Source organism: Oncorhynchus keta, chromosome 22, assembly GCF_023373465.1.
Source record: "Oncorhynchus keta strain PuntledgeMale-10-30-2019 chromosome 22, Oket_V2, whole genome shotgun sequence".
NCBI classification, from domain to species: Eukaryota; Metazoa; Chordata; class Actinopteri; order Salmoniformes; family Salmonidae; genus Oncorhynchus; species Oncorhynchus keta.
The window spans coordinates 42283960-42347514 of NC_068442.1; the positions used below are offsets into that span (position 1 = coordinate 42283960).

Below are 63555 nucleotides of genomic sequence, written 5' to 3' on the forward strand. Positions count from 1 at the left end.
CGAGGCACAGATCTGGGGAAGGATACCAAAAAATATCTGCAGCATTGAAGGTCCCCAAGAACACAGTGGCCTCCATCATTCATAAATGGAAGAAGTTTGGAACCACCAAGACCCTTCCTAGAGCTGGCCGCCCAGATAAACTGAGCAATCGAGGGAGAAGGGCCTTGGTCAGGGGAGTGACCAAGAACACGATGGTCACTCTGACAGAGCTCCAGAGTTCCTCTGTGGAGATGGGAGAACCTTCCAAAAGAACAACCTCCTCTGCAGCACTCCACCAATCAGGCCTTTAAGGTAGAGTGGCCAGACGGAAGCTAATCCTCAGTAAAAGGCACATGACAGCCCGCTTGGAGTTTGCCAAAAGTCGTAAAGACTCTCAGACCATGAGACAAGATTATCTGGTTTGATGAAACCAAGATTGAACTTTTTGGTCTGAATACCAAGGTTCACGTTTGGAGGAAACCTGGCACCATCCCTACGGGTTTTTCAGTGGCAGGGACTGGGAGACTTGTCAGGATAATGACAAAGATGAACGGAGCAAAGTACAGAGAGATCATTGATGAAAACCTACTCCAGAGTGCTCAGGACCTCAGACTGGAGCAAAGGTTCACCTTCTAACAGGAACATGACCCAAAGCACACAGCCAAGACAACGCAGGAGTGGCTTTTGGACAGGTCTCTGAATGTCCTTAATTGGCCCAGCCAGAGCCTGGACTTCGACCCAATCAAACATCTCGAGAGACCTGAAAATAGCTGTGCCTCAACGCTCCCCATCCAACCTGACAGAGCTTGAGAAGATCTGCAGAGAAGAATGGGAGAAACTCCCCAAATACAGATGTGCCAAGCTTGTAGCGTCATACCCAAGACGACAGATGAGGGGAAAAGAAGGTTGATGGGGGGGGAAGCAGTTTAATCCATTTTAGAATAAGGCTGTAACGTAACAAAATATGGAAAAAGTCAAGGGGTCTGAATACTTTCTAAAGGTACTGTAGTTCTAATTGTGCTATTGTATGAATACAGTGTAGCTGCCATAGAATTAAACAATAAGGCATATGGCCAATATACCACGGCTAAGGGCTGTTCTTGCGCATGACATAATGCAGAGTGCTTGGATAAAGCCCTTAGCCATGGTATATTGGCCATATACCACAAACCCCCGAGGTGCCTTATTGCTATCATAAACCAATGTAATTAGAAGAGTAAAAATATATGTTTTGTCATACCCGTGGTATACGGTCTGATAAACCACAGCTTTCAGCCAATCAGCAGTCAGGGCTTGAACCATCCAGTTTATAATTAGGAATTAGAATACTTAATTTAATAAGATTTCGATGCTAACTGCCTATAAGAACATTTGATTCGTTGTCGTTTAACTGATTGTACAGAATTCAAAAGCACATTCGTGATAAATGGAATCAATGAATTAAAGTAGTTGTGCTTTTTAATATACTAAATTGCATCTATAATATACAAACATCCACAAAATGTTGTACAATCACTTTGTGCTTTTCTCCCACTTTGTCTAAGAGTTCACTGTAACAACAAGTTCACATTAATGGTCTATATTTCTTCCCATAATACAGCATCAAAATAAATTCAGCAAACACCATTATAGATTTGAACTATGATTTACAAATTCACATATTAAATCATTATATTAAGACATTTAAATATAAAACTGAAAATACACATGGTGGGAAGCTACACTTAAAAACGTGCTACTTTGCGATACAAAGATTTTGCTGAATATGTTTAAGATTTTGCCATTGTTTTTTTTAAGCAGAACATTTTAAAATATAATTTTCTGTCTCTTCCATTTCACAATGTATTTTGATGTTGACATGTACCTCAGCCCAAGTTACATGATACACAAATGAAACCGTTACAACTGAAAACTCAGTTATGTGTCACACACAACAATAGACTGCTTTGCTCTCTAAAACACACACATTTTCATGAAATAAACACTGTATATAAACATGGCTTACATAACGGCTAGGAGATGATATTAGCTGAAGGATAAAGAGTGTGCTCTCCAATGAACATCTATATTCTATATAGTCCCTCAGAATGTCAGAACTGCCTGTACATGGCATTGGCTTAGTGTTGGTGGTGAAAGACATATTGGACATCTTGCCATTTCAACAGTGTACCATTGTTATTACCTCTTCAAGAGACAGTTGCACTGCATATTGTTAAGGTACTCAAAAATATACAGGGAAGATTGTTACCCACTGGGCAAAAACTGGTTGAATGAATGTTGTTTCTACATCATTTCAACCCCAAAAATATATGTGATGATGTTGAATCAATGTGGAAAACTGATTTGATGCAAAAAGTCATCAACATAAGGGCATTTATATCTATTTTTTATCCAACTTTGAACCTAAATCCAATGTCATGGTGAATTTGTTGATTTCACGTTAGTTGACAACTCAACCAAATGTAAATCAAAACTAGATTGAACTGAGGTCTGTATCCAGTGGTTAGTTTGTCTTCACTTTAGTGCTTGTAAAGGACGGTCAACAAGAGCACTAAACCAAATTATTCTGAACTTGAAGACTATGCAGCTATCGAGGCTCGTCTCCTAACCCGTGTAAACTTGTAATGCGAACTGATGTGGTCTTGTGATTCTTTGTGCGGTGGTGAAGCCACTTTTTGGAGGATAGAGGCAATGCTGTGCTTACCTGTATACCCTGCTTAGTGTTCCCTGACCTCTGAACCAGCTGGAGATCAAGGCTACAGGGGGGAAACATATGTAAATAGTAGTAGTAGTGGTGGTAGTAGTAGTTATTGATGGTAGTAGTTTTTGGTGGTAGTGGTAGTGGTTATTGGTAGCTTGATAAATTACATTGTATAGTTGGCTACTTTTTTGGAAAGAAGTTTGTGGAACTTGTAATAGCTTTACAGGGAGTTGGGAAAGAACAGTAGTGGAATGCTACCTGTCCCAGACCTGCTGTTTTCAACTCTCTAGAGACAGCAGGAGTGGTAGAGATACTCGTAATGATCGGCTATGAAAGGCCAACTGACATTTACTCCTGAGGTGCTGAGTTGCTGCACCCTCGACAACTACTGTGATTATTATTATTTGACCCTGCTGGTAATTTATGAACATTTGAACATCTTGGCCATGTTCTGTTATAATCTCCACCCGGCACAGCCAGAAGAGGACTGGCCACTCCTCATAGCCTGGTTTCTTCCTAGGTTTTGGCCTTTCTAGGGAGTTTTTCCTAGCCAACGTGCTTAAACACCTGCATTGCTTGCTGCTGGGGGTTTTAGGCTGGGTTTCTGTACAGCACTTTGAGATATCAGCTGATGTACAACGGGCTATATAAATACATTTGGTTTGATTTTGATTTGAATGGCAAGTATCGTAGTGGAGAACTGAAGGGCCAAATCAGTAGTAGCTCACTCATACTATAGGGCCAACCCCAACCGCACAGTGCTGGCTCGGATAGATTCTATTCAAATGGTCTTTTCCAGCATGGTTCCAGCAACTATAGTAGAAGCGTAACCAGGCCAGCCAAGTATGGCTCGGCATGGCTTGGCTCAGCCCTATAAGTGTGAGTCAGGCACAGGTGCACTTCTGAGGTAACTGGGGGGGCTTGTCGGTGAGTCTGGTAGTCTTGACGCCGGGGACCATGGGCGGCTCCACGTCCACTCGCTCGGACATCTTAACGCAGATGATGTCGACCAGCCGCTCAAACACCTGGCGGACATTAATGTTCTCCTTGGCGCTGGCCTCGTAGTACTCGAACCCTGCACACAGACAGAAGGAGTACATACAGTATGGTGAATACATAGCTCTGGTCCAGGGCGTTAGTGTGCGTTCCTCGAATAAGTTAGTAGTGGAATGCACACTAACACCTAGGACCAGAGCTAGGTGAGGACATGGGATACTAAATATTACACAGGTTATACCATGCTGTGTACCAAGTACGAACACGCTCCAGGATTCGATAAGATACCCTCAACAGTGGTCACACTTCAGCCAACCGTTCAACATTTGAGAGCAAGAGGCGAACACAAAGCTCCAGGAGTGACAGGTCGTCTCAGAAAGGTGACATCAGAGCAGACCGCATGAAACAACTAGCACTGATTAGCTTGCCTCCACAACATGGGGCGCAAAGCACAGACATGGCACGTTATGCCGCACAGCTATAGAAATGACGTACAGCTATAGAGATGACGTGTGTAGACTCTTGACAAGACTAGAGTAATGCTAATAACACGTATAGAGAAGAACTGATGTGGATTTGCTTATACAGTGCCCTCCGTAACTACTGGGACAGTGAATAATGTTGGATGCATTTGCTGTATGTGTTGGTTGTGTTTCAGATTATTTTGCGCCTAGTAGAAATTAAATGTAAATAATGGTGCATCTGTAACTTTCTCACTCATCATATTTCACAATTCATTCAGGACTATCCATTATCCTGGAAGCATCCACATTAATGTAGATGTGTTTAGAAACATATTATATTCTTATTTACAATAAAAGTGACTCCAAGATGACACAATACATTATTGGGCACAAAATAATCTGAAACACAACCAAAACAAACAGGAAATGCACACAATGAGGTCATTGTGTGCTAGGAATGTGGGACCAAATACTAAACTTTTTCACTACTTTAATACACAAGTGATTTTGTCCCAATACTTTTGGTCCCCTAAAATGTAAAAAAATAAAAAGTGTTGTAATTTCTAAATGTTTTCACGCGATATAAATGAAAATGCCCTCAAATGAAAACGGACAGTCTGCACTTTAACCTCATAGTCATTGTTTGATTTCAAATCCAAACCTTTCGAGTATAAAGCCAAAAGACAAATGGCTTCACTGTCCCAATAAGGGCACTGTATAGCCCCAGGGGATAAATCTTTCTTGTGTATTACCAATTTATTCTTCATTCATACTAGAGTAGAGTAGATGCCATTTTGTTCACCACCACAATTCCTCAGTGTGGTTTCAATGAAAATCTCACAAACATGGAATCTTGTCCTGGCCAGAAATACCATGCAGGTCAGCACTGCTATAAGACTATCGATCGTAGCTAGCTACATAGCTAGCTACATAGCCGTCTGTGTATCAAAGATAATTGTGTAGTCTAGAGCGATTTTCTAGGTTAGCTAGCCAGCTATTGTCGTTCTTTTAACGCAACGTAACGTAATCAACACTGCTAGCTAGCCAGCTAGCCCCCGAATAGCAGCACTGTAGAAACTATTACACTCAACGGAACGACTTGATTAGTGTAGTGTCAACAACGCAGCCACTGCCAGCTAGCCTACAAAGTCAACAACGCAGCCACTGCCAGCTAGCCTACTTCAGCAGTACTGTATCATTTTAATCATTTTAGTCAATAAGATTCTTGCTACGTAAGCTTAACTTTCTGAACATTCGAGACGTGTAGTCCACTTGTCATTCCAATCTCCTTGCATTAGCGTAGCCTCTTCTGTAGCCTGTCAACTATGTGTCTGTCTATCCCTGTTATCTCCTCTCTGCACAGACCATACAAACGCTCCACACCGCGTGGCCGTGGCCACCCTAATCTGGTGGTCCCAGCGCGCACGACCCATGTGGAGTTCCAGGTCTCCGGTAGCCTCTGGAACTGCCGATCTGCGGCCAACAAGGCAGAGTTCATCTCAGCCTATGCCTCCCTCCAGTCACTCGACTTCTTGGCACTGACGGAAACATGGATCACCACAGATAACACTGCTACTCCTACTGCTCTCTCTTCGTCCGCCCACGTGTTCTCGCACACCCCGAGAGCTTCTGGTCAGCGGAGTGGTGGCACCGGGATCCTCATCTCTCCCAAGTGGTCATTCTCTCTTTCTCCCCTTACCCATCTGTCTATCGCCTCCTTTGAATTTCATGCTGTCACAGTTACCAGCCCTTTCAAGCTTAACATCCTTATCATTTATCGCCCTCCAGGTCCCCTCGGAGAGTTCATCAATGAGCTTGATGTCTTGATAAGCTCCTTTCCTGAGGACGGCTCACCTCTCACAGTTCTGGGCGACTTTAACCTCCCCACGTCTACCTTTGACTCATTCCTCTCTGCCTCCTTCTTTCCACTCCTTTCCTCTTTTGACCTCACCCTCTCACCTTCCCCCTACTCACAAGGCAGGCAATACGCTCGACCTCATCTTTACTAGATGCTGTTCTTCCACTAACCTCATTGCAACTCCCCTCCAAGTCTCCGACCACTACCATGTATCCTTTTCCCTCTCGCTCTCATCCAACACTTCCCACACTGCCCCTACTCGGATGGTATCGCGCCGTCCCAACCTTCGCTCTCTCTCCCCCGCTACTCTCTCCTCTTCCATCCTATCATCTCTTCCCTCTGCTCAAACCTTCTCCAACCTATCTCCTGATTCTGCCTCCTCAACCCTCCTCTCCTCCCTTTCTGCATCCTTTGACTCTCTATGTCCCCTATCTTCCAGGCCGGCTCGGTCCTCCCCTCCCGCTCCGTGGCTCGACGACTCATTGCGAGCTCACAGAACAGGGCTCCGGGCAGCCGAGCGGAAATGGAGGAAAACTCGCCTCCCTGCGGACCTGGCATCCTTTCGCTCCCTCCTCTCTACATTTTCCTCCTCTGTCTCTGCTGCTAAAGCCACTTTCTACCACTCTAAATTCCAAGCATCTGCCTCTAACCCTAGGAAGCTCTTTGCCACCTTCTCCTCCCTCCCGAATCCTCCTCCCCCCCCCCCTCCTCCCCTCTCTGCAGATGACTTCGTCAACCATTTTGAAAAGAAGGTCGACGACATCCGATCCTCGTTTGCTAAGTCAAACGACACCGCTGGTTCTGCTCACACTGCTCTACCCTGTGCTCTGACCTCTTTCTCCCCTCTCTCTCCAGATGAAATCTCGCGTCTTGTGACGGCCGGCCGCCCAACAACCTGCCCGCTCGACCCTATCCCCTCCTCACCTTCTCCCTTACCTCACCTCGCTCATCAACTCATCCCTGACCGCTGGCTACGTCCCTTCCGCCTTCAAGAGAGCGAGAGTTGCACCCCTTCTGAAAAAACCTACACTCGATCCCTCCGATGTCAACAACTACAGACCAGTATCCCTTCTTTCTTTTCTCTCCAAAACTCTTGAACGTGCCGTCCTTGGCCAGCTCTCCCGCTATCTCTCTCAGAATGACCTTCTTGATCCAAATCAGTCAGGTTTCAAGACTAGTCATTCAACTGAGACTGCTCTTCTCTGTATCACGGAGGCGCTCCGCACTGCTAAAGCTAACTCTCTCTCCTCTGCTCTCATCCTTCTAGACCTATCGGCTGCCTTCGATACTGTGAACCATCAGATCCTCCTCTCCACCCTCTCCGAGTTGGGCATCTCCGGCGCGGCCCACGCTTGGATTGCGTCCTACCTGACAGGTCGCTCCTACCAGGTGGCGTGGCGAGAATCTGTCTCCTCACCACGCGCTCTCACCACTGGTGTCCCCCAGGGCTCTGTTCTAGGCCCTCTCCTATTCTCCAGGATGCCTGGATATAAAAAAAAAATGCCTACCTAACCATCTTAAATTCATAACCTCACATGGTCTCTCCTATCATTGCTATGCAGACGACACACAATTAATCTTCTCCTTTCCCCCTTCTGATGACCAGGTGGCGAATCGCATCTCTGCATGTCTGGCAGACATATCAGTGTGGATGACGGATCACCACCTCAAGCTGAACCTCGGCAAGACGGAGCTGCTCTTCCTCCCGGGGAAGGACTGCCCGTTCCATGATCTCGCCATCACGGTTGACAACTCCATTGTGTCCTCCTCCCAGAGCGCTAAGAACCTTGGCGTGATCCTGGACAACACCCTGTCGTTCTCAACTAACATCAAGGCGGTGGCCCGTTCCTGTAGGTTCATGCTCTACAACATCCGCAGAGTACGACCCTGCCTCACACAGGAAGCGGCGCAGGTCCTAATCCAGGCATTTGTCATCTCCCGTCTGGATTACTGCAACTCGCTGTTGGCTGGGCTCCCTGCCTGTGCCATTAAACCCCTACAACTCATCCAGAACGCCGCAGCCCGTCTGGTGTTCAACCTTCCCAAGTTCTCTCACGTCACCCGCTCCTCCGCTCTCTCCACTGGCTTCCAGTTGAAGCTCGCATCCGCTACAAGACCATGGTGCTTGCCTACGGAGCTGTGAGGGGAACGGCACCTCAGTACCTCCAGGCTCTGATCAGGCCCTACACCCAAACAAGGGCACTGCGTTCATCCACCTCTGGCCTGCTCGCCTCCCTACCACTGAGGAAGTACAGTTCCCGCTCAGCCCAGTCAAAACTGTTCGCTGCTCTGGCTCCCCAATGGTGGAACACACTCCCTCACGACGCCAGGACAGCAGAGTCAATCACCACCTTCCGGAGACACCTGAAACCCCACCTCTTTAAGGAATACCTAGGATAGGATAAAGTAATCCTTCTCACCCCCCCCTTAAAAGATTTAGATGCACTATTGTAAAGTGGCTGTTCCACTGGATGTCATAAGGTGAATGCACCAATTTGTAAGTCGCTCTGGATAAGAGCGTCTGCTAAATGACTTAAATGTAAATGTAAGACGAAATAACATGAATTTCAGCAGAAGGACAGCCTTGACAATATGATCCAGGCAATTAACTCACCTAATTGGTCAGCCAAGTGCTTCCCCTTCTCTGTGGGCACCACCCTCTCCTCGCCCACATCACACTTGTTGCCCACCATGATGACCTGAGCGTTATCCCACGAATAGGTTTTTATCTGGGTAGCCCTGAAACACACACACACACAAAATCAGTGTCTTCTCCAGTGGTGAGTAAAGGAAGCCATTTGAGAGTATTGAGAGACAGCCCTGGTGTCTCAGTCAGCGGAACCCACCAGTCCTGCACAGCGTTGAAGGACTCTTCATTGCAGATGTCATACATGAGGATGAAGCCCATAGCTCCTCTGTAGTAAGCTGTGGTGATAGTCCTGTACCTCTCCTGCCCTGCTGTATCCTAGGAGAGACAAAGGCATATTAATATTGTTCAATGTTCATATAGCATCTTATGATAATAAAGAAGCTTTAAGTGCTGTGTGAAAGAACCACTGTATAAGAGTAAAAAAACATGTTAGAAAACTGCAATGGTACAGGACAATATTATACGAGTTGGCATTTATTGAGAAGACTCATGTACTGGAGGCAGCTCTGCAAAGTGGTCACTAGATAGCACAGCCACAAAGTCATCACGTCTGATTTTGGGGGTTGGGAGTTGGGGGGTTAAAGGCGGCTTGGATGGAAAGTGACACCAAAACCCTTATCTGGAATCTTCCAAATCTAGGCTTATAACCACGCAGGAGCTGTTGCCAAGGAAAATCCCAAGACACAGACGCTACATCTGTGAAATGCCAGAATAACCACCGGGCTTGTCAAACTCACGCTTTTTTCACCTCAACTCATGGTACGTGATACATGTGGAAGTTGCAATGTCACATTGGCAATCAGAACAGTAGCAGTTGCATGGCCAAGCTCTCGGCTTGCCACTTATCACTTAAGATCACAGTATACTCGGTCGCTCTGCTAACGGCGATCTGTAGTGATGGGCTGTAAACCCAAGGCAGGCAGTGTTTCTGGGGCCATTGTATGTATCAAGCATCTTAGCATCTGGATCAGCCCCACCTGGATATCTTATTAAAACCTGTTATGGCTAGACGTCCCGCTAGCGGCACACCTCAACAACATCCGGTGAAATTGCAGTGTGAAATTCAAATGATAGAAATATAAATATTTAACACTCATGAAAATACAAGTGTTATACATCAAAATAAAGCTTAATGTCTTGTTAATTCAGTCGCTGTGTCAGATTTCAAAAAGGCTTTACGGCAAAAGCACACCATGTGATTATCTGAGGACCAGGCAGGTACGCCACGAAAGTCAGAAATAGCGATATAATAAATGCTGTTGGCACTCCAAAAGGTCCCAGAATCATCACAAATGGTCCTTTTGTTCGATAATGTCCTAAACTATATTCCCAAAAACTCAGTTTAGCTGGCGCGCTTCAGTCAATAATCCACCCAGTTTCCCTCCATCAAAATGCATACAAAATGAATCCCAAACGTTACTAATAAACTTCTCCAAACAAGTCAAACAACGTTTATAATCAAACCGCAGGTACCCTAATATGTAAATAAACGATAAAGGTGGAGAATCGTTATTGTCTTTACTGGAGAAAAACAACAAAGAACGTGCTCTCATCCACACACATGAAAACACTACAGCCAAAATGGGAGCCACCTTGAAAAACTACAAATTCTAGCTCATTTGTCCAAAAACAAGCCTGGAACTCTTTCTGAAGACTGTTGACATCTAGTGGAAGCCCTAGGAACTGTAATCTGGGAGGATTTTGCCTCATAATAAAAATGACAGCCATAGGAAGGGTGAAAACATTTTTTGGGGGGGATGGTTTGTCCTCGGGGTTTCACCTGCCATAGCAGTTCTGTTATACTCACAGACATACTTTTAACAATTTTAGAAACTTTAGAGTGTTTTCTATCCATATCTACCAATTATATGCACATCCTGGCTTCTGGGCCTGAGTAACAGGCAGTTTACTTTGGGCTGCTTTTCATCTGGATGTCAAAATACTGCCCCCTATACCAAAGAGGATTTAATGGGAGCTAAAAAGCAGCATTTATCCTAAATAAGCAGTCCTACTCTGAAACGCTTGATACGGCCTCAGATGTTTCTGATCACTTGACATCATCTGTGCCCCAGCTTTTTTTTATTGTAAGGAAAGAACAGGTTTGAATGTGTACACGTGCACTCAGTGGGTGCCATCCATATCAATGACCTGTTCCCAGATCTGTTAGTGCTGTATATAGTCAACTCCTATGGTCATACAAACAAAATACAGGGACCAGGCTACCACACCAACCTCTCCCTAATCACAATAAGACTCTAAACCTGATCTGATAAAAGACTCAATGACTCACCCATCTATTGATACCAATGACGGATCCACTGATCTCTCCCCAGGTCTCCCCATCTGTGCTTGTCATGATTGCTATCAATGTGACTTTCAGAAGTGTCAATATCTTATCTGTCAGTCCCTATGGCAGCTCAGACTCTTCCTAACATAACTGTTTAATCTTGATTGCAGAATGTAACAATGGCTGTTTTTCCCCATCTAAATATAGAAAGCAAATTTTCCAGTAATGCTGATTTGTTGCTGCTTTGCTGCCTCTGTGTCCATTAATTTGATTAATGCACATAAGCAAGCAAATGTGTAGGACAAAGCCTAGCACTTTGTCCTGATCTAATTAATGGAGATTTCATATTCATAGACATAGGCTCCACCTTCCTGACCAAACACAATGGTTTAACACGAACAATGATGCGTTGTGTTTTTTACTAGGAATGATGTAATTCTCGTTCAGATCTGAAAATGGATGGATTTGAGGTTGCATGGGTAGATATACTTCTTCCTAAATGTCGTCCTATACTTGTTGGTGTATCAGCCTCCTATGCAGAATGATTTATAGGATGTCAATATAAATGAATATATTATGGGTGTTTGTAATTTTGTCTTGCCTTTTAATAATTATATGTGCTTGTTTTTACCAGAGGACCACTTTGGAGACAAGTTGTCACGGATCCCCCTGGTACTGCTGCTCATTCCGTTCACCAGCTCCGGAGGTCTGCGTCACCGGCCTTCTAGGTATCACTGAACTGGATTCATTACCACCAACCCCTCCTTGTCGGTTATTGTTACTATGCCCATTGGTCTTGTGAGTACCTGTGCTGTTGTACCGGCTTCCATGCTACGTGTTATTGTTACTATGCCCATTGGTCCTGTGAGTACCTGTGCTGTTGTACCGGCTTCCATGCTACGTGTTATTGTTACTATGCCCATTGGTCTTGTGAGTACCTGTGCTGTTGTACCGGCTTCCATGCTACGTGTTATTGTTACTATGCCCATTGGTCTTGTGAGTACCTGTGCTGTTGTACCGGCTTCCATGCTACGTGTTATTGTTACTATGCCCATTGGTCTTGTGAGTACCTGTGCTGTTGTACCGGCTTCCATGCTACGTGTTATTGTTACTATGCCCATTGGTCTTGTGAGTACCTGTGCTGTTGTACCGGCTTCCATGCTACGTGTTATTGTTACTATGCCCATTGGTCTTGTGAGTACCTGTGCTGTTGTACCGGCTTCCATGCTACGTGTTATTGTTACTATGCCCATTGGTCTTGTGAGTACCTGTGCTGTTGTATCGGCTTCCATGCTACGTGTTATTGTTACCATGTCCATTGGTCTTGTGAGTACCTGTGCTGTTGTACCGGCTTCCATGCTACGTGTTATTGTTACTATGCCCATTGGTCTTGTGAGTACCTGTGCTGTTGTACCGGCTTCCATGCTACGTGTTATTGTTACTATGCCCATTGGTCTTGTGAGTACCTGTGCTGTTGTACCGGCTTCCATGCTACGTGTTATTGTTACTATGCCCATTGGTCTTGTGAGTACCTGTGCTGTTGTACCGGCTTCCATGCTACGTGTTATTGTTACTATGCCCATTGGTCTTGTGAGTACCTGTGCTGTTGTACCGGCTTCCATGCTACGTGTTATTGTTACTATGCCCATTGGTCTTGTGAGTACCTGTGCTGTTGTATCGGCTTCCATGCTACGTGTTATTGTTACCATGTCCATTGGTCTTGTGAGTACCTGTGCTGTTGTACCGGCTTCCATGCTACGTGTTATTGTTACTATGCCCATTGGTCTTGTGAGTACCTGTGCTGTTGTACCGGCTTCCATGCTACGTGTTATTGTTACTATGCCCATTGGTCTTGTGAGTACCTGTGCTGTTGTACCGGCTTCCATGCTACGTGTTATTGTGCACTTGTTTACAGGTCAAATCAAATACAATTTTATTAGTCACATGCGCCAAATACAACAGGTGTAGATCTTACAGATAAGAATAAGAGATAATAAGTAAGAGATGTTTTTATAAAAGTAACAAGTAATTAAAGAGCAGCAGTGAAATAACAATAGCAAGACTATATACAGGGGGGTACCGATACAGAGTCAATGTGCGAGGGCACCTTTTTTTGAGGTAGTATGTACATGTAGGTAGACTTATAAAAGTGACTATGCATAGATGACAACAGAGAGTAGCAGTTGTGTAAAGAGGGGGTGAGGGGGGGCACTGCAAATAGTCTGGGTAGCCATTTGACTAGATGTTCAGGAGTCTTATGGCTTGGGGGTAGAAGCTGTTTAGAAGCCTCAAGGACCTAGACTTGGAGCTCCGGTACCGCTTGCCGTGCTGTAGCAGAGAGAACAGTCTATGACTATGGTGGCTGGAGTCTTTGACAATTTTTAGGGCTGTCATCTGACACTGGTACAGAGCCTGGTACAGAGGTCCTGGATGGCAGGCAGCGTAGCCCCAGTGATGTACTAGGCCGTTTGCACTACCCTCTGTAGCGCCTTGAGGTCAGAGGCCGAGCAGTTGCCGTACCAGGCAGTGATGCAACCAGTGGTAGTGATGCAACCAGTGGCAGTGATGCAACCATGCTCTCAATGGTGCAACTGTAGAACCTTTTGAGGATCTGAGGATGCCAAATCTTTTCAGTCTCCTGAGGGGGAATAGGTTTTGTCGTGCCCTCTTCACGACTGTCTTGGTGTGCTTGGACCATTCTAGTTTGTTGTTGATGTGGAACTTGACACTCTCAACCTGCTCCACTGCAGCCCCATCGATGAGAATGGGGGCGTGCTCGGTTCTCTTTTTCCTGTAGTCCACAATCATCTCCTTTGTCTTGTGCCTGGCCTTTAACACGGGTCTCACCCCATGTGTTGTTTAAAGGTTTACACCTCGCTCTTTTGTTTGGGTAAGGAAATTTTAAAAACTATTTCGTATTCATGCGCTTGTCTCCTATCATTATCCATCTTGACACAAGTGTTTTAATTAACACTTTTAAGTGCCATCCTTTTGAGTCCACATTGTACATTTTACCCCCAAAAACTCAATTCAATCCCTGGGAGACAGTAAAACAACATGTAGCAGGCCACATACCACTTCAGTAAAACATTTGTCCGGATGTGTTGCCACCTTCCACCAGACCTGGGTTGAAATACTACTATTCATCCTGGCCCTGGGGGTCTCGCGTCCTGTGGAATGTCACCCTGGCCCTGGGGGTCTCGCGTCCTGTGGAATGTCACCCTGGCCCTGGGGGTCTCGCGTCCTGTGGAATGTCACCCTGGCCCTGGGGGTCTAGCGTCCTGTGGAATGTCACCCTGGCCCTGGGGGTCTAGCGTCCTGTGGAATGTCACCCTGGCCCTGGGGGGGTCTGGAATGTCAGCGTCCTGTGGAATGTCACCCTGGCCCTGGGGGTCTAGCGTCACCCTGGCCCCTGTGGAATGTCACCCTGGCCCTGGGGGTCTAGCGTCCTGTGGAATGTCACCTGGCCCTGGGGGTCCCTGGCCCTGGGGGTCTAGCGTCCTGTGGAATGTCACCCTGGCCCTGGGGGTCTAGCGTCCTGTGGAATGTCACCCTGGCCCTGGGGGTCTAGCGTCCTGTGGAATGTCACCCTGGCCCTGGGGGTCTAGCGTCCTGTGGAATGTCACCCTGGCCCTGGGGGTCTAGCGTCCTGTGGAATGTCACCCTGGCCCTGGGGGTCTAGCGTCCTGTGGAATGTCACCCTGGCCCTGGGGGTCTAGCGTCCTGTGGAATGTCACCCTGGCCCTGGGGGTCTAGCGTACTGTGGAATGTCACTCTGGCTTTGGGGGTCTAGCGTCATGTGGAATGTCACCCTGGCCCTGGGGGTCTAGCGTCCTGTGGAATGTCACCCTGGCCCTGGGGGTCTAGCGTCCTGTGGAATGTCACCCTGGCCCTGGGGGTCAAGTGTCCTGTGGAATGTCACCCTGGCCCTGGGGGTTTAGCGTCCTGTGGAATGTCACTCTGGCCCTGGGGGTCTAGCGTCCTGTGGAATGTCACTCTGGCCCTGGGGGTCTAGCGTCCTGTGGAATGACACTCTGGCCCTGGCAGGATTTTCCAATGCTTGTTTCAAGTACCATTGTCGGATGCCTGGGTTGAATACATGGCAGTGTATTTTAGTTAGTTTTAGATATCATCCTAACCAACTTGCCCTCTAAATACACCTCTGCTGTCTTCAACCAAGATCTCAGCGATCACTGCCTCATTGCCTGCATCTGTAACGGGTCAGCGGTCAAACAACCTCCACTCATCACTGTAAAACGGCCCCTGAAACACTTCAGCGAGCAGGCCTTTCTAATCGACCTGGCCGGGGTATCCTGGAAGGATATTGATCTCATCCCGTCAGTAGAGGATGCCTGGATATTTAAAAAAAATGCCTACCTAACCATCTTAAATTCATAACCTCACATGGTCTCTCCTATCATTGCTATGCAGACGACACACAATTAATCTTCTCCTTTCCCCCTTCTGATGACCAGGTGGCGAATCGCATCTCTGCATGTCTGGCAGACATATCAGTGTGGATGACGGATCACCACCTCAAGCTGAACCTTGGCAAGACGGAGCTGCTCTTCCTCCCGGGGAAGGACTGCCCGTTCCATGATCTCGCCATCACGGTTGACAACTCCATTGTGTCCTCCTCCCAGAGCGCTAAGAACCTTGGCGTGATCCTGGACAACACCCTGTCGTTCTCAACTAACATCAAGGCGGTGGCCCGTTCCTGTAGGTTCATGCTCTACAACATCCGCAGAGTACGACCCTGCCTCACACAGGAAGCGGCGCAGGTCCTAATCCAGGCATTTGTCATCTCCCGTCTGGATTACTGCAACTCGCTGTTGGCTGGGCTCCCTGCCTGTGCCATTAAACCCCTACAACTCATCCAGAACGCCGCAGCCCATCTGGTGTTCAACCTTCCCAAGTTCTCTCACGTCACCCCGCTCCTCCGCTCTCTCCACTGGCTTCCAGTTGAAGCTCGCATCCGCTACAAGACCATGGTGCTTGCCTACGGAGCTGTGAGGGGAACGGCACCTCAGTACCTCCAGGCTCTGATCAGGCCCTACACCCAAACAAGGGCACTGCGTTCATCCACCTCTGGCCTGCTCGCCTCCCTACCACTGAGGAAGTACAGTTCCCGCTCAGCCCAGTCAAAACTGTTCGCTGCTCTGGCCCCCAATGGTGGAACAAACTCCCTCACACGCCAGGACAGCGGAGTCAATCACCACCTTCCGGAGACACCTGAAACCCTACCTCTTTAAGGAATACCTAGGATAGGATAAAGTAATCCTTCTCACCCCCCTTAAAAGATTTAGATGCACTATTGTAAAGTGGCTGTTCCACTGGATGTCATAAGGTGAATGCACCAATTTGTAAGTCGCTCTGGATAAGAGCGTCTGCTGAATGACTTAAATGTAATGTAAAATGTAAATAAACATGCCCTTGGTTCTCCCCAGACCTGACTGCCCTTAACCAACACAAAAACATCCTATGGCGTTCTGCATTAGCAACGAACAGCCCCCGTGATATGCAGCTGTTCAGGGAAGCTAGAAACCGTTATACACAGGCAGTTAGAAAAGCCAAGGCTAGCTTTTTTAAGCAGAAATTTGCTTCCTGCAACACGAAATCAAAAAAGTTCTGGGACACTGTAAAGTCCATGGAGAATAAGAACACCTCCTCCCAGCTGCCCACTGCACTGAAGATAGGAAACACTGTCACCACTGATAAATCCACCATAATTGAGAATTTCAATAAGCATTTTTCTACGGCTGGCCATGCTTTCCACCTGGCTACTCCTACCCCGGTCAACAGCACTGCACCCCCAACAGCAACTCGCCCAAGCCTTCCCCATTTCTCCTTCTCCCAAATCCATTCAGCTGATGTTCTGAACTAGCTGCAAAATCTGGACCCCTACAAATCAGCCGGGCTAGACAATCTGGACCCTTTCTTTCTAAAATTATCTGCCGAAAATTGTTGCCTATTACTAGCCTGTTCAACCTCTCTTTCGTGTCGTCTGAGATTCCCAAAGATTGGAAAGCAGCTGCGGTCAACCCCCTCTTCAAAGGGGGGGGGACACTCTTGACCCAAACTGCTACAGACCTATATCTATCCTACCATGCCTTTCTAAGGTCTTCGAAAGCCAAGTCAACAAACAGATTACCGACCATTTTGAATCTCACCATACCTTCTCTGCTATGCAATCTGGTTTCAAAGCTGGTCATGGGTGCACCTCAGCCACGCTCAAGGTCCTAGACGATATCTTAACCGCCATCGATAAGAAACATTACTGTGCAGCCGTATTCATTGATCTGGCCAAGGCTTTCGACTCTGTTAATCACCACATCCTCATCGGCAGACTCGACAGCCTTGGTTTCTCAAATGATTGCCTCGCCTGGTTCACCAACTACTTCTCTGATAGAGTTCAGTGTGTCAAATCGGAGGGTCTGCTGTCCGGACCTCTGGCAGTCTCTATGGGGGTGCCACAGGGTTCAATTCTTGGACCGACTCTCTTCTCTGTATACATCAATGAGGTCGCTCTTGCTGCTGGTGAGTCTCTGATCCACCTCTACGCAGACGACACCATTCTGTATACTTCCGGCCCTTCTTTGGACACTGTGTTAACAACCCTCCAGGCAAGCTTCAATGCCATACAACTCTCCTTCCGTGGCCTCCAATTGCTCTTAAATACAAGTAAAAATAAATGCATGCTCTTCAACCGATCGCTACCTGCACCTACCCGCCTGTCCAACATCACTACTCTGGACGGCTCTGACTTAGAATACGTGGACAACTACAAATACTTAGGTGTCTGGTTAGACTGTAAACTCTCCTTCCAGACCCATATCAAACATCTCCAATCCAAAGTTAAATCTAGAATTGGCTTCCTATTTCGCAACAAAGCATCCTTCACTCATGCTGCCAAACATACCCTTGTAAAACTGACCATCCTACCAATCCTCGACTTTGGCGATGTCATTTACAAAATAGCCTCCAATACCCTACTCAACAAATTGGATGCAGTCTATCACAGTGCAATCCATTTTGTCACCAAAGCACCATATATTCTACCCATCATTGCGACCTATACGCTCTCGTTGGCTGGCCCTCGCTTCATACTCGTCGCCAAACCCACTGGCTCCATGTCATCTACAAGACCCTGCTAGGTAAAGTCCCCCTTATCTCAGCTCGCTGGTCACCATAGCATCTCCCACCTGTAGCACACACGCCAGAAGGTATATCTCTCTAGTCACCCCCAAAACCAATTCTTTCTTTGGCCGCCTCTCCTTCCAGTTCTCTGCTGCCAATGACTGGAACGAACTACAAAAAATCTCTGAAACTGGAAACACTTATCTCCCTCACTAGCTTTAAGCACCAACTGTCAGAGCAGCTCACAGATTACTGCACCTGTACATAGCCCACCTATAATTTAGCCCAAACAACTACCTCTTTCCCAACTGTATTTAATTAATTTATTTATTTTGCTCCTTTGCACCCCATTATTTTTATTTCTACTTTGCACATTCTTCCATTGCAAATCTACCATTCCAGTGTTTTACTTGCTATATTGTATTTACTTTGCCACCATGGCCTTTTTTGCCTTTACCTCCCTTCTCACCTCATTTGCTCACATTGTATATAGACTTGTTTATACTGTATTATTGACTGTATGTTTGTTTTACTCCATGTGTAACTCTGTGTCGTTGTATCTGTCGAACTGCTTTGCTTTATCTTGGCCAGGTCGCAATTGTAAATGAGGACTTGTTCTCAACTTGCCTACCTGGTTAAATAAAGGTGAAATAAAATAAATAAATAAAAAAGTTTTACAGTGCATTCGGAAAGTATTCAGACCCCTTGACTTTTTCCACTTTTTGTTACATTACAGCCTTACTCTAAAATGGATGGGGAAAAAAATCTCATTAAATCTACACACAATACCCCATAATGAAAAGCAAAAACTGTTTTTTTGTAATTTTTTTTTGCAAATTCATAAAAAATGTTAAAAAATGAAATATCCCATTTAAATAGGCATTCAGACCCTTTACTCAGTACTTTACAGCCTCAAGTCTTCTTGGGTATGACTACAAGCGTGGCACACTTGTATTTTGGGAGTTTCTCCCATTCTTCTCTGCAGATCCTCTCAAGCTGTCAGGTTATTGTCGTTGCACATCTATTTTTAGGTCTCTCCAGAGATGTTAGATGGGTTCGGGTTCGGGCTCTGGCTGGGCCACTCAAGGACATTCAGAGACATGTCCCGAAGCCATCATCAAGGTAAAGGATGGCTACTTTGAAGAGTCTCAAATATATTTTGATTTATTTAACACTTCATTGGTTACTACATGATTCCATATGTGTTATTTCATAGTTTTGATGTTTTCACTATTATTGTACAATGTAGAAAATAATAAAAATTAAGAAAAACCCTGGAATGAATAGGTATGTCCATATTTTTTGCGGGTACTGTGATAGTGGTTGGACTATTTGAACCCAGGACTGATTGTGTGCAAGTAAAGAACACTACATTATTATTATTATTAAATTAGTTATATGGATGTAAGGGGTGTGAACGTTTAAAATAAATTGTGATAGTTTCTTTTTCTAAACGTTAACAAACTGAAAAACGTTTCTTCATTTATTTAAAAAAAAATAACGGTGCCGTTATCACAAAGCTATCCCTAACAGGTCCCGATCATCATCATGAATGTAAACATTTGAATTAAACAAATACCTAACGCAACAATGCTGTAACGTTATTTGCCATGGATATAAAGCGCTCTGCACGTCATTGTCGCAGTTGGACAAATGGCAGAGTGAGACAGCAGCGAAGTTCTGTTTGGCAACACTTTGAGAAGTTAAATGAAAAGGTGGTGAAATGCACACTTTGCGAGGTGGAAGTGAGCTACAGTGGCAGTACAGGTGCAATGTTTAACCATCTGAAAGGGAGGCACCATGAGTCAAACCATTGCTAGCAGCAGCGTATGCCCCGAACAGACGAAAGCAGTGCGATAAAGGGACGGAGTGAGAAAATCACAGCGCTCATTACAGAAATGATTGCAGTTGATATGCAGCCATTGTCAATGGTAGTGGATGTCGGCTTCAATGCCCTGATGGCATATCTACACGATGCCATGTCGGAAAACCGTGATGGCCCGGATGGACATATTGTACAATGATTGCTCTATATGTACAAAGCGAAAGCTCTCAAACACCCCATATGTGGCGTTAAACACAGATTGTTGGGTGTGTATGAACACGCAATCATACATCACCGCAACAACTTCCCATCGATGGGAAGTGGGATATGAAGTCCCATGTACTGACCACTGAGAATATGGAGGAGAGGCACACAGCAGAGAACCTGAACACTGCATTAATCACCATCGTTGCTGAGTGAGTGGGAGACAGCAGTAAGGTGAGCGCCATCTGGTTTCCATGACTGCGGTATTTTGAACTGCATCGCCCCCTAGCGGTCATACGCAGGACCATATCTATATTGGAAATTCGCATGAAATTAAGATTTTTTCTTCGTGTTTAAAGCTACGATATGTAACTTTTTGGGCAACTTGATCAAATTCACATAGATGTGAGTTATAGATCTGTCATTCTCATTGAAAGCAAGTCTAAGACACAGTAGACCTGTTCTATGTGCGCAATTTCTATGGTTCCCGTTCTTTCGTATTAGCATCTTTTACTTTCAGTTTTGTACATCAGCTTCAAATATTTTTGGTTATTGAAAATATATTTCACAGCGGTTTATATGGTACATTGATTCTATACACTCTTGAGTACTTGTTTTGTCACATAAATTATGTGACCTATTAGAATTTTAGCTACCCTGAAATCGTGGAGTGATTTCTGCATATTTCACCTTTAAAATGTTTTTTTTTAAGCAGTTTTAACTTTAAAGGCCCAATGCAGCCGTTTTTATCTCATTATCAAATCATTTTTGGATAAGAATGAAGTACCTTACTGTGATTTTTGACCATTTAATTGAAAACAATAAACAAAAATAGCTTCTTAGCAAAAGTAATTTCTCAAGCAAGAATTTTGCTAGTGTACCCGGTGTGAAATGGCTAGCTAGAAAGAAATATTAGGTGGTCTTTTCAAACAGCTCCTACACTAAAAGGGCATCATCATCATTTTCACAGTGTTGTTTTAACCTCAGTTTGGAAATATATTTAAAAAACACGTGTTTGACTGCAATGAGCCTTTAAGAATTGTTTTACAATGGAGGCTGTGCTGTTGCTGTGTGTATATGTACAGTACCAGTCAAAAGTTTGGACACACCTACTCATTCAAGGGTTTTTCTTTATTTGTACTATTTTCTACATTGTAGAATAATAGTGAAGACATCAAAAAACTATTAAATAACACATAGAATCATGTAGTTACCAAAAAGGTGTTAAACAAAGCTTTGTACACTTTTGGCTTCTCTCAACCAACTTTGATAATTTGCTTTAGCCTGCCTGGAGTGCCAGATGGGCGGGGCTTGCATTTTTTTCTTTACTATTCTATTGGTCCAACCAGGCATGCTCAATCCCGCACAGATGAACTATTTGAAATGATTTGAACCCAGATCTGCATTCTACACCACTGGTTCTAGAGAAGCACTGGGTAAATAGGTTAGGCAGCAACCCTAACTGTGCTTAGAGTTTGCTGTCGTGGAGCTTGCTGTCTGCTCTCACAGAGCCAGTGATTGCATTACTGTATGTTTTTTCAAGATTGTTGCTGCTGCTGCCAACATCAATCGCGCCGCAGCTGTTTTGAGAGGGACCACACCGCATTCTATTTTTACACCTCCAGCCTGGCATTGAAGACGGGCTCAATCTGCACTGATTACCACTCTCGGTTTATCACAAATTGCAATTTACTCTTGCAGTCGAGTCTGCATAGCTCCTCCCCACACCCCAACCACCCCCTGTATACCCTCTATGGGTTCTTACCCCTTACCCCTCACTCAATTACCTCACAGAATCTCGCTGTTGGGGAGTAATGTGAAGAGCTGCTGCCATGACAACAATCATTACTCAATGATGCAAGCTCACCAGAAGCTTCTGTCTCCCTAGGCCTGCAGGGGAAATACTGTGTGTGTGTGTGTGTGTGTGTGTGTGTGTGTGTGTGTAATTTATCTACAATACAGTCATGACATCGTCCTGGCTGTAGTTACAAGGATTGGGTGCAACTGTGAATGTGGAGCTCAAGCCAGAAACAAATACTAAATGGATCAACAAAGCATAACCCAGAAGAGACTGAACATAATAATCATTATGCACATAATAACATGATTATCTATCCTGTATTTAGCCTACTTGTGCGTAATTATTATAATCCTTATGCACAGTGCACTCAAGCCCTGTATCTTGATCAGTGGACTTTTAGCATGTATAACTAACTGCAGAATTACCATATAGGCCTAATTGAATGAAATATGATCCTCATCTTATGTTCGGTCTGATCAAGCTCAGACTGACTGAAAACAGGTGACAAAAACTTCAGCTGCATCACATGGCACATTTATGGTGACATAGATATAGAATAGAACACAATAGAAACATAATAGCTTCAAAATCCACAAGGTGATAATAGATTCAGTTTGATTTGACTAGAGAAAACGGTCTACAACTCACCCATATCTGGAGCTTAACCCTCTTGTCATTCCTGTAGACAGTCTTGACTTTGAAGTCGATGCCCACTGTGCTGACGAAAGAGTTGCTGAACGAGTCGTCTGCGTAGCGGAACAGAAAGCTGGTTTTTCCCACGCTGCTGTTTCCAATGATGAGGAGCTTGAACATGTAGTCAAAGTTCTGGTCGGAGCCATCTCTCTGCCCAAAGCGCTGGTCTGCCTTCGCCATCTGTGGAGCATTCATCATGTGGGCAGCAGGCAGACGGGTGGATGAGTCAAGAAAAGGTAGAAGGAGGAAGTGGAGGACGCTATCAAATGTTTCAGTCATTTGCAGGAAACCATGGTTACTGGACAAGTATAGTAGGGCTATAATGTGATGTTGTGGAATGTCGAATCCATTATCAACACATTTGAGTTATACGTTGAACATCTTCTAGATCGGATCTCAGCAATGTCATGACACTTGGAGAAACGCATGTTGCCTATTAGCCTATAATATATAATTAACAAAAAGGGATTTTTAATACACAATGGTGTTAACTGGATATATTAGCCTAGTTGAATTTATTTCAGTCATGTGCTAGTTTATTTTGAATGTATTTTTGTCGGCTATGTATGTAGGCTAAATGGTTTGTCAGTGCAAATATTCTGCATTAAAACAGGTTTAAGCCTAGGTGTGCTCCATTATTCAAAACAGAAGAATAAAGCTCTAACTCAAAGTGCAACGTTTATAAGATAACATCTTCATTCAGATAAGCCAGAGACTTCCATGTCTGTATACAGCAGGCTTGTGAAACCATCAATGGACGAATTGTTGCCATCGTTATGCTTGAGGCACAAGTGTAGCTACTGTGCAAATATATCATTTGACACAAGGGAAATGGTCTTAGGCCACATTATGGTATTGCTGTCAGAGACAACGACCGATACAGTTACTTCTGTAATTATAAATGTATACGGATAACAGGTAAAATGCCAATACATAATGTTTTATTACCTCTATAAATCTTCTGTGGGTGGTTCTGTTTTCTCGCAGTTCTTCGTTGGCTCGCCTACTGAACTGAGCTGTAGGCTATGCACCTGACGAAGTCAACTCGTTGGCGAAGCGACCTCTTGATTATCGATATGAATCGGCTTCTGACTTAATCTGTAAAAGAGATTGGATAACCTATAAGGTAATGGGAGTCGAATTGCGAGTGTTGGGTGAAAAAAAATGTCAGAAGCGAAATAATGAATGTTTATCATGCGTTCCTATACTGCTCTACGCGGCCATAAACATTGTCGACAGACATCCTGCAATTTACAAAGGTGCTGAAAAGCAAAGGTCTTAAAAACATGAACTCCGCTGTGAATGAATGTACCAAATTTCCAGACAGACACACCTCTGTAGGAACAGTAGCCTATCAGATCACCTGACGGCATTAGAGGAATTTGCACGGGTGAGACATGACTCATTCATGAAATACCAATAAAAATGTAGTTATACATTTATTTATAGCCAGTGGTACCAGAGGCAGCTCGAAAGCACCGCGCCATGTTTACATTGATTGAGCAAAGTACACATGCAACCGGAAAAGCATCTATGCATTGTTCATAACCGTACAAACCAGGGTAGCTATTTTGCATGTTATGAACGTTCCTTTTGAATTTATTGTAACAATATATCAGGACACTAAATAAATGGGTGCAACAGGTGAATGATACTGTATGTGGCCAGTCATACCGCTCAAGTTGCAACTATGTAAAATAAGTGAACACAGAAATTGTGTAACCATTCTTTCAGTATTACACAGTTACTCTACAATATAAACTCAGGGAAAAAAAGAAGCGTCCCCTTTTCAGGACAGTCTTTCAAATATAATTAGTTAAAATCCAAATAACTTCACAGATCATTGTAAAGGGTTTAAACACTGTTTCCCATGCTAGTCCAATGAACCATAAACAATTAATGAACATGCAGCTGTGGAACAGTCGTTAAGACACTAACAACTTACAGACGGTAGTCAATTAAGGTCACAGTCATGAAAACCTAGGACACTAAAGAGGCCTTTCTACTGACTCTGAAAAACACCAAAAGAAAGATGCCCGGGATCATAGCTCATCTGCTTGAACATGCCTTAGGCATGCTGCAAGGAGGCATGAGAACTGCAGATGTGGCCAGGGAAATAAATTGCAATGTCCATACTGTGAGACGCCTAAAACAGCGCGACAGGGAGACAGGATGGACAGCTGCCTGCCCTCGCAGTGGCAGACCACGTGTAACAACACCTGCACAGGATCGGTACAGCCGAACATCACACCTGCGGGACAGGTACAGGATGGCAACAACTGCCCAAGTTACACTAGGAACGCACAATCCCTCCAGTGCGCAGACTGTCCGCAATAGGCTGAGAGAGGCTGGACTTTCTCAGCCTATTGTACGGCAGGTCCTCACCAGACATCACTGGCAAAAACATTGCCTATGGGCACAAACCCACCGTCACTGGACCAGACAGGACTGGCAACAAAAAAAGTGCTCTTCACTGACGAGTTGCGGTTTTCTCTCACCAGGGGCGATGGTCGGATTCGCATTTATCGTCGAAGGAATGAGCGTTACACCGAGACCTTTACTCTGGAGCGGGATCGATTTGGAGGGTCTGTCATGGTCTGGGGCGGTGTGTCACAGCATCATCGGACTGAGCTTGTGGTCATTGCAGGCAATCTCAACACTGTGCATTACAGGGAAGACATCCTCCTCCCTCATGTGGTACTCTTCCTGCAGGCTCATCCTGACAAGACCCTCCAGCATGACAATGCCACCAGACATACTGCTCGTTCTGTGCGTGATTTCCTGCAAAACAGGAATGTCAGTGTTCTGCCATGGCCAGCGAAGAGCCCGGATCTCAAGCCCATTGAGCACGTCTGGGACCTGTTGGATCGGAGGGTGAGGGCTAGGGCCATTCCCACCAGAAATGTCCAGGAACTTGCAGGTGCCTTGGTGGAATAGTGGGGTAACATCTCATAGCAAGAACTGGCAAATCTGGTACAGTCCATGAGGAGGAGATGCAGTGCAGTACTTAATGCAGCTGGTGGCCACACCAGATACTGACTGTTATTTTGACCCCCCCCTCTCCCTTATGTTCAGGGACACATTATTCCATTTCTGTTAGTCACATGTCTGTGGAACTTGTTCAGTTTGTCTCAGTTGTTGAATCTTATGTTAATACAAATATTTACACATGTTAAGTTTGCTGAAAATAAACACAGTTGACAATGAGAGGACTTTTCTTTTTTTGCTGAGTTTACTTATATGTACAAATATACTTATGTACGAAACCTCATTGTACACTCCATTGTTTTGAAAACCAAATTACTGCAGTTATTCTATCTAAAAATAACAAGAATATTTGGAAGGGGAACACCATACACGAAATGGCACTCTATTCTGTGTATAGGACACTACCTTCCACAAGGGGTCATAGTGCATTACATTTGACCAGAGGTCTATGTACAGTATAGAGTGGCTTATGGGTTGTAGGCTGGGTTCTGACAGGAATATGAGACTACTGTCAAGTACAACAGTAAGATGGACAGGGGAGAGTTGAAAAATAACATTTAAGGCTTTGATAAGATTAAATAACATTGATTCATTACATCATCTATGCCCGGGAATTTAGCATAAATTTTGACTGATGCATCTGGTCAACCATGTCATTAGTGCCAAGCAAAAGACGTCATTCTCGCAAACGCAAGATTGGCGCCAAATGAATGACCATGTGCCAATCCCTTTGTAAATTGGAGAAAAATTTCACTGTCTGACAACTCTTGATCTAGTTCCCAGAGGTGAGAGCAGGATTGACGCCACTCTGTTCCAACTCAGCAATCACTGCCATGTGTTTAAAGTCAGCTGGTTTGTGGTTGAAGGTCTCCACCAATCTAAAAATCTCCTCCCGCTGGGTTCCGTAGAACAGCTGCACCTGATTGGCCAAGCACTGAGCCAGATGTACTGTCTGCAAAACAGGAGTATTAGGTTAAAAGCCTTCCCCCACTTGGACCAAACCAAATAAAACAAGCTATAAATTAGAAAAAGTTCTCTGGTAATTACAGTGCAAAAAATACCAGAGGTGAATGACATTGCTGTAATCTACAGAACACCTACTTGACTAATTACCATTTCACATTGCACAGTTGTTGATATAATTGATTAAATGTGGCGTGTGTATACAGTAGTGATTAGCCTGTATGAGTAAAGCTTATGTTGAATGTGGAGTATAACTGGGCCTTCTAACATTGACCTCAACATCATTATTTTTTATGGATTTTTAAAGTGGTATTGCATCATGTACAATGGCTTATTAGAAACAGCTTACCATGAACTTAGGGTCCATCTCAGCAGTCATGAGCACTACACCCTTGTCTTTCTGCAGGTCAGAATAGTGGTAGAGGATCAACTGACTGGGGGCGTGCTCTCCCATGGTCTGTGGAGGGGGTCAGGGAAACACCAGCGTCGATATAGTATAGAATCTACACCACAGATAATACAAGTTATCTAGGACTATAATCGTATTTCTATACCTTATATACTGAACAAAAATATAAAACGCAACATGTAAAGTGTTGGTCTCATGTTTCATGAGCGAAAATAAAAAGATCACAGAAATTTTCCACACGCACAAAAATCTTTTTTCTCAAATGTTGTGCACAAATTTGTTTACATCCCTGTTAGTGAGCATTTCTTGTTTGTATTTTTGTTCAGTGTTGAAACCCATGGTGTTGTTTGGGTGAGCTAGGAAGAGGGGCTCCCGAGTGGTGCAGCGGTCTAAGGCACTGCATGTCCGGCCGTGATCGGGAGACCCATAGGGCGGCGCACATTTGGCCCAGCATCGTCCGGGTTTGGCCGGTGTAGGCCGTCGTTGTAAATAAGAATTTGTTCTTAACTGACTTGCCTAGTTAAATAAAGGTTCAATTAAATAAAACATTAAAAGAGGAGCTATAAGATAAATGATATAGGAGTTACCTGGACATTGATCAGGGACGTGAAATGCAGTTCGTGGTCCGACCACTGCCCCAGGAAAAATTCATAGCCCTCCTTTTGGGGTAACGCATACAGGAACTGGATGTCGGGGAGTAACACATAGTTATATCGGTGAGTGATACCTTTAAATGTTTTTGTATTCAACTATCAGATAGATTAAAACCATTCAACATGAGTTCCAATAGTGGACTCATGAGTATAACATTTCTTTTAAAAAAATAATGAAATGCTGGGTATTAAATCATCTCAATTCACTGTTGTCCATACATTATTCAGGTTGTGGTCAACATGTTATGGAAGCACTGAATAGTAAAGCTTCTCTTTCTTTGCTTGTACAATACTGCCATCAAGTGTCCTTTGATGCATGATACTCCTCAAACAACCACATTTGCTCTGTCACCATGCCACACAATGTGTGCAATGTCATTGTAAACACACTGCTTTATCATCAACCTTTGAACAAAGTACAGTACATTTCTACTAGGCACAAAGCTTATAAATGCTTACCACAGGATTGCACTTAGCTCTGTTGAAAATCACTTCAAAAACATGGGCCTAAAATAGAGCAAGATTGATGTAATTGTAATGATGTAATTGTAATGATGTAATTGTAATTATCTAATTGTTAAACTACTGTCAAAAGTGTTATCTGACAAAATGGCAAACTTACTGGTATGACGGCACTTATGGTGTCTTTTGTGGCATAATATTGCCTCCAAAGCTGAAAACAAAATGAAAGTTACATAAATGGGTTTTATTCCTCGTATGAAAACATGAAAAATAATGTTCTTTACATAGATATGCAATGTTTGAATTACTCTAAACATTTAAACACGTACCTCTGCTATTTCTTCTCCTGACTTATCCTGGATCAAGTCCAAGTTCAGGATAGATCCTAGGGTCTGTGCAAGAAACTTTAAATGGTATTATCCAGGTGGACAGGGTGATTTACCCTCATACAAATCCATGGGCTTTAAAACCTAGTGTAAATCAGTACACAAAATTCAACCGAATTATGCAAATTGTATTAATACATTGATTTGACTTCTCACCTTGTCTTTGGTGAATCTGCCTGAACCATCAGCCTGGTTGTCACGCTTCTCTAACTGCAAATAAGATAAGATTTGTTGCATATAAATGGATGTCAATCAAACATATTGGCACAAAGGCTGTCAGAGCATCTAGGGGTTGGCAAAAACATTGTTTCAGTGTAAAGAATTGTACAACCGTGGGACACACTCCTAAGCAGCAGAGGGTAATCCATTACACCCAACAAAAAGTGTTACATAGGCAAGTCAGTTAAGAACAAGTTCTTATTTACAATGACGGCCTACCCCGGCCAAACCCGGACCACGCTGGGACAATTGTGCGTCGCCCTATGGGACTACCAATCACGGCCGGATGTGATACAGCCTGGAATCGAACCAGGGACTGTAGTGACACCTCTTGCACTGTGATGCAGTGCCTTAGACCACTAGGGTCAATATACAGAGCCTTCAGAAAGTATTCACACCCCTTGACTTTTCCACATTTTGTTATGTTATCAATTGGGATTAAAATTGATTTAATTCTATTCTTTTTTAAAACTTTTTAAAAACTTTTTTACAATCTACACAAAATACTTGAATATCAAAGTGGAAGAAAAATTATATCTACTAATACATCTTGATTAGATAAGTATTCAACCCCCTGAGTTAATACATGTTAGAATCAACGTTGGCAGCGATTACAGCTGCAAGTATTTTTGAGTAAGCCTTTACGAGCTTTGCACACCTGCATTGTACAATATTTGCCCATTATAATTTTAAAACTCATTTACATTTTAGTAATTTAGAAGAAACTCGTATCCAGAGCGTATGCCAGACATCCATTTTCAAGTCTTGCCATAAATGTTCAAGCCAATTTAAGCCAAAACTAATTAGGCCACTCAGAAACATTCAATGTCATCTTGTAAGCAACTCCAGTGTATATTTGGCCTTGTGTTTTAGGTTATTGTCCTGCTGAAAGGTGAATTTGTCTCCCAGTGTCTGTTGGAAAGCAGACAACCAGATTTACCTCTAGGATTTTGTCTGTGCTTAGCTCTATTCCATTTCTTTTTATCCTGAATAACTCCCTAGTCCTTGCTGATGACAAGCATTCCCGTAACATGATGCTGCCATCACCATGCTTGTAAATATTAAGATTGGTACTCAGTGATGTGTTGGATTTTCCACAAACATAATGTTTTGTATTCTGGGCAAAAAGTACATTACTTTGGTGCCTTATTGCAAACAGGATGCATGTTTAGGAATATGTGTATTCTGTACAGGCTTCCTACTTTTCACTCTGTCCATTATGTTATTATTGTGGAGTAACTACAATGTTGTTGATACATCCTCAGTTTTCTATCACATCCATTAAACTCTGTAACTGTTTTACAGTCACCATGGGCCTCATGGTGAAATTACGGAGCAGTTTTTTTCCTCTTCGGCAACTGAGTTCAGAAGGAAGCCTGTATCTTTGTAGTGACTGGGTGTATTGCTACACCATCCAAAGCATAATTAATAACATCACCATGCTCAAAGGGATATTCAATGTCTTTTACCCTTCTACCAATAGGTTCCCTTCTCTGTGAGGCATTGGTAAACCTCCTTGGTCTTTGTGGTTGAAATTCACTACTCGACCGAGGGACCTTACAGACAATTGTATGTGTCGGGTACAGAGATGGGGTAATCGTTCAAAAACCATGTTAACCACTATCATTACACTCAGAGTGAGTCCATGCAACTTATTGATTCAGCAAATTTCTAAAAACAAAATTCCACATTGTACGGTATTGTGTGTTGTTGATCAGTGGCACAAAACCTCAATGAATATCCATTTTAAATTCAGGCTGAAGTGTGGAAAAAGTCAAGGGGTGTGAACACTTTCTTTAGACACTGTAGCTTAATACGTCGGCCGGTGATAGCTAGCTAATGCTAACCCTAGCTAGGTACCCTCTGATACATTGCTGTGTCCGGTCCTTTCACAACCCCTCCAATTACATTGGAACTTTCTCTACTGTTTATCTGGGTGGTTGGTCCAAATGATGCTAGGAATGATTATTAAACTGCTCAAAACTCTGGTATTGGGTTCAGATTACTATAACCTGAAGCATAACCACACAATCTAAATACACGCCATTAACACATACCAGCCCAGCTCGTGCTTACATGGTTGTGCGCATGAGTCAGGTGAAATCATGAACCCAGAATATAAAAATAAAAAAAAGTTTCCTAGCATCATAAGGACAAACCACACAGACAACCAGCTTATAGAGGGCATGTGAGGTCAATTTCCAAAATCAAAAACACTGGGTTCTATTAGATTGAAGACTTGCTTGCCATCACCCGTCTGTTCCAAGGGACTAAGGTCAATATAACCTCCGACCTTAGTAACCTACCTCCTGCTCCATGAGTTTGACGAACTCTGATTGCTTAGAGTGTCCGAGTGGCTCCCGTTTAATTTCATTTCGCTTCTCGAGCCGAGCATTGAACTCCTGCGGTTTGGCACTGAAAAAAATAAATAAAGGCTGGTTAGGAAATCCCTAAGTTCAAAACTAAGCTACAGTTCAGCCTAGATATGAAAGACAAAATGGTAAAAAGAACAGTGTATTTTGTAGCAGGAAACATCTCAGAGGAGAGTGACTGTCATGACTTCAGTTCGGCCTTTAATTATCCAGACCAGGACAAAAGACGTACAAGCTCTACAATATCAAAGTTAGCTCTGACTAGTAGTTATTAGTACTGTCACTCAATCCTTGTCCTGGTATGTGCAGGCTTTTGTTCCTGCCCAGTACTTAAAAAAGCAGTGAATTCTCTTGACTAAGTTAGTTGAATCAGGAGGGTAAGTACATAGTAGAAAGTTCAGATTAGAAGTCTTCTTGGGTCTCAGAAATGAGACCCGCAGAATCTCCACCCAACCTAGAAATAATTTAAAAAATATATATATATTATATATATAATATACGACCAGATCCGACCCAAACATGTCATAGATTAGAGAGACCGGGTCGGGTCTGTATTGGATCCAAATGGGGAGGCAGGTAGCCTAGTGGTTAGAGAGTTGGACTAGTAACCGGAAGGTTGCAAGATCGAATCCCTGAGCTGACAAGGTAAAAATATGTTGTTCTGCCCCTGAACAAGATGGGCAAAAGAACACAGACACTGGACAGAGGAAGATTGGAAAAAAGTGTTATGGACAGACAAATATAAGTTTGAGGTGTTCGGATCACAAAGAAGAACATCCGTGAGACGCAGAAAAAAAGAAAAGATGCTGGAGGAGTGGTTGACGCCCATCAAGCCAATCCAACTTGTGGGAGGTGCATCAGGAAGCATGGGGTGTAAAACTCTTCTGATTACCTCAACAAATTGACAGCTAGAATGCCAAAGATCTGCAAGGCTGTAATTGCTGCAAATGGAGGATTATTTGACAAAAGTAAAGTTTGAAGGACAGAATTAATATTTCAATTCAAATCATTAATTATAACCTTTTCAACATCTTGACTATATTTCCTATTCATTTTGCAACTCATTTCATGTACGTTTTCATGGAAAACAAGGACATTTCTAAGTGACCCCAAACTTATGAACGGTAGTGTATTTCTACAGCGCTGGATAAAAATAAAGAGACCATGCAAAATGATCTATAGGTATGTGTTTGGGTAAAATGACTTTTTTTTGTTTTATTCTATAAACTACTGACAACATTTCTCCCAAATGTATTTGGAATTTAGGAGAAATGTCAGTAGTTTATAGAATAAAACAAAAATGTTAATTTAACCCAAACACATACCTATAAATAGTAAAACCAGAGAAACTTTTTTCCCCAGAGCTGGATATATCCGTTTTATAGAATTAACCTATATAGTCTTACGTTTGGTTTGAAAGAAAAGTCATCCAAGCCACAGCGCCCAGGGAGGACGGGGTCTGGAAAGAGCACCAAAAGGCAACTTTTTCCAAATCCTACTACAGTCACACGCATGTAAGACGTTTTGATATTTAAATACTAATCAAAAAGAACAGATTCTGATGTTTCCAAATAACCTATTGTTGCCAATCAACTTGCAAAGAAAAATGAGTGGACGAGCTATGCTTGAAATTATACCTTTTTGTCAGAATTGCCGTGATACCATGCGTTCCACACATGGCACTCAAAAGCACTAACATAATAAAATAAAAAATATGCTATTATGTTTTTAATTTTTAAAATACATTTTCATATTGTTCCCTAAATTAAAAATAATGGATTTCCTAGTGATGGCGTATGTTAAAAATGTAGCCTATTTATAAATAAACACTTGAATTGTGTTAATGGTTATTTTTTAGATTAATAAGTGCTTTTGTATTCTTTGAAATAATATATTTTTTAAAACGTATTCTAATGTCACCTAAAAACCTTCATAAACAACCACCTGATACATTTTGTGATAGCATTGAAATTTTGAGGCAGGCGTCAACTGAATTGGGATGCCTCGAGGCCCGGCTGTTCTAGTGAATAAAGAATTAAATGTAAATATGATACATTTTTGTTTGTCATTTAGAAATAAAACTCTAAACACTAATTTTGGTCTGGTCAGTATTTTACACAGACCTGAGGTGTGTGGACACCAAACAGGACTCCAAGTGTCAACTTCAGATTTGTGGAACCCTGTGTCATCGGGTTGGGGTGGACCCGTGAAGGTCTCTAGTTCAGATAGCACGCTCGTACTACACTGGAACAAAAAGCCAATACACGCCACACTCAGTTGACCAAGCATTTGCAAGGATGAGAAATCTGCAGCAAACAACATTCATTATAACCCTTCATCTCACGCTGTACCATTCATGTCAAAAGCCAAGATATCGTTATCTAGCTGGGGTGTATTCATTATGCCGATTCTGTTCCAAAACGTTCTCGGTTGCAAAACGTCAACAAATCGTTTACTCCAAACGGACAAAGTTTTGGAAAAGTAGTTATTTAACTAAATCAGGTAGGTTCCTCCCCGTTACGTTTGGTTGTCAAACGGTAAACTTTTTTTTCGAAGACGTAATGAATACAACCTTGAGACCAGGGGTGTATTCACTAGGAACCAAACGAAACGGGACTAACCTGAATTTGTCCAATAACTCGTTTTCGTAGGAAAAAGTTCTGGACTAATGATTTCACCCCTGCTAGTTAACGGTTGGCAAGACTTGGCTAGCTGACTACACATGGGAAATTAATTTGACAAACACTGAAAGTTGCGCACCAAGATTAGCTGGCACCCAGTGTTATTGCCATGTAATGTAGGTAAGTTAGCAAGCTAACGTTAAATTAATATTTGCTAGCGTGTGACTTTTTTTTCGCTTATAACGTTACCTCCTTAGCTTTCTGATCTTTTCCTGATATTTATTATAATATGGATTGTCCTCCAGTTCCGGCTCTTTCTCCTTCTTCACGGAAAATGCTCTAAACTGCGACGGCACCAGGCCAGGGATGAGCGGTCGGATTCCAGTTGCCCTGACCGCTAGCATCCCACGGTACAAACAAGACATTTGCACCATGGCGGCCGCCATCTTTCCCCCTTCGCCGTCGTCGCACATAAATAACATGCCGTAAAGAAACAATGTCAACATAAAATTCGTTCCGAGGACCTGTAATGTGTCAGTTACAATTATGAGAAAGGCCTATATAATAATTTTAATTCAATCCACAAATGTCCCAAAATCACTACAGAAGGAACAGTCTTCTATAAAATGTGCATTCATTTCCAGTTAGTTAGTTTGGAATGCATCAAAACAAGCTTGGAATGCCAAGTAACCCAAGTAAAAGTAATACATGAGACAAATATACAGAGCAAAGTTTTGTCCTATATTTATATTTTATTTGTATTACTTTTTCAAATCCCAGCCAGAATCCACGCAGGAGGCCTTTTGCCTTTTGGTAGTCCGTCATTGTAAATAAGAATTTGTTCGTAACTGACTTGCCAAGTTAAATAAAGGTTAAATAAATAAATAAAATAAAACTTCAAGGTAATAACTGTAAATATGAACAAAACAAGCTCAACCTTTTCAAGCACTGAAATCTAATTTGTAGTTTTTAATTTCCCAATCCCCACCCACCACAAAATGGCACATTTACTGCACATTGCATATCTTTTTTTCTGAGAGGTATCCCAGCTAGCACATAACGTTCTGAGAACCATATGTTTCTTCGAGCTTGGTGAGAGCGTGGTTGTCCTATGGTGATTTTGCATACAACCTTCCCACAACTTTCTGGGAATGGTGCAGAATCGTTGCTTGGCTTGTGAACATTCTCAGCACATTTTAGGAATTTGACAAAAAAATGAATAGTTTCTTGGTATTTTGTAAAATGTCAAGATTGCTACATTTAATTTATGTTGTAGGAAAGTTCAACAACTGGTTTTGACATTGGAAATGTTCTCATAGTTCATCGAACGTTAAGATTTGTATTTAATTTGATTTTAAATGTCTTTAACTAGGCAAGTCAGGTTGGTAAGAAACAACATTCTGTTGAGGGAAATACATTACTTCAGCATCAATTGTAATTGTTATTAGTCACATACGCATATTTAACAGATTAAATCGTTTTTAATGTTTTGTACAGTCAGTGTATGTCGGCTGTGTTCTGTAGTCAGGTAGTGAAAGTGGCCTCTTCTGGTGAGATGGTGTAAGTGCACTATGTTCAATGAACAGTGACAGTCGGCTACAGTTATGTATTGTGGTTATTAACATTGGTCCTGGACACCCACATGGTGTGCAGGCTTTTTGTTCCTGCCCAGCACTAACACACATAATTCAAACAATGAATGTCTCGGTGATTAGATTAACCAAGTATGTTAGTGATGTGGTAGAACAAAAGCCTGCATGGCCTGTGGTTCTCCAGAATCAGTGTTAGTGACCACAGTAAATATAGAGGCATGTGCACTTCTATCAAAACGCCACAAGAGGGCACTCTGATTATGTCTCATGAGAGGAGAACCGTTGGTTGTTTGTATGTTAACTTCTAGAGTAGAATTATCAAAGATGCATATTTTAAAATATATTTATTATGTTGTATTACATTCTGGTACATTCTTTTAGGAAAATATCAGACTCAATAAATTATGTTTGGCCCAAATATAGTCCTCTCTGATTTCACACAACGCAATAGAGCGACCAATAAGAGCTTAAACATATTTAAAGGATTAAAGTGATTTGTACTGTTTGTTGTCATTCACTGAGTGTATACCTTCTGAGGTCTGTAATAGATATTATTCATGGTGCGACAGTACCTTATGCAGAATACAGTCTTAAGGGGTTGAGCATTGAGAGGAGCTGCGTTGTTTGGCTCACGGTAGCAGAGCATAACTCTAGCCAAGTGTCAGAGAGGGGAGTTCCACTAGGCCGATGCCGGGGAACTCTGGCTGGGCTGCTTCACCTGCATGCACGAACACACACAAGCACAAACACTTATACACCCCCCCCCCCCACCTCCCCCCACCCACCCACACACACTCTCAGAGGCCCAGGGTGTGCCGGCCAGCAGGTTTTCCGCCTGGCTGACCTCTCTAGAATATGTGAGTGCATGGCTGGCCACAGGAGAGGTGAGGGACGAGGTACACAGTGTCACAGCAGCAGCCCATCCACCTGGCCATAACAGCCTGACAGGTTAACATGCAATACTGTAGGGAGGCCTGGGTTATATAACACTCTCTCTCTCTCTCTCTCTCTCTCTCTCTCTCAATTCAAGGGCTTTATTGGCATGGGAAACTATGTGTTAACATTGCCAAAGCAAGTGAGGTAGACAACATACAAAGTGAATATATAAAGTGAAAAACAACAAAAATTAACAGTAAACATTACACATACAAAGCAAGTTTCAAAACAAAGAATATATAAAGACATTACAAATGTCATATTATACATTATATATTATATATATATACAATGTACAAATAGTTAAAGGACACAAGATAAAATAAATAAGCATAAATATGGGTTGTATTTACAATGGTGTTTGTTCTTCACTGGTTGCCCTTTTCTCGTGGCAACAGGTCACAAATCTTGCTGCTGTGATGGCACACTGTGGAATTTCACCCAGTAGATATGGGAGTTTTTCAAAATTGGATTTGTTTTCGAATTCTTTGTGGATCTGTGTGATCTGGGGGAAATATGTCTCTCTAATATGGTCATACATTGGGCAGGAGGTTAGGAAGTGCAGCTCAGTTTCCACCTCATTTTGTGGGCAGTGAGCACATAGCCTGTCTTCTCTTGAGAGCCATGTCTGCTCACCAAACAAGTTTCACACGTTCCACCGCAAACTGTCCAACAAATATCACAAGTATGAAACACCACAAGATCCCAGCCTTTATCTAACCAATGCAACATTATCCCACCCCTGGTTAGCCACTATTGACCTCAAGCCAAACCTAACACAGTATCTGCCAATTCATTTCCAGCAATATTACCTCTTTCTATCTGTGGTGCGGGCATGTGTCGATCACTCTGTGTGCAGCCAGTTGATGTGGGTTGACAGAAATACTTTCTCCAAACCATTCTCATTTAAATGTTAAATGCAAAGTAGGCTTACCTGGCAGAAGTATGTCAGGAGTAAGTATATTATTTGTATAAATGTGTTATTTGCAAACTTTGCCATGAAATGAGCACCAACAGTACTGAAACATTCATAAACGGCACAGTAGAAGGCACACTAGATGTGCAATTAAAGGGGAATTACACTCAAATGTTTCATTTTCTTTCAGACCTAAACAAACATTGTCTTCTGATGTGATTGAAGCATTGACATCGACTCAGAATATCACATTTTGTTGTTTCTCTATGAACAATTCTAATTTTGAGAGTAAAAAAACTATAATCTAAAACCATTAAAAAATATAACTGAGAACAAATTTGTGAAATAATTTTGAGGGGAAAATCACAGATTTTATAGGGACCTCCTTAGTTGTTTATGAACCATTATTTGACCAGGTATATTGACGGAGAACAATGCACTACTTTCTCTTGTACACTAAGGACCCGGGGAAGAGTTGCAGGGGAAATAAAATAATGTGCCTATTTGAAAGCTAGAAAAAATGTGTAACTCACAACATGTTTCATTTTAAAGTAGCTCTCATGCTAGAAACAGTTGGAAACCCGAGGCCTAGGGTTTTGTTTATAAGCACGAATAAAATCCTAGAGGGAAAACCTGGTTCAGTCTGCTTTCCAACAGACACTGCAAGACTAATTTACCTTTCAGCAGGACAATAACCTAAAATACAAGCCAAATCTACACTGGAGTTGCTTACCAAGATGACATTGACTGTTCTGGAGTGTCCTAGTTCCAGTTTTGACTTAAATTGACTTGAAAATGTATGGCAAGACTTTAAAATGGCTGTCTAGCAATGACCAACAATCAAATTGACAGAGCTGGAAGAATTAAACAAATAATAACGGGCAAAGCTCTTAGACTTACCCAGAAACACTCACAGCTGTAATCACTCTTAGAGACTTACCCAGAAACACTCACAGCTGTAATCACTCTTAGAGACTTACCCAGAAACACTCACAGCTGTAATCACTCTTAGACTTACCCAGAAACACTCACAGCTGTAATCACTCTTAGAGACTTACCCAGAAACACTCACAGCTGTAATCACTCTTAGAGACTTACCCAGAAACACTCACAGCTGTAATCACTCTTAGAGACTTACCCAGAAACACTCACAGCTGTAATCACTCTTAGAGACTTACCCAGAAACACTCACAGCTGTAATCACTCTTAGAGACTTACCCAGAAACACTCACAGCTGTAATCACTCTTAGACTTACCCAGAAACACTCACAGCTGTAATCACACTTAGAGACTTACCCAGAAACACTCACAGCTGTAATCACTCTTAGACTTACCCAGAAACACTCACAGCTGTAATCACTCTTAGAGACTTACCCAGAAACACTCACAGCTGTCATCACTCTTAGACTTACCCAGAAACACTCACAGCTGTAATCACTCTTAGAGACTTACCCAGAAACACTCACAGCTGTCATCACTCTTAGACTTACCCAGAAAGACTCACAGTTGTAATCGCTGCCAAAGGTGCTTCTACAAAGTATTGACTCAGGGGTGTGAATACTTATGTCAATAAGATATTTCTGCCTTTCATTTTCAATACATTTACTAACATTTCTAAAAACAGGTTTAATTTGATCATTATGGGTTATTGTGTGTAGATGGGTGAAGAACAACATCTTTTTAATCCATTTTGAATTCAGGCTGTAACAACAAAATGTGGCATAATTCAAGGGGTATGAATACTTTCTGAAGGCACTGTAGGTGGGCATAGAAAGCAGAGATCACGTTTGTTGTAAAAACAAGTTATGTGTTATGCAGGTGAGTGAGGACCCAAAAGCGGTTTACCAGAAACAGAGTCTTTTAATGTTCAAACACAGGGAAAACATAAATCCTCTTCAGATGTATCGGTTGACTAGTCCCCTTCTAGCAGTAGAGGAGAATAGCAGGGCTAGCGGCAACTGACTGCAGGTCCCTCCGGGTAGGCGCGGGCCGTAGAGGACAGAGGCACCTGATCAAACGCAGCATCTAATGCAGAGGCAGATTACGACAGGACAGAACAAGGGCGAAGCAAACGAGAATCCGACAAAGACAAGCAGAAACAGAGAGAGAAATAGAGACCTAATCAGAGGGAAAAGAGGGAAAAGGTGTGAGAGAGTAAACGAGGTCGTTAGAGGAGAATGAGGGACAGCTGGGAGAAGGAAAGGGACCATAGAGAAAGAGAGAGATAGAGGGAGAGAAGGTAACCTAAAACGCCCAGCAGGGGGAAACGAAGAGAAGAGAAAGAACAGGAACAAGACATAACATGACAATACATGACATTATGGTTGGTTGGATTGTATATTGAGGTGAACTGGTGTTTTGGCTGTGTGATATTGTGGTGGTGTGTCCATTAAAACACTGGAGACAGAGCTACAGTAAAAGGGCTAATGCCGACTTGTGGACATCTTGTATAACAGAAGAAGATGGATGGAGAAAGTGTACGAATCAAAGCATCAGCAGTCAGGCCATGTTGCCACTGGCAACAGTGTCTGTGTGATAGAAAGACATAGCATTGAAAAATAACTACCAAAATGAATCATTTCTCTAAATGATCGAAAACCCCTCCAAATAATTACCATGAGAACTAGCTTTTATTCCGATTCCAATTTAAAAAGCAATAAATCACTCTGAAGATTCCCTTTCCCACTTGCAAGCTGGGTAAGTTTTGGTGCGTGTTCACAGTTTTGCCCATGGCCCACCACATGTTTACAGTGACAATGTACTGAAATGGGGACAGTGGAGTGTGTGTGGACAGATTTTAGTCCTCGTTCCACCTGCTGCCAAGCCAATCTGCCTCACACACACAGCCCTGCAGCTGACAACTGCCCTAGGCTTCACCAGCCATGACAATCAACACACTGGCCACCACACACACAGGTCCCCTCTCTCAGCCAAACCGGTGCAACATCTGCCATCTCCATCATCACATATTTGCTGGGTAATTGTGCCCAGGGATGCCTGTCTGTCTGTACACTCCTCTCTGGCCGGCATGGCAACCGATGCCATCCGCTTTTATTATTCCCCTAATAATGTCCATTCATCATCCGCTGTCATGGCGACCAGGAGCCAGGAGAGTGGGCATAGAAAACACCTTCTGCCTGGGGGCCTGTGCCAAGCCCCTGCTCTGACACACAGGTGTGGCCTCATCCGCTGCCACCATTCACCCTCCAACAGAAATATACAGTAACACACCAATACAGCATGGATGAAGCTGGTCAGATACCTTCATGTGTTGGTTAAGACTGGGGTTAACCAGAAACCAGAAGAAATAGGCCTAGTGAAATAGATGGATGATCTAAAAATGTTATCAGTTTGTATTTGAGTGATGTGTAGCGGGTGGATAAAATGACTGATTGCTCTTTTGGGTCAGTGCGTCAGTTAAGAGATGCCATCACTACTGCCCCTGCTGGTCGGCTATCACCTCCCGCTCTGACAGAGAGCATAGGCAGTGGGTGTGTTCCCCCTCTCCTCTCCTCTTGTCACCGGCTGGCTTGGCTGCAGAAGGGTTGCTGGCTCCCAGCTGACCCCGAGGTGGAATACAGCCAGGGTGCTCTCTCTCTCTCTCTGTGTGTGTGTATGTGTGTGTGTGTGTGTGTGTGTGTGTGTGTGTGGGTGTGTGTGTGTGTGTGTGTGTGTGTGTGTGTGTGTGTGTGTGTGTGTGTGTGTGTGTGTGTGTGTGCACCAGGCCTTTGGGTGACGGAGAGGAGAGGGAGAGGAGAGGAGAGGAAAGGAGGAGGAGAGGAGAGGAGAGAGAGGAAAGGAGAGGGAGAGGAGAGGAGAGGAGAGGAGAGGAGGAGAGGAGAGGAGAAGGAAAGGAAAGGAAAGGAAGGAAGGGAAAGGAAAGGAAAGGGAAAGGGAAAGGAGGGGAGAGGAAAGGAAAGGAGGAAAGGAGAGGAGAGGAGAGGAGAGGAGAGGAGAGGAAAGGAAAGGAAAGGAAAGGAAAGGAAAGGAAAGGAAAGGAAAGGAAAGGAAAGGAAAGGAAAGGAAAGGAGGGGAGGGGAGAGGACAGGTCAGTCATATGCCCCGCCATCTCTCTCTCTCCACTCAAGCTTAAGCTCATTAACATACTGTAGCAAAGACCGCTCCCTCATCTCTTGAAACTTGACTTTCATATATATACTGTATATATTTTTTGCATTTGATGAGCTTTGCTGAACTTCTTTTTATGTTCAAGTACTCCGTCCAAATGTACGTGGGATGGGCCATGTGATTAAAAAAATCTACCTTTTTCATACAGTCAAAATCAACTGACATTTCATGGTGTTTAACATCAGAAGGAAACATATTGTAACATTTGTGACATAATTGTGTCTGGATTTAGAGAAAAATTTAAAGATCCAATTAAATCTGACTGAACAAGAATGCTTTGAATTCAATCATTCAAGTCTGCCTTGAATGAGTTTTGCTGGACTGTGTACTGTTGTCATGGTTGTAACACACTCTCTGGGCTGTGTACTGTTGTCATGGTTGTAACACACTCTCTGGGCTGTGTACTGTTGTCATGGTTGTAACACACTCTCTGGGCTGTGTACTGTTGTCATGGTTGTAACACACTCTCTGGGCTGTGTACTGTTGTCATGGTTGTAACACACTCTCTGGGCTGTGTACTGTTGTCATGGTTGTAACACACTCTCTGGGCTGTGTACTGTTGTCATGGTTGTAACACACTCTCTGGCTGTGTACTGTTGTTGTCACTCTCTGGGCTGTGGTTGTCAACACACTCTCTGGGCTGTGTACTGTAACACACTCTCTGGTCATGGTTGTCAACACACTCTCTGGGCTGTGTACTGTTGTCATGGTTGTAACACACTCTCTGGGCTGTGTACTGTTGTCATGGTTGTAACACACTCTCTGGGCTGTGTACTGTTGTCATGGTTGTAACACACTCTCTGGGCTGTGTACTGTTGTCATGGTTGTAACACACTCTCTGGGCTGTGTACTGTTGTCATGGTTGTAACACACTCTCTGGGCTGTGTACTGTTGTCATGGTTGTAACACACTCTCTGGGCTGTGTACTGTTGTCATGGTTGTAACACACTCTCTGGGCTGTGTACTGTTGTCATGGTTGTAACACACTCTCTGGGCTGTGTACTGTTGTCATGGTTGTAACACACTCTCTGGGCTGTGTACTGTTGTCATGGTTGTAACACACTCTCTGGGCTGTGTACTGTTGTCATGGTTGTAACACACTCTCTGGGCTGTGTACTGTTGTCATGGTTGTAACACACTCTCTGGGCTGTGTACTGTTGTCATGGTTGTAACACACTCTCTGGGCTGCCACGTCCAGCTGGGAGAAGGTGAGGAGCGGTGTTCCTTTGACGTTGGACCGTGTGGATGTGTCCGTTGGTGGCCAGTAGAATGTCTGTGGTCAGTCTGAGCCTCTCTTCCTCCAAGGTCACTGGCCTGGTGACCAGCACGATGTCACAAAGGACAGACGGCAATTATAAGAGATATAACTTGATTATAATGCATTATAGCTGCAGGCTGTAAGTGTTACCTGCTTTTTATTATATTTAACTGTCTGTTTTACTGTAAAGTGTGTGTATAGCAATTTTCAATGGACTTTAAATAAAGTTTGATTTGCATCGAAAGGTTAGCTGTTGTGAACTGTAGGAAAAGTGTGGAGAATTGGTAGCTCAAAGTGTAGGCTAATGTGCTAAATCTGAAACAAAAAGGTATGTCATTAAAAAAATGTATAAAAACTGGAAAAAAATAGAACAATGAAACCGCGGAGGGAACCAAAACCCTCAACATCTGTTCCCTCCCTTTATTTCAATGATTCATGTTCTGAGGTGGCTCTTCCTGCGGTGCGTTTCTCACCTCCACTCCTCCAGGATTGGAGGCCACTGAGCCAAAAGGGCCAACCTCACCCCTTGCTGCCCTTCCTCTCTTTGCCCTCCCTGCCTCACATGCCATGCTCACCCAACTGACAAAGCTGGCCTGGCTATAGGGAATGCCACCTACTCAATTATACATGGCTGAGACGCAGTGGCTGGAGAAAGTTGGTTTGGGCCGCTGCTGATGCGTGTGTGGTGCATTGAGGCACAAAATGGCTGCCGTGCGTCACCCTCACACTGGTGGGTTAATGAGGTATAATGTATTGGTATACTGGGTACATTGGGTAGTGACTGAATATGCATTCCTTTATTTACCTTTTCTTTCGCTGGTAACGGCAAGTAATAACTACTGTATGTTGATATGCGTTGTGATTGCTAAAGTACCTGCAGATAGATACACACACACACACAAACACACACTAAAATGTTGCTTTGACAGGTGGACAGGAGTAGCACAGGTGGGTGACATACCCATCTAGCACATTTGGTTCCTTGGAAGTTGTGGGAACTTTTTTTGTAGGAACTTCTGTTTTTGGCTTCACATTGGTTGTGAGAACGAAGACATACATTTCCTGTCCGGTAAAACAGAACGTTTTGCCTGTTCTGGGAATGTTTCATATTTAGGTTGCAGGGAGGTTCGTTTTACTCTGGTTCCCTGAATTCCTTCTTTCTTTCTTTTTTTTTTACATTCCCCGAATATTGCCAAGAACTGACATAAGAGAACCATACGTTCTGACAACATTGCTTAAATCACAACATTTTTGAGAACGTTGCCAGAATGGAGTAAAAATATAACATTAAAAGGAACCACATGGGAACTTATGTGTAATGTTCCCACAGAAGAACATTGTTTCTTAAAGTTCTCTGAACAATTTGAGAACATGACTTTAATTAAAACCATGAGGAAAGTTGTGGGAAGGTTGTGTGCAAAATAACCATAGGACAACCAAGCTCTAAGAAACATATATGGTTCTCAGAACGTTGTGTGCTAGCTGGGTAAGGTGTATCTGGGGACAACATGCTAAATAAGTTGATTCTCTGTCATTTGAAGAAGGTGCCGTACTTTGCATCTTGAGCTGCAGCTTCCCAAACCTGGGCCCAGCGTTGAGGATATAGTAGATCTGACTGGGACGAGTGTCCAGGTCTTCGCCTCCACACCACACTGGAGATCACCTTCCTTTCCATCCAGTCCACCTCTACACCTGTATTCCTGACAGAGGATCCAAGAGATGGTCAGGACCATAGAGACACAGAAAGAAACATACTAGGGACTAAGAGAGAGAAAGACAGAGGGAGACATTATTAGAGAGAGTACAATCACCATCAAAGACACTGAGGGCCACAGAGACATTGGGTACCAGTTCCAACTCATATACAGCTCCCTTCAAGCAGTACCGACTAGCATCAGTCAACTGAGGGGCTCCAGCCCAGAGATACAGTAGGGCAAACACTGGGGGACACAGAGAGACACATGCAGAAAGGACCACAGAGGCCTAGCATGCACTTAACCTAGCCTAGCACGCTCAGAAGAGTCCTCATCCTGAACACACGTAAACAAACACCAGATCCCCTCCTTCCCCCTGCTGCCTGGCATGGAATAACAGGCAGGCGAGCAGGAGAGATTTGTCAGAGCCATCCACCAGGGCCCCGCAAACAAGGAAGCGGGAGTCTGCCAAAAAGCCACATTACTTCTGCCTATGTGGCCTTTATGGACTGCAACCAGTGCCAACGCACTGACTCAAAAAACCCTCCTGATCTAAGGAGGAAAAACAGGAGGACAGAGGAGGACCTAGTCAAGGATGTAACTTGATTCCCAGTCACTCATTCGAGGAGGACAGATTTATCTCCCCTCCCCCTGTCCACACTCACGTATCCCGACCCTGCACCCCATTCCTCCCCCACCCTCCCCCTGTCCACACTCACGTATCCCGACCCTGCACCCCATTCCTCCCCCACCCTCCCCCTGTCCACACTCACGTATCCCGACCCTGCACCCCATTCGTCCCCCACCCTCCCCCTGTCCACACTCACGTATCCCGACCCTGCACCCCATTCCTCCCCCACCCTCCCCCTGTCCACACTCACGTATCCCGACCCTCCACCCCATTCCTCCCCCACCCTCCCCCTGTCCACACTCACGTATCCCGACCCTGCACCCCATTCCTCCCCCACCCTCCCCCTGTCCACACTCACGTATCCCGACCCTGCACCCCATTCCTCCCCCACCCTCCCCCTGTCCACACTCACGTATCCCGACCCTCCACCCCATTCCTCCCCCACCCTCCCCCTGTCCACACTCACGTATCCCGACCCTGCACCCCATTCCTCCCCCACCCTCCCCCTGTCCACACTCACGTATCCCGACCCTACACCCCATTCCTCCCCCACCCTCCCCCTGCCCACACTCACGTATCCGACCCTACACCCCATTCCTCCCCCACCCTCCCCCTGTCCACACTCACGTATCCCGACCCTGCACCCACCACATGTGCTGTATGGGTTGTATCTGTTGACCCCATTCCTCCCCCACCCTCCCCCCGTTCTGTCCCCTTTCTGTCCTGATCCCCCCCCAACCTCTCCTTCTTGGCTCAGACTGTTCCTCCCAGAGAGTCCTTCCTATCCTTACTTCAGCAGCCGGGGTTTTTCATTATTGACTGGTAGGACGATGATCTTCGCTGTCCCCTGGACTGTGTGGCAGCCATCTGTCAGCTGCACGGTGAATGAGTCCTTCAGGTTTTCCATGTCATCCTGAATGTACATGATCCTCATTCCTGCAGATAGGGGCCAAGAGGGGAGGAGTCAGGGAGAGCGGTGGGAGAGGGTGAATGGGAGGACAGTTTGGTGGGAATTCGGTGGCAACGTGCCAATACATTAGCAAGGTGAGATTATCTGTACCTCCGTTTGAGTCACATTGAAGTAATTTCTACAATAAAAAAAAAATAAACTCAGCAAAAAAAGAAACGCCCTTTTTTCAGGACCCGGTCTTTCAAAGATAATAATAATTTCAAAGAAAATCCAAATAACTTCACAGATCTTCATTGTGAAGGGTTTATACACTGTTTCCTATGCTTGTTCAATGAACCATAAACAATGTATGAAGATGCACCTGTGGAACAGTCGTTAAGACACTAACAACTTACAGACGGTAGGCAATTAAGGTCACAGTTATGAAAACTTAGGACACTAAAGAGGCCTTTCTACTGACACTGAAAAACACCAAGGAAAGATGCCCAGGCTCCCTGCTCATCTGCATGAACGTGCCTTAGGCATGCTGCAAGGAGGCATGAGGACTGCAGGTGTGGCCAGGGCAATAAATTACAATGTCCGTACTGTGAGACGCCTAAGACAGCGCTACAGGGAGACAGGACGGACAGCTGATCATCCTAGCAGTGGCAGACCATGTGTAACAACACCTGCACAGGATCGGTACAGCCAAACATCACACCTGCGAGACAGGTACAGGATGGCAACCACAATTGCCCGAGTTACACCAGGAATGCACAATCCCCCCATCAGTGCTCAGACGGTCTGCAATAGGCTGAGAGAGGCTGGACTGAGGGCTTGTAGGCCTGTTGTAAGGCAGGTCCTCACCAGATAGACATCACTGGCAGCTACGTCCCCTATGGGCACAAACCCACCATCGCTGGACCAGACAGGACTGGCAAAAGAAGTGCTCTTCACTGACGAGTCGCGGTTTTGTCTCACCAGGAGTGATAGTTTGTTTCGCGCTTATAGGTCGAAGGAATGAGTGTTACACTGAGGCCAGTACTCTGGAGTGGGATCGATTTGGAGGGGAAGGGTTCTTCATGATCTGGGGGCGATGTGTCACAGCATCATCGGACTGAGCTTGTTGTCATTGCAGGCAATCTCAACGCTGTGCGTTACAGGGAAGACATCCTCCTCCCTCATGTGGTACCCTTCCCTCAGGCTCATCCTGACATGACCCTCCAGCACGACAAGCCACCAGCCATAGTGCTCATTCTGTGTGTGATCTCCTGAAAGACAGGAATGTCAGTGTTCTGCCATGGCCAGCGAAGAGCCCGGATCTCAATTCCATTGAGCACGTCTGGGACCTGTTGGATCGGAAGGTGAGGGCTAGGGCCATTCCCCCCAGAAATGTCTGGGAACTTGCAGGTGCCTTGGTGGAAGAGTGGGGTAACATCTTACAGCAAGAACTGGCAAATCTGGAGGTCCATGAGGAGAAGAGCCACTGCAGTACTGAATGCAGCTGGTGGCCACACCAGATACTGTCTGTTACTTTTGATTTTGACCCCGCCCCTTTTCTTCAGGAACACATTATTCCATTTTCTGTTAGTCACATGTCTGTGGAACTTGTTTAGTTTGGCTCAGTTGTTGAATGTTCATACAAATATGTATACGTTAAGTTTGCTGAAAATAAACCCAGTTGACAGTGAGAGGACGTTTTTTTTTTTGCTGAGTTTATGTGGTGGAAATGAGAAACTGGCTTTTTAAGAACTAATATTTTATGGCAAAAGTGAGAGAGAGAGAGAGAGAGAGAGAGAGAGAGAGAGAGAGAGAGAGAGAGAGAGAGAGAGAGAGAGAGAGAGAGAGAGAGAGAGAGAGAGAGAGAGAGAGAGAGAGAGAGAGAGAGAAAACACAGTTGGAAGGACTTGGTGCAGGGGAAGCAACAGCAGCAGCACCACAGGCGCTTGGCAACCTCTCTCTCTAACATCTGTTCAGCAGGGGCCTGACCTCAATGACAACACAACGCACAACCCTCTGGAAGGAAGGCACAGGCCAGGCTGGGGGAAGGGAGGGGGAAGGGGCAGGCTGGCCTTGTAGTGGGACGCAACGCCTGTACCCCATGAATAACAACCCAACAACCTTAAACCCACAGACTAACAAAAGACACAAGTCAACATACGGCACTAAATCAAATGAAGACATGGTGAATCATGAAGGCAACTGCTGCCCTTAGTTGGGCAAAATTATTGAGGAAAATAGTGGGCTCAGATTTGCACAAAAAAGTGTAAATCTCTCAAGGACAAGGGGACTTTACTCCATGTATTTACCCCCAAAAATGAAATGCTACTTAGCTGCTAATGTGACTATAATAAAGAACTAAAAATGGCATGATAATCTGGACGAGACTGCCGAATTAAGGCAAATGTAAGAATCTCTGAATTAACTATCTAAGGTTAGCTAAATATAGTAATTAATAAATTGGCTACATTTCTTTAAACTGAAAATACTTTGAATTGTCTTTTGCAAGTTTTAAATTGACACAATACCTATTAGCAAAGGTGTCAGCTAGAGATGACGTGTGTAACGTCTGCTTCCAACTCACACTCTCAAACACATAGATCCCCTGAACGCAGATCACTCTCCAGCCCACTTTCCAGCTCACACTCTCAAACACCTAGATCCCCTGAACGCAGATCACTCTCCAGCCCACTTTCCAGCTCACACTCTCAAACATGTAGATCCCCTGAACACAGATCACTCTCCAGCCCACTTTCCAGCTCACACTCTCAAACACATAGATCCCCTGAACACAGATCACTCTCCAGCCCACTTTCCAGCTCACACTCTCAAACACCTAGATCCCCTGAACGCAGATCACTCTCCAGCCCACTTTCCAGCTCACACTCTCAAACACGTAGATCCCCTGAACACAGCTCACTCTCCAGCCCACTTTCCAGCTCACACTCTCAAACACATAGATCCCCTGAACACAGCTCACTCTCCAGCCCACTTTCCAGCTCACACTCTCAAACACATAGATCCCCTGAACACAGCTCACTCTCCAGCCCACTTTCCAGCTCACACTCTCAAACACATAGATCCCCTGAACACAGCTCACTCTCCAGCCCACTTTCCAGCTCACACTCTCAAACACATAGATCCCCTGAACACAGCTCACTCTCCAGCCCACTTTCCAGCTCACACTCTCAAACACCTAGATCCCCTGAACACAGCTCACTCTCCAGCCCACTTTCCAGCTCACACTCTCAAACACCTAGATCCCCTGAACACAGCTCACTCTCCAGCCCACTTTCCAGCTCACACTCTCAAACACCTAGATCCCCTGAACGCAGATCACTCTCCAGATCCCAATCACCTGAATTCTAATCACCTGTTCACACACCTGTATGTCATTATCACACACTATTTAGTTCAGTTCTTTGCACCCCATCACTGTGAGGTAATGTTTGTTTTGTGACACATGTCTTTCAGAGTGCAGTTGTTCCCTTGTGATTTAATCCTCCCGTGAATGATAGTTTTTGCCTGCCTCACTAACGATGCCTTTTTGCCTGTTATCTACCTATTGCCTGATCTACCAGACTACATTACGAGCCTTTTCCCTGCCTGTACTGTTGCCCTTTTGGACCCCCTGTGTATGACCTTCTGCCTGCCCCTGGACCCAGCTACCTACCTCCTCCTGTGCTCCTTTACCAATAAACACCTGCTGCGTCCTGCACTGGAAACCAGCTCTCGGTCTCCACTCGTGTTCATTTCAACGTGTAGGAGCTAGCAGGGATTTGTAGTCTTGCATGATGTCTAATTTGATGCTAATTAGCATTTTAAAATCTGACAGTATATAGAACCGAAAATATTGATAAAAGTCACCTTGTCCGAGAGAGATTTACATGGTTATCAAAACGTCACGCCAGGGTAAGTCTACACGAAACACAGCCCTTATTATAAGTGTTTCTAAAATTCCCTATGGGAAAAATGAATGGTGGAAAAATTATTGGAACCATTTCCCTGTTTGACCACTAGTTTTTATGGGTATTATGACCCCTCCAATGTGGGGCTCCATTAAGCCTCATCTCAAAATATTTTGCTTATTGTTATATATCAACTACTGGTCCTTCGAGCCGGATTAAGATTTTTTTTTTTCAACAGGTGTTTAACAGTTATAATAGCTTGTGCCGGTAGATATCAGCAAGCTAACGAGCCATGACTAATAATACATGTCATTTAGCAGAAACATTTATACAAGCAACTTACAGTAATGCGTGCATACATTTTACGTATGAGTGGTCCCTGCAATCAAACCCCTGGCATTACAAGCACCATGCTCTACCAACTGAGCTACAAAGGACTAAACTAATGTTGAACTAACTCTGGCTAACTTTTTAACTAAGTCTGACAGCTTTGAACCAGTGGGGAACCAGATTTATAGTTTAAGTCGGAAATTTACATACACTCAGGTTGGAGTCATTAAACTCATTTTTCAACCACTCCACAAATTATAAATGGCCAAACTATAGTTTTGGCAAGACGGATAGGACATCTACTTTGAGCATGACACAAGTAATTTTTCCAACTATTGTTTACTGACAGATTGTTTCACTGTATCATAATTCCAGTGGGTCAGAAGTTTACATACAATAAGTTGACTGTGCCTTTAAACAGCTTGGAAAATTCCAGAAAATTATGTCATGGCTTCAGAAGCTTCTGATAGGCTAATTGACATCATTTGAGTCAATTGGAGGTGTACCTGTGGATGAATTTCAAGGCCTACCTTCAAACTCAGTGCCTCTTTCTTGACATCATGGGAGAATCAAAAGAAATCAGCCAAGACCTCAGAAAAATAATTGTAGACCTCCACAAGTCTGGTTCATCCTTGGGAGCAATTTCAAACGCCTGAAGGTACCACGTTCATCTGTACAAACAATAGTACACAAGTATAAACACCATGGGACCACGCAGCCGTCATACCGCTCAGGATGTAGACCCGTTCTGTCTCCTAGAGATGAATGTACTTTGTGCAAATCAATCCCAGAACAACACAGTGTGAAGATGCTGGAGGAAGCAGGTACAAAAGATTCTATATACACAGTAAAACTAGTCATATATCGACATAACCTAAAAGGCTGTTCAGCAAGGAAGAAGCCAATGCTCCAAAACCGCCATAAAAAAGCCAGACTAGTTTGCAACTGCACATGGGGACAAAGATCATACTTTTTGGGGAAATGGCTTAAGGACAACAAAGTCAAGGTATTGGAGTGACCATCACATAGCTCTGACCTCAATCCTATAGAGAACTTGTGGGTAGAACTGAAAAAGCATGTGCGAGGAAGGAGGTCTTACAAACCTGACTCAGTTACACCAGCTCTGTCAGGAGGAATGGGTCAAACTTCACCCAACTTATTGTGGGAAGCTTGTGGAAGGCTACCTGAAATGTTTGACCCAAGTTAAACAATTTAAAGGCAATGCTACCAAATACTAATTGAGTGTATGTAAACTTCTGACCCATGTGATGAAAGAAATAAAAGCTGAAATAAATAATTCTCTCTACTATTATTCTGACATTTCACATACTTAAAATAAAGTGGTGATCCTAACTGACCTAAGACAGGGAATTTGTACTCAGATTAAATGTCAGGAATTGTGAAAAACTGAGTTTAAATGTATTTGGCTGTATGTAAACTTCAACTGTAAATCTATAAAATGTATATATGTTTTGTTATTGAATTATAAGAAAAAATCTATTAATCTCTTCAGTTTGTGTTTGTGTCCTGTCATTATCCAATTTTTCTCTGGTGGTGTCTGGGTAGAAAAATCTAGATCAGCCAGCCATTTGCAAGGCCTTCAGAAGCTGGACAGAAGGCCTCTGCCATTCAACTGTATTAGAGGAGAAGTGACAGTGAAATTAACCAATCATATTTCGACTGGCAATGGGCGAGACTTCACGTTTTTTTAAGTGACGTGTGTAGGCATGCCACCACTGAGAGCATACATCATCCAGAGTAGTGGGCTGATAAACAGAAAACATTAGGTAGCGGCAATACACTAATAGGTTGTAGTTTACCATAAAAACATGAAGAGGAAAAAGAAGAACGCAAGAGAAAATATTCAGTGTTACAAGCAGTAGTTTTCCCACGCTAATGCTAGTATACAATGCAATACAACTCCATCAATCCCCAAGGGGTGACAGGGTTCTTCAGACACTAACAGTATACAAAATAAATCAACTTAAGGCATGTGAATAGTGCAATTTAAGAAACTTAAACATTCATGTTTTTCAGTTCTATCTCTAGACTAGTCCCTAGGTCTTCCTTAATTATCCTGTTAACCAGGTGGAGCACAAACGAGCCCCTGCACCTATTGGTGAAGCACTTGAGACAGTGCAGTGGTGTCCAAGGGGGAGCAGTTGGAACTGTGGGTTGAGGACATGGGTGCTGTCCCCAGGATGTCATAGGCCTTCCTCCTGGCCTGCTGCTCAAAGAATGAAGCCAGACTTTTCAGATGCATCCCGGTGATCTTAGAGCAGGTGTTCACAATGGCTTGGTGGCGGTTCCTGTTCTTGAGGGAGAGGGATGTGAACCAGCATACGAAGGAAAAACACAGAACTCTCTCGATGAAAGAACTGTAAAAGGTTTGCAATATCGATTTGTGGACACTGAATGAATTCAGTTTCCTGATGAAGTATTGTCTCTGGTAAGCTTTTTTAATGATGCCGTCTTTTTTTTCTTCCTTCAGGGTGTTATCAAAGATAGATGGTACCAAGATATTTATACCGGTCCACAATGTCCACCTGCTCACCATGGATGATCACCTGGTCCATCCTGTGGTGCTTCCTCCTGAAGTCGACAACCATTTCCTTTGTCTTGGACACGTTCAACTCCAGCAGAGCACTGTCACACCAGTCAATGAAGTCCTGGAGGGCAGGGTCGTGGTCCTGCTCGTACCCTGAGAGGACTGAGTGGAGGACTGTGTTCTCAGCAAACTTCACAATATGACGGTGGACGTCATTGGCATAGAGCAGGGGTGTCAAAGTCAAATGGACGGAGGGCCAAATAAAAAATTTAGCTACAAGCCGAGGGCCGGACTGTTCGAATGTTCATTGAAAAATGTTTAAATGACGCATATAGTCTAGTGAACCTAATTGAACCTACTGAAAACCTAACAAATATATTCCAATATGATCAGATAAATAAAGCAATATTTTCTTATGGCTCTGTCAGTAATCTTTAATTTTCAACAGACACAAAAGACAAATTTCCTTTATATAAAAATCCCCATAACATGAACATTAAATGAAAGAAACCGGTATTCAAGGCACCATCAGTAGCCTATATTTTCTATTTTAGCAAAAGTGGGCTAAATTTACTTCAAAGAAAAAAACAATAATAGCAATTTTCTATCATCCACTCAACTGAAATATTTTTAAAATATAATTGGATTGAAATACAATAAAATAAAGTGCAAAAATCTATTAATCAAAAACAACACTTTGTTTAAGGAGAAGTAACATGCAGTGAAAACAAATATTAAACTTTAACTTTTAAACTTGAACTGAGTAAAAACTCTAAATATGTGATTGCACAGTAATGTTCACTTGTTTGAGGTTGAGGGTGATACTTGGTGGTGTCCCATCTTTTCCACAAGTTCATCAATGTTCGGGGTAAGGCTCTGAGCTGAGGAAATCCTCAGAATTGAGTGGAGGTGTTCAGCAGTAAGTCGACTTCTGTGTGATGTTTTGTTCAAGTTCATCAAAGAAAACAGTTGTTCACACAGGTATGTGCTGCCAAACATAGACAACGTTTGAGCAGCCTGGATGCGCAGCTGGGGCATTGTGTCGGGGAGGAAACGGGCGAACTCCGCAGCACCCACTGCCGCATATTTTGCCCTCAGTGCATCATTGCATTGGAGGTCAATCAACTCCATTTGGAGGTTTGGTGGTGAGCTTTCCACGTCAACAGCAAATGGGTTACCGAGCAGTTCCAACCTGCTTTTTTGTGCTTCAAAGTCAGCAAATCGGCGTCGAAAGTCAGCGGCAAGCATACCTATTTTATCAGCCAACTGTGCGCTCGGGAACGCACTGGTAGAGAGCTTCTCTTTCATGGTCTGGCAGCTGGGAAAGTGGCTCAAATTTTCTTTCCGCATCTGCGTCTCCCACAGAGTCAGTTTGGTTTTAAATGCCTTCACTGTACTGTACATATCAGAGATGACACGATCCCGACCCTGCAGCTGCAAGTTCATTGCATTCAGATGACTCGTAATGTCACACAGAAAAGCCATTTCACACAGAAACATTTCGTCTCGGAGTTGTGTTGTGTCTTTCCCTTTGCTGTCCAAGAACAGACAAATCTCCTCACGAAGCTCGAAACATCTTTGAAGCACCTTTCCCTGGCTTAGCCATCGCACCTCTGTGTGATAAGGCAAATCACCATGCTCCGTTTCTAACTCCGTCAGAAATGCCTTGAACTGGCGGTGATTCAAACCTTTGGCTCTGATAAAGTTAACTGTGCGCGTGATGATGCTCATTACATGCTCCATTTTCAAGGCTTTACCGCACAACGCTTCCTGGTGTATGATACAATGATAAGCTGTCAGCTCACCTGTCGCGTTTTCCTCTTGCATCTTTTCCCGTATCTTCGCCACCAGTCCGCTCCTGTGTCCACACATCGCAGGTGCTCCGTCGGTTGTCAAACCCACAAGTTTTTCCCAAGGCAGCTCCATCTCATTTACACATCTTGACACCTCTTCATACAAATCATGCCCCGTAGTTGTGCCATGCATAGGACGTAAAGCCAAAAACTCCTCTGTCACGCTTAGGCTGGAGTCCACTCCGCGGATGAAAATTGACAACTGGGCAATGTCAGAAATGTCGGTGCTCTCATCCACAGCCAAGGAATATGCAATGAAATCTTTTCCCTTTTTCACAAGCTGCTCTTTTAGATTGATGGACAACTGGTCTACTCTCTCGGCAATGGTGTTTCTGCTCAGACTCACATTTAAAAAGAGTTGCCTTTTTCTGGGCAAACTTCGTCACAAACTTTAATCATGCAGTTTTTGATGAAATCCCCTCCGTAAATGGCCGGGCTGATTTAGCGATCTCTTCTGCCAAAATAAAACTGGCCTTGACAGCAGCCTGGCCTTGTGATTTGGCTTTTTTGAACAGAGCCTGTCGAGATTTGAGGCCTCGTTTTAATTCCTCTGCCTTTTGTAGCCTTTGTTCCATGTCCATATTCTTGTTTTTGTCCGCGTGTTTCGTTTCATAATGTCGTCTCAGATTATACTCTTTCAGTACCGCCACACTTTCTCCACACAGAAGACACACAGGTTTTCCAGCTACCTCCGTGAACAAATACTCCGACTCCCACCTTGTTTGAAACCCCGGTTCTCAGTGTCCACCTTCCGTTTTGCCATTTTTGATGGGTATCTGAAAGTTAATTTTACTGTGATGCTGACAACTGCTGTGCCAATAAATATTGAAATGAAGCAGCCTACTGCTCGGTGCGTCACCGTTGCATTGTGGGAAATGTAGTATTGGTGCGTGTAAAAGATCTGCGGGCTGCCGGCTTGCTGCAGTCTGCGGGCCGGTTCTAATAATAAATCAAGATCATCCCAGGGGCCGTAAAAACCTTCTCGCGGGCCGGATGTGGCCCGCGGGCCTTGACTCTGACATATGTGGCATAGAGAATGAAAAGAAGGGGTGACAGTACACACCCTTGTGGGGAAACTGTGCAAGTGAGTAACGTTAGCTACCTTGTGTTGTAGTCGTGTGATAATGGTGACTGAAACATTTGTTGCATTTAAACTTTTAGACCGGTTAGTGTGATGAATCCGATAAAATATATTTGCAATAGGAATTAATAGCTGGTTTGTTCATTTAATTTTGGACATTAAATGGTTGTGCTATTGTATTGTTCTGATTTCGTTGGGCCTACCGGAGTGAATGGGCTGATTATTCTTTAACATGATTTGATGCTGTGTGTGACTGCTCACCAACAGTGACAACAACAGTGGCACATGAAAGGTGATAGGCTCACGGTGCTGAAAGGACAGCGACCGTAATACCGGTGTACTTCATGGCGCTGAAGGAAAGCCAAGTTTTGGTCATACACTTAGACAAGGCTAATAGACACGGCTGACAGACAGGAGACTCCTGTCTAAGTGTTTGACCAAAACTTTTTGGTCCCTCTGAAGGCCTAGGTCTTAAAGACACAGTCCACCACTGCTTTGAACTAACTCTGGCTAACTTTGAACTAACTCTGGCTAACTTTGAACTAACTCTGGCTAACTTTGAACTAACTCTGGCTAACTTTGAACTAACCATGGCTAACTTTGAACTAACTCTGGCTAACTTTGAACTAACTCTGGCTAACTTTGAACTAACTCTGGCTAACTTTGAACTAACCATGGCTAACTTTGAACTAACTCTGGCTAACTTTGAACTAACCATGGCTAACTTTGAACTAACTCTGGCTAACTTTGAACTAACCATGGCTAACTTTGAACTAACTCTGGCTAACTTTGAACTAACCATGGCTAACTTTGAACTAACTCTGGCTAACTTTGAACTAACCATGGCTAACTTTGAACTAACCATGGCTAACTTTGAACTAACCATGGCTAACTTTGAACTAACCATGGCTAACTTTGAACTAACTCTGGCTAACTTTGAACTAACCATGGCTAACTTTGAACTAACCATGGCTAACTTTGAACTAACCATGGCTAACTTTTTGGCCATAACCTAACCATAACTCTGACGAGCCCTCGTTCACCACAAACATGTCACCTGAAAGGGACACACAATGAGAAATGATGGTGAAAGACTGCATAAAAATGCATGAATTTAATGCACATGAAAGGATTGCAATGGATATAGTTTAGATTTTCTCACAATAGTAATGATTTCAGAAGCTTTAAGACAAGGCATTGCCTGAAAAAGGCATCATATAGAAAAACCATCCATCCATCCATCCATCAAACTGTAAATGTATGCCAATCTTCCTCTTTCCCTCTATCGTCTCTCACATTCTCTCTCTCTCTCTATGTCCTATCCTTCCTCTCTCTGTCCTGTCCTCCCTCTCTCTGTCCTGTCCTCCCTCTCTCTGTCCTGTCCTGTCCTCCCTCTCTCTCTCTGTCCTGTCCTCCCTCTCTCTGTCCTGTCCTCCCTCTCTCTGCCCTGTCCTCCCTCTCTCAGTCCTGTCCTCCCTATCTCGGCTCTTGGCCAGTCCGCTGCCACCTGGGTACTGATAAAGCCATCATGCATTACATTTACATTTACATTTAAGTCATTTAGCAGACGCTCTTATCCAGAGCGACTTACAAATTGGTGCATACACCTTATGACAACCAGTGGAACAGCCACTTGCATCTAAATCTTGTTGGGGGAGAAGGGGGGTGAGAAGGATTACTTACCCTTACTTACCCTATCCTAGGTATTCCTTGAAGAGGTGGGGTTTCAGGTGTCTCCGGAAGGTGGTGATTGACTCCGCTGTCCTGGCGTCGTGAGGGAGTTTGTTCCACCATTGGCTGTTTGTTCCACCATTGCCTGTGCACGTTGGCATCTGTTCCCATTTCCAGCACTGATAAACAATGAATGGAGAATGGGCACTGGTGGGATGGAGGCTTGGATCAGGATCCACACTGATCGAAGGGTGGAATGTGGTGTGTGTGTGTAGTTGATGACCAACAGTCTGGGATATAGGTGATAAAACCAGCGTCCCCCAAACAAGAAAAGAGGCAAAGCCGGATTCCTCTTGTTTCGTTCTGCTAATGCTCTTACACATGTCTCCTGTCTTTATTCAATGCAAATTAATTAGACGACTACATTTCCTCCGCAAACGAATCCAGATTTTGTAGGCCTTCCATACAGTGGTGAAGACTGAGAAATACCCGCCTTTATTCGTGACTATAGGATTAGCGAATTAGCAGATCATGGTGGATATGGGCTCCGGCGGGAAGGGATGGATAATCTTGGCAGCAAGCTGGGTAGAATGGAGGCCTAACGTGTGTTCTTTTGTGAGCGAGAGATGTTCCTTTCTGTCTTTTGTTTGCTGAGGCCTTCATTGTCCCGGAGGCTCTCGTGGTGAATCTATGTCTGCTCGGTGCACACAGGTCGGTCGCTAACGTTAGCTCCCCTCCCCGACATAGCATGGCAGAGGAGTAATCCCCACCAGCCGTGTGTGTGGCCTCTGCATGCAATAACACACCCCACCACCACGCAGGAACACACCAAAACACCATGCGAGAAGACACCACAACACCATGCAATAACACACCACAACACCACGCAGGAACACAACACACCACCACACAGGAACACACCAACACACCATGCGAGAAGACACCATACCACCATGCAGGAACACACCAGAATATCACGCAGGAACACACCACAACACCACGCAGGAACACACCACAACACCACACAGGAACACACCACAACACCACGCAGGAACACACCACAACACCACACAGGAACACAACACACCACCACGCTGAAACACACCACAACACCATGCAGCAACACACCACAACACCACGCAGGAACACACCACAACACCACGCAGAAACACACCACATTACAACACCACACAGAAACACACCACAACACCACGCAGGAACACACCACCACACCACGCAGAAACACACCACACTACAACACCACGCAGAAACACACCACAACACCACGCAGGAACACACCGCCACACCACGCAGAAACACACCACACTACTACACCACGCAGAAACACACCACAACACCACGCAGGAACACACCACAACACCACGCAGAAACACACCACACTACAACACCACGCAGAAACACACCACAACACCACGCAGGAACACACCACAACACCACGCAGAAACACACCACACTACAACACCACACAGAAACACACCACAACACCACGCAGGAACACACCGCCACACCACGCAGAAACACACCACACTACAACACCACGCAGAAACACACCACAACACCACGCAGGAACACACCACAACACCACGCAGAAACACACCACACTACAACACCACGCAGAAACACACCACAACACCACGCAGGAACACACCACACCACAACACCACGCAGGAACACACCACACCACAACACCACGCAGGGACACACCACAACACCACGCAGAAACACACCACATTACAACACCACGCAGAAACACACCACAACACCACGCAGGAACACACCACCACACCACGCAGAAACACACCACACTACAACACCACGCAGAAACACACCACAACACCACGTAGGAACACACCACAACACCACGCAGAAACACACCACACTACAACACCATGCAGAAACACACCACAACACCACGCAGGAACACACCACACCACAACACCACGCAGGAACACACCACACCACAACAACACGCAGGAACACACCAAAACACCATGCGAGAAGACACCACAACACCATGCAATAACACACCACAACACCACGCAGGAACACACCCCACCACCACGCAGGAACACACCAAAACACCATGCGAGAAGACACCACACCACCACGCAGGAACACACCACAATATCATGCAGGAATACACCACAACACCACGCAGGAACACACCACAACACCACACAGGAACACACCACAACACCACGCAGGAACACACCACAACACCACGCAGGAACACACCACACCACCACGCAGAAACACACCACAACACCATGCAGCAACACACCGCACCACAACACCACGCAGAAACACACCACAACACCACGCAGGAACACACCACAACACCACGCAGAAACACACCACACTACAACACCACGCAGAAACACACCACAACACCACGCAGAAACACACCACATCACAACACCACGCAGAAACACACCACAACACCACGCAGGAACACACCACCACACCACGCAGAAACACACCACACTACAACACCATGCAGGAACACACCACAACACCACGCAGAAACACACCACATTACAACACCACGCAGAAACACACCACAACACCACGCAGGAACACACCACCACACCACGCAGAAACACACCACACTACAACACCACGCAGGAACACACCAAAACACCACGCAGAAACACACCACACTACAACACCACGCAGAAACACACCACAACACCACGCAGGAACACACCACACCACAACACCACGCAGGAACACACCACACCACAACAACACGCAGGAACACACCACAACACCACGCAGAAACACACCACATTACAACACCACGCAGAAACACACCACAACACCACGCAGGAACACACCACCACACCACGCAGAAACACACCACACTACAACACCACGCAGGAACACACCACAACACCACGCAGGAACACACCACAACACCACGCAGAAACAGACCACACTACAACACCACGCAGAAACACACCACACCACAACAACACGCAGGAACACACCAAAACACCATGCGAGAAGACACCACAACACCATGCAATAACACACCACAACACCACGCAGGAACACACCCCACCACCACGCAGGAACACACCAAAACACCATGCGAGAAGACACCACACCACCATGCAGGAACACACCACAATATCACGCAGGAACACACCACAACACCACGCAGGAACACACCACAACACCACACAGGAACACACCACAACACCACACAGGAACACACCACAACACCACGCAGGAACACACCACACCACCACGCAGAAACACACCACAACACCATGCAGCAACACACCGCACCACAACACCACGCAGAAACACACCACATTACAACACCACGCAGAAACACACCAAAACACCACGCAGGAACACACCACCACACCACGCAGAAACACACCACACTACAACACCACGCAGAAACACACCACAACACCACGCAGGAACACACCAAAACACCACGCAGAAACACACCACACTACAACACCACGCAGAAACACACCACAACACCACGCAGGAACACACCACACCACAACAACACGCAGGAACACACCACAACACCACGCAGAAACACACCACATTACAACACCACGCAGAAACACACCACAACACCACACAGGAACACACCACCACACCACGCAGAAACACACCACACTACAACACCACGCAGGAACACACCACAACACCACGCAGGAACACACCACAACACCACGCAGAAACACACCACACTACAACACCACGCAGAAACACACCACACCACAACAACACGCAGGAACACACCAAAACACCATGCGAGAAGACACCACAACACCATGAAATAACACACCCCACCACCACGCAGGAACACACCACAACACCATGCAGGAACACACCACAACACCACGCAGGAACACACCACACCACCACGCAGAAACACACCACAACACCATGCAGCAACACACCGCACCACAACACCACGCAGAAACACACCACACCACCATGCAGGAACACACCACAACACCACGCAGAAACACACCACATTACAACACCACGCAGAAACACACCAAAACACCACGCAGGAACACACCACAACACCACGCAGAAACACACCACACTACAACACCACGCAGGAACACACCACAACACCACGCAGGAACACACCACACCACCACGCAGAAACACACCACAACACCATGCAGCAACACACCGCACCACAACACCACGCAGAAACACACCACACCACCATGCAGGAACACACCACAACACCACGCAGAAACACACCACATTACAACACCACGCAGAAACACACCAAAACACCACGCAGGAACACACCACCACACCACGCAGAAACACACCACACTACAACACCACGCAGAAACACACCACAACACCACGCAGGAACACACCACAACACCACGCAGAAACACACCACAACACCACGCAGGAACACACCACACCAACACGCAGAAACACACTACAACACCACGCAGCAACACACCACAACACCATGCAGAAACACACCACAACACCACGGAGGAACACACCACAACACCACGCAGAAACACACCACACTACAACACCATGCAGAAACACACCACAACACCACGCAGGAACACACCATAACACCATGCAGAAACACACCACATTACAACACCACGCAGAAACACACCACAACACCACGCAGGAACACACCACCACACCACGCAGAAACACACCATACTACAACACCACGCAGAAACACACCACAACACCACGCAGGAACACACCACAACACCACGCAGAAACACACCACAACACCACGCAGGAACACACCACCACACCACGCAGAAACACACCATACTACAACACCACGCAGAAACACACCACAACACCACGCAGGAACACACCACACCACAACACCACGCAGGAACACACCACACCACAACAACACGCAGGAACACACCACAACACCACGCAGAAACACACCACATTACAACACCACGCAGAAACACACCAAAACACCACGCAGGAACACACCACCACACCACGCAGAAACACACCACACTACAACACCACGCAGGAACACACCACAACACCATGCAGGAACACACCACAACACCACGCAGAAACACACCACACTACAACACCACGCAGAAACACACCACAACACCACGCAGGAACACACCACACCACACCACAACACCACGCAGGAACACACCACACCACAACAACACGCAGGAACACACCAAAACACCATGCGAGAAGACACCACAACACCATGCAATAACACACCACAACACCACGCAGGAACACACCCCACCACCACGCAGGAACACACCAAAACACCATGTGAGAAGACACCACACCACCATGCAGGAACACACCACAATATCACGCAGGAACACACCACAACACCACGCAGGAACACACCACACCACCACGCAGAAACACACCACAACACCACGCAGAAACACACCACAACACCATGCAGCAACACACCGCACCACAACACCACGCAGAAACACACCACAACACCACGCAGGAACACACCACAACACCACGCAGAAACACACCACATTACAACACCATGCAGAAACACACCACAACACCACGCAGGAACACACCACCACACCACGCAGAAACACACCACACTACAACACCACGCAGAAACACACCACAACACCACGCAGGAACACACCACAACACCACGCAGAAACACACCACACTACAACACCACGCAGAAACACACCACAACACCACGCAGGAACACACCACAACACCACGCAGGAACACACCACAACACCACGCAGAAACACATTACAACACCACGCAGCAACACACCACAACACCATGCAGAAACACACCACAACACCATGCAGGAATACACCACAACACCACGCAGAAACACACCACACCACAACGCCATGCAGAAACACACCACAACACCACGCAGAAACACACCACAACACCACGCAGAAACACACCACAACACCACACAGAAACACACCACACTACAACACCACGCAGAAACACACCACAACACCATGCAGGAATACACCACAACACCACACAGGAATACACCACAACACCACGCAGAAACACACCACAACACCACACAGGAACACACCACAACACCATGCAGGAATACACCACAACACCACACAGGAATACACCACAACACCATGCAGGAATACACCACAACACCACAACACCACGCAGAAGCTCAACACACCACCATGCAGGAACACACCACAACACCATACACTTGTGGTTCACGCAGAAGCACACTACACCACGCAAAAACACACCACACCACCATGCAGGAACACACCACAACACCATACACTTGTGGTTCACGCAGAAGCACACTACACCACGCAAAAACACACCACACCACCATGCAGGAACACACCACAACACCATGCATGAATACACCACAACACCACAACACCACGCAGAAGCACAACACAACACACAATCAA

The 63555-nt window shown here is 44.7% G+C and overlaps 2 protein-coding genes across 4 annotated transcripts; both read right to left on the reverse strand.

Moving 5' to 3' along the window:
* Positions 1–1419: 1419 nt before the first annotated feature.
* Positions 1420–25666, reverse strand: LOC118401519 (ras-related protein Rab-3B-like). Its single transcript, XM_035799104.2, has 5 exons — positions 23544–25666; positions 22551–22775; positions 8845–8963; positions 8613–8737; positions 1420–3755 (listed from the first exon to the last, which is right to left on the reverse strand). The coding sequence occupies exons 2-5, from the start codon at positions 22773–22775 to the stop codon at positions 3565–3567; spliced, it is 660 nt and encodes a 219-aa protein (XP_035654997.1). The 5' UTR covers positions 23544–25666; the 3' UTR covers positions 1420–3564.
* A 138-nt stretch (positions 25667–25804) lies between these two features.
* On the reverse strand, positions 25805–34151 carry LOC118401520 (ATP synthase mitochondrial F1 complex assembly factor 1-like). 3 transcript variants are annotated; one of them, XM_052475279.1, is made up of 10 exons: positions 33918–34151; positions 33171–33291; positions 30982–31090; positions 28613–28666; positions 28400–28474; positions 28231–28281; positions 28068–28115; positions 27543–27638; positions 26896–27003; positions 25805–26535 (listed from the first exon to the last, which is right to left on the reverse strand). In XM_052475279.1, exons 3-10 carry the CDS (start codon positions 30991–30993, stop codon positions 26356–26358), a joined length of 624 nt encoding a protein of 207 aa, XP_052331239.1. In that variant the 5' UTR covers positions 30994–31090; positions 33171–33291; positions 33918–34151; the 3' UTR covers positions 25805–26355. The 3 variants fall into 3 exon arrangements, with proteins under 3 accessions (XP_052331239.1, XP_035654999.1, XP_035654998.1); XM_035799106.2 differs by lacking the exon at positions 33171–33291 and having other exon boundaries at positions 28400–28462; XM_035799105.2 differs by lacking the exon at positions 33171–33291.
* Between the last annotated feature and the right edge of the window lie 29404 nt (positions 34152–63555).

Bases quoted from the DNA above. Each gene is read 5' to 3' on its own strand.
- LOC118401520 (XM_035799105.2), bottom strand. From the start codon at position 34,150: ATGTTATTTATGTGCGACGACGGCGAAGGGGGAAAGATGGCGGCCGCC. The intron at 27,639-28,067 runs GTAAGCATTTAT...CCCGACATCCAG, and splicing joins GAGCTAAGTGCAATCCTGTG to TTCCTGTATGCGTTACCCCA. The intron at 26,536-26,895 runs GTAAGCTGTTTC...CCTGTTTTGCAG, and splicing joins AGATGGACCCTAAGTTCATG to ACAGTACATCTGGCTCAGTG.
- LOC118401519 (XM_035799104.2), bottom strand. From the start codon at position 22,775: ATGGCGAAGGCAGACCAGCGCTTTGGGCAGAGAGATGGCTCCGACCAG. The intron at 8,964-22,550 runs GTGAGTTGTAGA...TGTCTCTCCTAG, and splicing joins GGGTTAAGCTCCAGATATGG to GATACAGCAGGGCAGGAGAG. The intron at 8,738-8,844 runs GTGGGTTCCGCT...TGTGTGTTTCAG, and splicing joins TTCAACGCTGTGCAGGACTG to GGCTACCCAGATAAAAACCT.